Source organism: Perna viridis, chromosome 10, assembly GCF_037379345.1.
Source record: "Perna viridis isolate PV_CMFRI_1.1 ecotype Kerala chromosome 10, ASM3737934v1, whole genome shotgun sequence".
Taxonomy (NCBI): Eukaryota; Metazoa; Mollusca; class Bivalvia; order Mytilida; family Mytilidae; genus Perna; species Perna viridis.
Genome location: NC_142454.1, coordinates 29,529,254 through 29,601,342, shown reverse-complemented (window position 1 = coordinate 29,601,342; position 72,089 = coordinate 29,529,254). Strand labels below are relative to the sequence as shown.

The 72,089-nt window shown below is 33.5% G+C and overlaps 1 protein-coding gene and 1 long non-coding RNA gene across 6 annotated transcripts; one reads left to right on the top strand and one right to left on the bottom strand.

Moving 5' to 3' along the window:
- Window positions 1–15,332: 15,332 nt before the first annotated feature.
- LOC148605290 (uncharacterized) lies at window positions 15,333–65,101 on the top strand. 4 transcript variants are annotated; one of them, XR_015915881.1, is made up of 7 exons: window positions 15,333–15,394; window positions 26,601–26,989; window positions 56,954–57,290; window positions 58,645–58,837; window positions 60,179–60,317; window positions 60,820–61,503; window positions 64,799–65,101. It is a non-coding gene; the product is annotated as an uncharacterized LOC148605290 (long non-coding RNA). The 4 variants fall into 4 exon arrangements; XR_015915882.1 differs by lacking the exons at window positions 15,333–15,394; window positions 26,601–26,989 and adding an exon at window positions 52,852–52,990 and having other exon boundaries at window positions 60,179–60,313; XR_015915880.1 differs by lacking the exons at window positions 15,333–15,394; window positions 26,601–26,989 and adding an exon at window positions 52,852–52,990.
- On the bottom strand, window positions 30,457–50,447 carry LOC148605291 (uncharacterized). Of its 2 annotated transcripts, none has more exons than XM_088548594.1 (8): window positions 50,009–50,447; window positions 46,529–46,599; window positions 45,929–46,114; window positions 44,028–44,143; window positions 37,407–37,599; window positions 36,273–36,410; window positions 35,535–35,630; window positions 30,457–31,223 (listed from the first exon to the last, which is right to left on the bottom strand). In XM_088548594.1, coding segments are annotated over exons 1-8 (831 nt in total). In that variant the 5' UTR covers window positions 50,038–50,447; the 3' UTR covers window positions 30,457–31,221. The 2 variants fall into 2 exon arrangements, with proteins under 2 accessions (XP_088404720.1, XP_088404719.1); XM_088548593.1 differs by having other exon boundaries at window positions 45,818–46,114; window positions 50,009–50,445.
- Window positions 65,102–72,089: the final 6,988 nt, after the last annotated feature.

The window sequence follows — 72,089 nt, the reverse complement described above, 5'->3', positions numbered from 1 at the left end:
GGCCAGGTGATTCATATATGTCCATACATGAATTTTTTTTCTCATGATTTATGATTTTAGACGCTGTTCACCACCAGGGGTTGCGACTTTGCCTTGGTGCCTTCAGAACCTCTCCTATTGAGAGCCTTTATGCCGAGGCAAATGAACCCTCCCTTGGAGACAGACGTTTAAAATTAGGTCTTCAATATGTAAGTAAACTTATGGCCTACCCAGATAGCCCTGCCTACGACTGTGTCATTAATCCTATTTATGTCGACATTTATCGAAAACATGAAAGCAAAACCCCTCCTTTTGGAATTCGAATAAAACCTCATTTGGAAGCAATTCATCTGGAGACCAATGCAGTGACACCTGTTGTTACTTCGAAATGCCCTCCATGGGAGCTTCCACATCCTTCTTTCATTTTTGATCTGCGTGAATATAAAAAGTCCGATACCAATCCTTTATTTTTACAACAAAAATTTTCTGAAATTAAAGCAAATTATCCAGATTTTTTGACGGTGTATACAGATGGCTCAAAAGATGGCGATAGCGTTGCATGTGCTGCTGTCCATGGTGACAGAACTGTAACTGAACGGTTGCCATCAAGCGCTTCCATATTCACAGCTGAAGCTCGAGCCATATTATTAGCACTTAAATTGATTACTCAATCTAATCTGTCACAGTTTATTATTTGTTCTGACTCTTTTAGCTGTCTTTTGGCAATTAAAAATCACAAACTGAAAAACACTCTTATCTTACAAATTTTATATGTTATTCATCGACTTCGGGAATTCGATATAGAGATTGTTTTTCTCTGGGTACCCAGTCATGTTGGTATTCAGGGGAATTCAGTTGTAGACAGGGTTGCCAAGAAGACATTAAATGAAATAATAAAGGACGTTAGTTTGCCATACACCGATTTTAAACCTTTAATAAGGAAATATATTTTAAAGATGTGGCAGGACCGATGGGACGGTCTTGAACACAACAAACTCAATTCCATAAAACCCGATCTAGGCGTTCCTCAATCCGGGTCGGGCAATCGCAAAGAGCAAGTGGTCATGACTAGATGCCGCATTGGACATTCTAGATTCACACATGGCCATTTGCTTGTTGCTGATCCTCCACCTGAGTGTATCCCATGTGATTGCCCTTTCTCTATCAAACATGTTCTTCTAGATTGTGTGGATTTTGCCAACATCAGACAAAATTAGTTTGACTGCGCCAGTATGTTTGATTTGTTCAAGACCGTTTCATCTAAAAACATTATCGATTTCTTGCGGGACATCGTTTTATTTAATAAAATCTAAATTGGATACCTTCCTTGATTTTTCAATATTTTAAATGTTTTATCGAAGTTATGTTTCTATATGTATTTTATGTCTTAGGTTCACCTTTTATGTACTTTTTTATATGTAAATAGCTGTTTGTTTTAATTTCATTATTTTATGAAGATACTTTGATCTTGCTTTTAATGTTTTCCTTGCATTAAATGTTCTTGCCGTGATATGGCCCTGGTCGCCGAAACGGCAATAAACAACAACAATCAATCAATCAATCAATCTCATGATTTATGACAGTTGCTTAACTGGCTTCAGTAAATTAAGCTTTCTTGGACAGGTTCAACCAGGTTCAAGTTGACCAGGCCAGTACAATCAAATCAAAATATGTCATGAGAAAAGCCAGCGAACGTCATTTTCTTTCCTGTCACATGATGGCTACCAAGCAGGATCAAGGTTAACCCTCAAATGCGCCATAATAACTTCATAATTATATGTTGTCTGATTTAATTTTTTTCCATATAATTGAAATTTATGGCGCCTAAACGAAAACGAAACTGTTGTCATGTAACCTGTTAGTTTGTGGGCAACCGAATACAATAGGTAGTCATCATGTTCTTGTTATTAAAAGTTATAATCAATATACCATGTAATTTCTTTAAATTTTTTACTTATTCCCATCATTGGCTTTATGTTATTTGTATTCTGTTCGGTGCATGGCGGACATTTTAGCAAGTATTATCGTGATTTCGTCGTATTTGCTAAAAACTTGATGTGTATCTAGACCTGCAAAAAAACCTATAATGCATGAAAGTTCATTTAGTCAGGAACGTATTAGTGTTTTATAGAAAAAAAAGTCTCATGTATGCATCAAATCCAATGTACATACGAAACAATAACATTAGTAATTTACCAAGACATTGAAGAATTTCAGACATCCCGTGCCCGTACCCGAGTCCTTCGAGCTGACAATTAAAAGAATTTATTTGAAATGAATGTAAGTGCATACATGCATCAACATTGCTATAAAATATTTCAAGACCTCAAGAAACTGTCCATATGTTCAAACATTTATGCAAATCGTTGCAAATCTTGTCATTCTGTCTCAGTACTAAGTACGTGTTAAGGGAGATAATTGTGTGACTATATATTGTTGTAAATACCCAAAATTCAAGAGTTTTTCTCCGATCTATCACATTTTCGTTTTCAAGCGTTCGATTAAGAAATGAATGCTTATGGGAATTTTGTACAGATGCGATGAAAGGTGTCAGACAAGTTATACAATGTGTCCAAATTTCTTAAATGTTAGAGGGAGAAAGAAATCAATGGCTACATATCACAACACAGGATATTGGTCATGATATTGTATTTATAAAAAAAATCATAAATTCCCTTTGACATATGTAGATTAAAGTGTAGATCGTAATTAATTAAATAGCAATATGTACATAGTATATTTTGTTCGCAAATGTTAACCCCTATAACATATTTACTGCAACTAAAATGCCGACTGCTTTTATCTTTAAGTTTCATTTTTCACTCATCATTAAAAATCAGACCAATCTGTAAGTACATATACCAAGTGACGTCACGAGCTAATTGAAAGCTGTCGGTAAAAATCAATAAATCCTGTGTATGATCAACGCTATTGATTTCTTCAGATAGAAGAGTTTTACTAGTTAGCTTTTCACATATATCTAAACAAAATTAGAATTTGACAAAAGCGCAATTTGCATTAAAGGTTATTCATTTTTTTGGTTACATGTGTAGGATTTTTCATAGAGCCTAACTTAATGTAAATGTGGTATTTCCCTTTAAGAACCAAATAAAGTGAAAAAGAAAAAAAAACAACTGGGCAATCAACTGGACGCGTCTTATATACATGTGTTACGCCCTCACGGGTGTGTAGCTATATTTCGGGCGCATGTGTATAGGAAAGTGGTATTTCACTGGCAGCGTGGTCTTTGAAGGTATTTCCATATTCTTGTTCTTAATACACAACTCAACAGAATTTCAACTTATAAATAGCATTTATTAACCTCTCAGGAGTCAATAATTTAATACATGCAATATATAATGTTAATTAAAACCCTAACACTGAACGCTAAAGAATATAAAGTGAGGTCCCCCCCCAAAAAAAAAAATATGATACGGGCTGCTAGGTTCTATAGGTTATGTCAAGGTCAGTTCGTAGTAAAAATATTTACTACTAAAAATACAGGGGCATACCACGGGTGCATGTACTCCTGGCGAGCTGGTGGCTCTCAGTCTTCAAAATCGAGCTGAATAGTACTTACTGCTCTCAGAATAATTCTGCCAGAATTAATTTCAGGACGCCGGCCCACAGCTTATATAACTGCCCCACTTGTTGGAATTTTAGGCCCAATTTCAGGAATGTAGCAGGAATGTAGGGAGTCGGCTAATATCATTGATTTATCCTTGTGGGCCTCCAAACAATATGATTGGTTAACAAATCTCTGCATTCCCACAGACGTCCATATTTTCCTAACCAATTACTTCCGGTCTGCCAAATATAAACATGGTTGACATCGAGGGAAAAATATAATAACGGGATTGAAAAGAAGGAAGACATAACCTACTATAGCTTATAATACGTGGAAAATAAGCCCATAATAATCACATCCCTCAGCAGAATATATGAATATAATGACAGGTGAGAAATATGTATAAATAGACGAAATAAAGCTGGGGACTGGTCGACAGTCTGGGACTGACTGGACACGAGGGATGCAACAATGGGAACGAACTCTGTCTTGACCCTTAGAAAACATTCCCATAATAATCCCGATACAATAATACAAATACAATCACTTAACTATGTTTAAATTGTCCATATCGCGCATGAATTTACTCAGACGGACATGAACAAACAAGAAAAAGGAACCTGAGTGACACTCAAAAATATATCTTCATTATAAACCTACTGACCTAAACCCTATTGTGTAACACCACCGCCCTTCCCGGGAAAAAGAGTTCGTTCTCGAACTAAAAGGTAAAATGAGCCTACCCCTACCTAACCCTTAGTCACGGTATATATATAGTTATTCGGTTGTCGTCCAGATGTCCTTCATTTTTAACACTGTTCCATCTAGTAATATACACTCTTCTTCTTTCACTATGGTTTTCACTCCCAAAGGTATAAGCTTTCTCTGGAGATTTTCCAGATCTTGCGATGTCAATAAGGGAGTTAAATGTTTTGGCAATGAGATGAGTCATGTATTTAGAGGTGGCGCGAGCAAAAAAAAGTCTTGGGTCCAAGCAAAGATGTTCGTACATCCTGTTTCTCTCAACCCCGTCAACCGGAACTGGTGTAATGCAGTGGGATGTTAATGGCTATAATCCTGGGTTGCCTTTCTCTATTCTTTTTGGACAGATATAGGGGCTGGTCTTGAATTTGACTTATGGGTTGTGTTGGGATTTGACTAGGTGGTAAAGAGTTGGTCGGAGGTTTTGCCATCACTGTCAAATCTAATGGTTTGAAACTGGTGGATGTACAAGGTGAGCGAGACGTCTTCACAGTTGGATCAACCGTGCCTCTGGCTTAGGTAGAACTCCTGGAAATAGCGGCAATGGATTGAGCTGGGGATGGCACACTGTCTGGCAACTCAAGTAAGGCCAAGTCTGGCTTTCCAGGTGCAGGCACTGGTTTCAATTAAATCCTTCACGTCGGCATCTAAATTCCAGCTTTGGGTAGGTAGCTTTGTAGGTTTAGGTCTGTGAACCACATTAGATGGTTTGGGTATAATAATCGACTGCACTACATGTTCTGGTCTAGGGGTTTCAGCAGGTCTAAAGTGGGCAGCTTGATGTTGTCTCAGCCGGTAACTATCCTGAGTGGAACAAGACCAGTTGCACCCATTAACTGGACATCTAAGTATTGACCCATGCATTCGACCACAATGCTTGGTAAGTTTTTGTCTAGTAGGGTACCGCTTCCCACAATCTTGGAATTGGAACCACTCAGCTCAATCACTTGGGGTCTCATCAGAATGATCTCTTTTTGTCGTATTACCTCCTTGGTTTTTCATCTACAATAACAATACAATACATCATTTTTATTATGGTTGCCTCAGCATTCACAGGTGTGAATACTCCACTACTGTAATAATTCAGGTCCACATATTAATAACATTGTACACACGTGTATATTATTTAAATACATGTATACATGTATGTATATATAATTCATTTTTTTTATCAATCATTTATACACATTCATGGTAATCGAATGTATGAATTATTTATACTTATTCGTGGTAATGTAATGTGTAAACTATTTATACACATTCGTGGTATTCGAATGTGTGAACTATTTACACACATTCGTGGTAATCGAAGGCGTGAACTATTTAAACACATTCGTGGTATTCGAATGTGTGTATTATTTATACACATTCGTGGTAATGGAATGTGTAAACTATTTGTACACATTCCTGGTAATCGAACGTGTGAATTATTTATACACATTCATGGTAATCGAATGTGTGAATTAAATTCAATAACTTCAAAACTGAAACACAGAAATCATAAAAAAGTCGCTCTGTCAGGGTCAGCTGTTATTTTTGGATCTCCTTTGGGTATTGAAAGCTGGACAATCAGGTGACACATCAGCTGGGTACCACCTTTTTATACTCCCGTGGTACAATTTCAACCTATTTACACGTATAATTTTTTATTTGGATTTTGGACCTAGTTGGATCTGAACTAAAACATCAGAAACAACTTTGGTGACAATGTATGGTCCCTCCCACCTAATATGCAACTTTGGGCACCTCTCTTGGTTCGTTTTGTTTTCTGTAGCATGACCCCATTTCCTTCTTTAAAATGAGGTGGCTTACATGAAACATCATAACGCTGTTTCTGGCGATTAGCGGACTTAACAAGCCTATCACGAATAATTTCATGAACTTTTTTTCAATTCTGGTCATAATCCTTTCAATATATTCAGGGATAGTATCATCTCTTGGACTATTTTAAGGTTTCCCATGTATAAGGTAAATAGGTAATCTTGTCTCCCTTCCTAACATCAACAAATTTGGTGATTTCCCAGTAGTCTCGTGCACTGAGGATCTGTAAGCCATCATTACAAAAGGTACGTATTGTTCCCAATCTTTTTGATCACGGGAGACAAATTTACTTAGCATTTCTTCTATGGTCCGGTTCAGACGTTCTACTGTTCCTGAACTCTGAGGGTGGAAATGACTTGATCGGGTTTTCTCAATTTTTAGTGTCTGGCACATGATTGAGAACACTTCACTAGTGAATTGTGTTCCTTGGTCACTGTGTATAATAGATGGCAATCAGTACCGGCAAATAAACTCTGTTGAAATCTTATCAGATATATTTTTAGCCTCTATACTTGGTACTGGATAGGCCTCTGCAAATCTAATAAAGTAGTCAGTAACTACTAATAGGCATTTGTTACCTTGGTGAGTAACAGGTAAGGGTCCAAGTATATCAAGAGCAATCCGTTTTAAAGGACTGTAGTTTTCCCTTATTGTTTGTTGCTGGTGGTTTTCTTTTCTGACGCTCTTTACATCTATTAACCCATCTTTTTACCTGGTCTGAAAAATGGGCCCAATAAAACCTTGACCGAATCCTAGCTAGAGTTCTTTATGTAACTAAGTGACCTGTTTTTTTTTCCATAGAAGGATATACTAAGATAGGGCTACTGATTAAAGAGGATTTCAAATGTGCAAAGGACTCCTGACATGGCTGAGTCCATTGGAAGGGGCCATTTTTCTCAGTGAGCCGATGAAGAAGTTTTGCAATTTTACTAAAGTCTTTGGTAAACCTTCTGTAGTATGAACATGTTTCCAAAAACGCACGTAATTCCTTCAATTTGGAAGGAATGGGCCAATATCTGACAGACTCAATCTTTGTTGGATCAGATTTTATACCCTCCATATCTACAATGTGGCCTAGGAATTTGACCTCACGACGAAACAAGTGACACATTTTGGGTGCTAGTTTAAGGCTAGCATCTCTTATTCTTGACAAATACCTGTTGCAGTCGTTCCAGATAATGGTCGCAGGTTCTGGAAAAGATAATTATGTCATCTAGGTATATGACACAGGTTTCCCATTGAAGTCCTGCAAGTATACACTCCATCAGTCTTTCAAAAGGTAGTACATGCATTGGATAACCCCATCGGAATTCGGAACTCAAACACCCCCTTTGGTGTTTTAAAGTCTGTTTTAGAGAAAGTGAAGTGTTCATACCAACTTGGTAGTACCCGCTTAATAAATCTACAGTGTTAAACCATGTATTTCCCCTCAAGGCATCAAGAGAATCATCTACTCTCTTGATGCCTTATATATGAATATTTGACAGTAACATCCTTCAAGGCCCTATAACACAAACAGATACGAAGGGTTGAGTTTGGTTTGCGAACAACAACCATGTTGGTTGACCAAGGAGAGCAACTAGGTTGAATAATGTCAGCATCAAGCATTTTCTGGATTTCCTCTTCAACTTCCTTCCTCGGGGTCAAAGGTACCCTTCGAGGTGGTAACTTAAGTGGTTTAGACCCTTGGGTATTTATTGTATGTTGGACCATATTTGTCAAACCCAAGTCAAACTTAGTCATTGAAAATACAGACTGGTTACTTAACATGAGGTTGTATAACTTTTCATTTTGTACAACTGACAACTGGTCCTTACATTGTTCAACTAGAGGTTTAAGGGCTTTAGGTAAGTTCAATCTATCATAAGATGCCGCCCTTGAAATTGATAACACCTGCTTCGGTTCAACAGATTCAGCTATGGCAGCACAATTATCTTGTGTACTTTTTGTGGTTCATTGGTTAAATTTACCACCCGTAATGGTGAGGTTTTACTGCTATTTGAACATAATGACTTCGCTACTAGCAAGCCTCTAGATTGAAGATTCTTTGTAGTTGTATCAACTGCCAACTCCATACTAGGAGGTATTTTATTAGAACCTTGTATGTGAGCTGTTATTATCATTTCACTCCTAGCAGGTATTGTGATCTTTTGACTTACCACAATCTTAAATAGGCTGGGTATTTGACTCTCAAGATGAGAAGGTACATGGACATTGTTAAACTGCAAAGAGCAATTACAGATATCTTTTATGCATTGATTTTGGTTCAAAAAAATCAAATCCAAGGACAGCAGGGATTTCATCTTCTGCAATAAGCATTTGTTGATCAATTACATATTCATCAATTTCATTGGAATGATAACAATGCCTAGAGGTTCAACTCCCCCCCCCCATCTGCCATTCTTAATTTCTGTTTATATGGTTTTAATTTATTTTGAATAGGTTTTGGCAACTGTCTTAATATTTTAGTGTGAAGAACACTCATAGTAGACCCTGTATAAACCAGACAGTGAATAGGAATTTGACATATTTCAACAGTGACAAATAGACCATCATGATCTGAATTCTTAATTTCTAATAAAGTGGCTCCCTTACTAATGTTATCTGTAGCTGAAAATTGACCCACATTTTCAGCCACTAATAGTTTTCCTGATTCTGTGTTGAATTTGTTGCCCGTGTAGTAAAAGAAGGACGGTTAGCTGGTTTATGTAATTTGGTATATTGATTTTACTGCACACTACTTTTAGTCATGATACCATGTAGGTTAACTGTGTTCTTTAGATCTCGTTTTCGAGTATTACAGTCAGGACTATGTGGCCAATCTTTTGACAATAAACACAAACTTGGTCTGTGTATGTATGGTTCATTTGATTTTTCTCAAAATCTTTTCTTTCATTTCCTTGAAATCTCAATGATGGTTTTAATTTACTCTTGTGAAATGCCTCATATAGCAGGGCACGATGTACCGCTTCATCAATGGTCTCCTGATTTCTTTGACATATTGTCCATTCTAGGTTTGTATCATTCAGTGCTTCCCTGAAACTTTTATAGGCCAGCTGGTCTTTCAACTCAATGGGTGCAGTTTGGTAAGAAGTCTGACTAACCTCTTGATATTTTGTGCTAATTCTTGTAGTGATTCCCCACTCTTTCTTATCCTGGCCTGCATTTGACTTCTATATAATTCAGTTTGGTTTGGTGGTTCAAATCTCTGAGTTAACAGGGTAAGTAACTGAAAGCACGATGGGGGACAGTTGGTATTGATATCACCTATTGCAGCGAGTGCATTATCAGTCATGCATGAAATGAGCTTAAGGGCTTTGTCATGTTATCCCAATTATTCAATTTAGCAACAGTTTCAAAATGGACTCTATAGTCTGACCAACTACATTTGCCATCTTAGGTGTTTGGTTTTGTATAGCCAATGTTTACATGGTTCAGTGGATTTTGAACCTGCAAAGGTCTGAATGCAGGGATACTATTGGACTGAGTCTGAATACAATTATAACTAACAGTATTTGGTGTAGTGCTTGGGTTAGGTGTATGGGCTGGTTGGACAACTTGAAAGGTTTCATTTTTACATATGGTAAAACTGTAATGACAGTTTCAAAGTTTCTAAAACAAGACAATAACTTTACCATGTCTTATAGCAGCATGATTTTTATACCTTTACATGTTTGTTCATGATTGTACATACTTTGGAAAGTTTCATTATCATATTCTGTATGATTATAAAGAGTTTCGCTCAAATATGGTACAAGTACATGTAGCTTACACTTAAATTTTAGTGTAGACTTTTATTATTGTATAGGCTATGCAAATTAAGGTGAAGCAGGAACATTTTTGAGCTTAAACTTTGTGAAACTGCTTCATATAAAAATTTCTTTCTCAGTTTTTAGGGTTGTACCAAGTTTTCCGACTTATTATGAATGTGGGGCTGCCTCTGATCACTAACAATGATAAGTTTCTATTTCTATGTACATGTTATTTCCCCATAATACCATGATTACGTTCTTGATTGGGTTTTAATCACTTTCTATTGGTGTTTAAGGATGTTTGAAGAAAAATCGCAATTAGGGTTTTTCCCATTTCAATTGAAAGCAATTACTCCACTCCCCCTTACATCTGGAGCTCTGAACTGTAAATCAAATAAACATATTCCTCACCTGTAAAACTTTGATAGTTGAAATCTTTTCATTGAAGAAGTCATCTTTCTGGAACACTGGTTCAGCCAAACATTAGTAGAGAAGAACTGCCTTCATTAATTACAGACACAAGTATTGCAGTGACCTTACTAGAACGAGATTTTCCATTGATATTACAAGTAAGAAGATAGTGTAAGCATTCATACAGCAAGGACTGTCACATCTAAGGAAAACCGAAACGGTGGTTCCATTTGTGTTTCGAAAGCACCCCAATTCTAATATATCATAAATAAAGAATGTAAACATTATATTTAACAATATAAAGTTAGCGCAAAATAGAACAAAATGTACCCTATTCAGATTTTAATGACTTAGTAGTGGAAAGTAGAGTGATCTGTACATGCCCATTCATATGCATATATTTTGGGATTCATTGTCTACTTAAAATTAACACTAATTTTCAGACATTTGCTTAGGCATTTATTTTATGTCTCAAGGAGGCGACCAAGCAATGTAGTAAACAACCTTTTGAAGGTTATTATTTCTTATGTGGACAAGTTTACCTTCTTATCGAACATGGGGCATTATCTCTTTGGGAAAACGAAAATGTTAATGTAACCTGTTCTGTTTGTCGGCAAGCAACAAACGCATATTAGTCACTATCTTCTTATTATAATTAATCATATAATATACCATTTCATTTTCTCAACATTTTAACTTTCAAGGCGCTTAACAACACAATACCTCTGTGACCCGGAAGCTTAATTGGTATAGAAATCAAAATGCCGGCTCTTAAAAATTCCGCCAAAATATATATATATATATATACTTGATTCAATGCCTAAGAAAAGCAGGTAGAGGGAGTAATCAACAGGTGAATATTTGTCATACTAGTCTTAGGTACTGATAATACATTTCCAAACAAATATTATTTAAGATAAACACTCCATTGATACTGGAAAAGTCTTTATGTTAAACATGGTGTTAATGTTTCATTATTTTAAGGTTCTTTTGAAATACAACAAGTTCAAAAGTATACTTTATTAGAATATGGTACGTGAATGTGTACAATTCATACTATATGCACAAGAGAGGTAGAAATTTGGAGAGCATTAGCTTAGGAGTTTACCGTTAGAATTAAAGAAAGAATAGTTGGTTATACGTATTTTTACTTTAATAAAAATGCGATAAGCGTTTTCGATTGTATCATGATTAAGATACTTGTTAATCGTGATGTTCCAAAGGTTAATTGCGTTATATTGAAAGTAAAGAACAGTAAAAAAGATAATAGAAATTAATCTCACTTGTCTACAATTATTTTAATTAGACCCAACTTAAAAACAAATTCTACAATTCTACCTTATGTACTACTTTTTTATAGAAAAAAAAGTCTCATGTATGCATCAAATCCAATGTACATACGAAACAAATAACATTAGTAATGTATCAAGTCATTGAAGAAGTTCAGACATCCCATGCTCGTACCCGAGTCCTCCGAGCTGAAAATTAAAAGAATTTATTTAATATTTGAAATGAATGTAAGTGCATGCATCAACATTGCTATAAAATATTTCAAGGCCTCCAGAAACTGTCCATATGTTCAAACAGTTATGAAAAACGTTGCCAATCTTGTCATTCCGTCCCAGTACTAAGTATGTGTTAAGGGAGATAACTGTAACTATGTATTGTTATAAATACCCAAAATTCAAGAGTTTTTTTTTTTCGATCTATCACATTATCGGTTTCAAGCGTTCGATTAAGAAATGAAGGCTTATGACAATTTTGTACAGATGCGATTAAAGGTGTCAGACAAGATTATACAATGTCTCCAAATTTCTTAAATATTAGAGAGAAAGAAATCAATGGCTACATATCACAACACAGGAAGTTGGTCATGATATTGTATTGATAAAAAATCAAAAATTCCCTTTGACATATGTAGATTAAAGTGTAGATCGTAATTAATTAAATAGCAATATGTACATGATATATTTTGTTCGTAAATGTTAACCCCTATCACATATATACTGCAACTAAAACGCCTACTGTTTCTATCTTTAAGTTTCATTTTTACTCATCATTAAAAGTCCAATCTGTACCTACATGTACCAAGTGACGTCACGAGCTAATTGAAAGCTATCGGTAAAAATCAATAAAGTCTGTATATGATCAACACTATTGATTCCTTCAGATAGAAGAGTTTTACGAGATAGCTTTTCACATATATCTAAACAAAATTAGAATTTTGCATAGCCATGCATATGCATTTTACAAAAGCGCACTTTGTATTAAAGGTTATTCATTTTTTGGTTACATGTGCAGGAATTTGCATAGAGCATAACTTAATGTAAATGTGGTCTTTCCATTTAAGAACCAAATAAAGTAAAAAATCAACTGGGCAATCAACTGGACGCCTCTTATATACATGTATAACGGACCTACCACTAAAATGGGCATATACATACCCGTCGCATCGGTCATCTTCGGGAAAAGCATGTTTGAAATAAATGAAATTTACTGTAGTGCGATGCGTTGCTCCTTTCCACATATGCAATAAGCTACATGTAGAAAGTAATTTCAAATTCTTAATAATATATATATTTAAACAGCTGTTTTAGTAACAAAATTCTCTCGCTACAGATATGCTACATGTATAACGGATCGATACTAGCTAGTGCGAATAGAAATGGAAATATGCATAATTATGCATATACAAAATGATAGTTACATGTATAGAAGTATATATGACAACTTGAATTGGATCACATACAAGTTGGTTGGAGTACATGTTAAGCTCAATTTGACCAACATTAAAAACACCAGTTCAAAAATGAACGTGTTTTTAAATGAGTGACAATGTAAATGGATGTTTTGGAATTTAGATTTTGAATTAAAGTCTACCAGATACAAGTGAATATACATGTATTGTACCATATGTAATAAACTTTACCTAACTCAAGCGAAAAGAAGGCTCAATAATAAATTTAATCGCTGCCTATAACATAGACAAACAGTCCTTTTAAACCTGTTTTAAATCTTACATATTTGTTTAACCATTTTGTTTGTCATTGACAACAAAGGCATATAGTACTTAGTATATGTAGGTCTGTGTTCTCAATATCATTGATCTTCAATATCACAAATAAAAAATGTCCTCATTTAGTATAAATAATTCATCATGTTACGTCGTGCAATTTGATATAGATACACACATTTCTTTTGTTTTGGCATTTAAAGAAAAGAACGGATCATTCCCTTATAAAAAATCAAATGTAGTAGTAAGTAAGTAATCCTTTTTTACGTTTTTTTAGAAAGACCCGTATTTTCTGTTGATATAACAGAATTAACAATGGTATTATGATACACCAATATCTGGTTTTCTTACATGTTATATATTATCTCAAATGCAAATACATAGCAGCTTTGCTAAGTGCCGCATGATAGAACTGCAACGTGTTGAATTTTGGACAAGTGTGGGCACAAGATTTGTTTTTGACACGCTTTAACATAGGAACTTATTTGAAAAATATTTAGATGATATTTTTGAAGTTTTTTTTAAAAATTGTTCCTAAGGACATGGGAGAGGGCCAGATAGTTTTGGGAGGTTTTTGCCCCACCAGTTTTGGAAATAAGGGGAGAAAAAGGGTCTTATCATTAGAATTGATAGGAACAGTTTATAGTTTATTGATTTTTATGATTCAGATGTCACTCAGGTCCTTTTAAATTCTGTTGAAAAAAATGTTACAGGGTAAAAGTGTTCTGCATGATAAAATCTATCTGTGGTCAAGTTTTGGTTTTAACCTGTTTGGCCATTTTGGAATTATTGCCTTTTTCAACGATTTGTGGCTATGTTTAATGTTATTTCTTTCAAAAATCTTCTCCTCTCCGGCCAAATAAAACCAAACTTGGTATTTAATGTTCCTTGGGGTATCCTGCATAGAACTGATGTGGGGATTTTTGATCTGTCGAAAAACAGATTCTTCAGATATCTCAGGCCATTGTAAGAGTTATAAGGGGTCAAAGGGCCACACCCGAATTATTTTTATTGGATCCCTGATGACAATTGATGTCTGCGCTTTTTGATTTTGGATATCTCTAATAATGTTTATCGAACCATAAGGGCCACCCCACAAAATCAACTTTTTAACTTTTGTTCAGATTTCGAATTTTATTATGGATTCCTCATTATAATCCATGCTTGCATTTTTCAATCAGATTTAAGATATCTGTTACATTGTTCAAATAAGGGCCAAAAATAAATTATTCAAAAAAACATTTGGTCAGATTTTAAACAACATTTAATATTATTTTCCTCTTGAAAATTCAGATATCAGATAACAGGGGGTTAATTTATATTGCAGCAGGGGGGTAATTTATTGCAGGAGGGGTAAAAAAAGTTCAGCAAAAAAACATTTCATTGTCCCAGTACGACTGTAAAATTAAATAAAAGACATATAACTGTGTCCGAAACATAATTTGATAAAATGAACATTCGATAATTATGTATTTTCAATTTTTTAAGAACATGAATAATTCCATCTGAAATTCTACACCTGGGAGGTTTTCCTTGTGGCATTCTTAATATCATAAAAAAAAACCTGGACATATATGTGCACGTTCAAATGTTATACATGTAACTCCTTAAAAATTGACTCGAACAGAGCATAATTGAATTGAAATTGCTGTTTTTCTACACACCTTTGTAGCTACATGATATACACGTATACCAAATATCAAATCTATTGATCGGAATGTTTTCTGAAAAAATCTGACAATGCATTGTGACTTAAAAATGGACAGACAGAATAAAAAATACAACCCCTTTAGTTTTTAAAATGATCACGTAAAGAGGAATAGTAATGTTAAAAATAGATTTTATTCATTTAAATTTCTTATGCCGTAGTTAAGTAATTCAAGTGTAATGCATACAATATTGATTTTTAACATAATGTATTGCGTTATCTATTTTATATGGTATTCAACCTTACCTTATTTGAATTACAAAAGCTTAAATATGTATTTGATAAGTTTAACTTTATATCCTTAACTACGTAAACAAACGTTGGTCTATTTGATAAATAATAGTTTGAAGCAATTCAATCTATGTAATAGAACAAAGAAGGTAAGTTACAGATACGAACAACTTCGTTTTCATTGTCATTCATAATGTCCAACCGTGTCTATTTGATAACTATTTTCAATGCCTCTCACGCTATTTGTGAAATGTAACATCAGAAACAAAAGTTACAAAAATGACTTTATTATAATCGTGTTGACGACGTTATTTTTTTAAATTAAATTGTTTTGCTTTGTGCATATGAAATTTTGCTTTTTTATTTTATTGTATGTGTCTCTCGAATTTCTTTTCTCTGATAACGCTCAGTGTGTGTATGTGGTCATTCTTGGTTTTGCGTTTGATTGTCTTTCATTTCTTCAAGTTTTTGCTTATTCATTGACCAATTTCAAAATTTCTACTTTCATATGCATATAATGAAAACTAGGAATACATTCAAAACAGAGAAAGCAACAGATTAGACAGATGGTTAATTATTTTTTTTAACGAAGAGGGTCTCAGTGTTTTCACAAATTGCCAAAATGTCAATGTTAAACATATGGAAAAAGTACTAGAAAGTTCTTATATCGTTAAATTTGTTTTAAATATATTTTTCGTAACATTCAAAAACGCATATAACAAAATCTGCGATATTAAATATCTCAGCAAACTGATAAAAATACATTCTTTAAAACGTATCGAGATACTGATAAAAATACATTCTTTAAAACGTATCGAGATATGTCTTTTAAAGTAAAATAATCTATGGACATCGAATAATACAAATTGCATAACTTCCATAAAGACTTTTTCATGTGTATATTTAAACTGTAGCAGGAACTGATAGGCAAACGAAATTCGCCCTGAAATGTATAGAATTCTTTTAATTTTCCTTTCCGCCAGTCTATTAAAACATATGTACATATATGTGAAGGCAAACAATGACGTGTTTCAGTTTCTTAATCGGCTGCCAAACAGTTTGAGTTCAAGAATAATCAAGGGAAACAATAGTTTAGCTGAAATGAAAAGAATGTAATTCAGGGAGATAGGATATAAAGGTCAAGCAGACACAATTGAACATATGGTACATGGCATATACCTTAAAAGTTACATTAGTACATTATATCATCCAAAATATATTCATGTTTAACTATGACAAGTGATTTTGTTTGTTTGTTCGTGGGGTTTAACGTCCGAGCAGCAATATTTCAGCTATATTCAGACGATGAATATGAAATTGATGATAAAATGAACATGAAATGATGAAATGAAAAAGGGATGGGACACAAGGACAATCGGGCCGACAAATTTTGATTGCCACTGGAAATAGGGGGAGGTGGGTAGGGTCGGGCCATTTAGCTTCCTCAACAAACTATATAATTCAGCATTGTTAGATCATATACTTTGATGCACGATTTTGACATTCAAAGAAAATTTGTTTCTGTAAAGGTACATTTACATGCTGCATTTAATTTGAATAATTAAATATAGATATAAATTGACTCAACTGGCAGCTAAAGGAATGCAAATACACATGCAAGATATTGTTGACATAATTGTTGTATTGAAATTAACAATCACTGAAATCAGCGATTTAAGTATTGCTGAGATTAAATTGTTGCTTATGTTTACTGTTATGATAACTTTATAACGATTGAGACAAAAGTTGGATATTTTATTAATTAAAGTTATTCACCGTTATATACACGACCAAAGACACCATTGAAAAAAATATTACTGTTTAAATACAAATGATCACATAGACTTGTAATTAAATACAGGTTTATGCTAAATGCTAGACAGTTTGTAAACATCCCTCTGATTTAATGCACATCATATAAATGCTATATAATTCATTAATGTGCAGGTTGAAATGAAGTCTTCACCCACAATTTACTGCTAAGTGCGCATTGTTAAGAGAGATATTCATTGTCATGTATGTACAGAAGATATATTAGTATAGTTGCCATTATTATATTGCAAATTTTAATTGAGACAGCATGATTACATACTGTACGTATAGATACTGAATATCACATCCTGCTGTGTTTCCACGCATCTAAATTCTTACTAGTCAAGTCATCGTCAGCACGATAATTGTTTGCACAAATAAAGTTCCACTGCTGTCCCTGACAGTGCTGCGCGTACTACTTCTGCGTCTTTTACTTCTCAAAACTCTTCTTTATTCCAATTCCTAGCCTCTCCAACGTTTGTAATTTGATTCCCCATGAGGGGACATCCTTTTCTTTAGACTGATCGAAACAATCGTGGTGAACTGTGAGGACCGACTTTTTTAACCTCATACAATTATGGAATCATTCTCTGTACGACTGCCACACGGAAATAGGGGGAGTCATACACTTCCCCTGGATTTTAGCGGTATGAAATTGATAGCATAAATCCCAAGGGTTATATCGGTTGGCTACCACTTTCACGTTGTAGGCTCGCTTTTTCATTATTTGAAATACCATCAACTTTTTTCTTGGAACTTCATGGGCTTTGAACATTGCTGACACTAGCTCCTGGACATATTTCCCAAAATAAATGAGTTCCCCGCCCCCTAGTGGTCTACACATAAACTCTGCATGATAACCAACCTTTGTTCCTAACATCATTTTGTCCGATATAAAATATCGTTGGCTACGATTTACAGAAGCTCTTAATGCTGCAGGAAGCAGTGAGAGATAAATATCCAAGTTTTTTTTATTCCTTCCCACAAAACACCTAGTTTGTTTCTGCTGTGCCTCTCGACCTAACCATTAGGCGTCGATCTGTAGGGAGTGGAGCGTGTTTCATTGATATGCAACAATTCACAGATTAAATATTGGTAAATTGATGTTATCATTAAGATCTTTTCATTGCCACTCTCGTGTCTAGGCAATAGGCCGATAAAGTCTGTAATCTCTCCATGGGTACCACTGAAAGGTGTAGACATGAGGATACAAGGCGTGCCTATTCGCTTTCTTGTTCTGCTTATACTGTGTACTTTCATGTATGAAGTTAATAATGTCATTCTTCAATGCCGATTTCACTTTTTGCAAATACATCATGTTGTTTGCGTATGAGTGCAGATAGCTTAGAGTGTTGTTCTTCTATATCAGTTTCTTTGACTAGCATTGACCTCCTTTGGAGAGACACATACATTGCTGGACCCTGTTCTCACGCCTGTGTTGTAGATAGACAGTATCATCAATTTCAAAACTTTTTTGAAGCAGTTTCTTAATTAGGTGTTTTCTTTCATACATTTACATCGGTCACTAACTCATATAGTACATAGTAAGTTTATTTTGATTTTAAGTTAATAGTAGGATAGCAGGCTATCAATTTGTAAGAATTTAATGCACCGGAATATAATACGGCTAAATTATATATGGATGGAAAGCTTATTTAACCTTGGTTCTGTAGATTACTCATTCAAGGCGTATCGAAATATCGAGGTCATACTCATCGATTGTGGTCACGTCTCTGACAAAATAAGGTCAAATGTTAATCAATATTTGAAGAAAAAAATGTTTTACCATTTTTGTATGACATACTTCCCTTTGCTAGTAAGCTAGTATCTACATATTAAAAAAAGCACATTCTGAAATAATTTTTTATGTCTAACATTGGCAGTAAAATATTGAATTTTCTATTTAAAAAGCAGCTTTGAAAGTTCCTTTTCTCCATTAGTTCAAATACAAGTTCCCTGACGTAGGTCTGAAAATCATTAGTATGGTTTTTGGTCGCTGTGTAAAGCGTTCGTTTGCTGAGGTATATTACGATCGGTTACTGCATGCAGAAGCGGTAGAAAATTTTTTAATTAGTAAGACTCCTTTTGTTGGTTGTTTATAGATTTAATTGCAGTATATGATATGATTTAGCCCTGATTCAATATATATATATATATATATATATATATATATATATATATATATATATATATATATATATATATAAAGAAAAATTTCCATCGATGTTAGAACTGCCAAATTTGCGAAGCAAATTTTTTGTCTTTCCCTCCATGGGACTTGAACTCGTACCGCTGTAACATCTATGGCAACACCGCCTGCACTAAGTCTAGTGCCCTAGACCATTCGGCCAGCTAGGCTATATAAAAATATAGCTTTCACTGGCCGGGTCATTTCTCCTCTTACGATTAATCTAGGGCTGTAACTTAGTACACGATGTATGGTAGTGCGGGATATATCATGTAGGTGTTATTATGTAGGATAGAGGATCAAATTAATGATGCATGTCACAACAAATCAATATTATACAACGTCTCATAATTTGACGACGACTCTATTCGCTACACTGCTCCATGGAGATCAAATTGAAACAGGGAAGATAACGCAAACTTATAAAAGGGTCTGAAAAATTCCCAGCGATGTTAGAACTTTCATATTTCCGAACCAAATTGTATTTACATTCTGCTTTGGTTACAGAATTGACAAGTGTAATCAAATGTCTTACATTTAAAGGACAATTATTGTCTCTTGATTGCGTGATTGTGAAAGGTAAAATGGTACATATCTAGCCACGTCCACACAAAGTGCTTTTGAATGAATAGGTACCGTTTCTCCGGAAAGCAAGCGGCACATTGGAGATGAGGTAATAGTTGCTTGACCAGCAGGCAGAGAACTGAAACATTCCGGATTCCGCTTATAGGGATTTTTGTTTTTCAAAACCAGTTTTACTCATTACTGGATATTTAAATAATATACTATACTTATAACAACCTACATTATTGCAAAAATTATATAAACAAAATAATAACAATAATAACAGGCGCTTTTGATGTGTATAAGATTGATGTTTATTGGATCAACATCATGCATTTAATAATCATGACATATCTCAGTAATTATGCTTTTAGATTTAAATGAATCACCCCCTTCCTAGAGTACCAACACAAATAAAACATATTTAAAAAAATCAGATCATTTACTGTTTTTTTTAATCGTTTTAGTATTGGTTGTAACTGCCTTTTTATTTTTATTTTAGCATAGGTATTTAGATTAAATCATAATCTTCACGAAATTCACTTCACAGATGCTGAGCCTAAAATCAAATAACTCGAAACACTATTAGCCTTTCTGGTCCACTACCTCAAAATGATTATACATAAAAAAATGATTTAAACAAAACATTGTAAAGGTTCAAAAATAGTGTTCTTGCGTTCTTCAGACTTGAATACGTAAGACAAATTCAGATATTTTTATACTTGCATATACCAGATGAAGAGTTCAGTGTAGGCTATACCATGACTGTCTTTATTTGTTACTGGTTGAAACCAATTCAATAAATATTGATTTGTTATAGATAGAATATATGAATTGAGTTACACAACAAGAAGAAAAGTATTATTTTTCATATTTGGTGGGCTGTACAGAAAAGGAAAAATTGAAAAATGGAGCATCAACTTTCCAAAAATCATTTCTCAATATCAAGTATGAGAGATAATATGTTGATCAGTGTCTTTCAAATAATTTGACGAAATTTACCATTCACTGGGATTCCCATGCAAGAATGACATAGGATTAACATTTTCAGTATGGATAGCGATGTAATTGATACAAGAAATGTCAACAACATTTCGATTAAATATTCATTATCGTTACAATTAAAAACAAAACATTTTATTTTTGAACGAAAACTAAATAATTGTGGAAAATAATCTTATATAAGTTGTTCATTTTGTCTGTTGGAATTTAATTCAGTCTGTAAAGATCGCTCAAAACGTGTTATTTTCCGGCATACACTGTGTCTGTGATTTAATGTTTAATTTGGATGAAAAGATTAAAAAAAGGCAAGCATTCAATTTAATAAACAACACAAATTATGAACTTCATGTTTTGTCCGAGGAATAACTAGATTGGTGCAAAACATTGACATGAGATCATTATAACTATTACTGAAGTATACTCATACACTTTAAATAAGCAAAAATAAAGAAAGAACTTTAATAGGACTATTACGACCATTCACTAAGATAAATTAAGAAAGTACTCTGTAAGATATGCATATTACATATAAACAAAAAGAGTTTTCGGACGTGAACAATATCTTTAATTGAAATATTTGAAAATAAACTAAAACAAAATTGAGTTAATATGATATATTTTTTTTCATTCAAATATTTAGATTTTTATATGGATTAACTTATACAATAATAATACAATGGTCGAATCATTAAGTACAAGCCACGTCTACATATCGTAATGGCGGACGTGCCTTCGCTTCAACATTTTAACAAACGGTCGGCATTCCAATGGAAACAAATTGTCCTCCTTTACTTGCTGACCTATATCTTCACTCTTATGAGGCTGACTTTATAGCTGATTTGATCAGAAAGAAGGAATATCGTTTGGCTAGATCCTTCAATCTCAGTTTCCGCTATATAGATGACGTATTATCTTTAAACAATCCTAATTTCGGGGATTTGATACATCGCATCTACCCAAAAGAACTTGAGATAAAGGATACTACAGATACTGTGAAGTAAGCCTCATATCTTGACCTACACATAGAAATCGATGGTAAAGGAAAACTATTGACCAAACTTTACGCCAAACGTAATGACTTTTCATTCAGAATTGTCAACTTTCATTTCATCTGTGGCAACATCCCTTCGGCTCCTGCGTATGGAATGTTCATATCACAACTCATACGTTATGCCAGAACTTGCCGAAACTACGCAAAATTTTTGTACCGCGCTAGAACTCTAACAAATCGGCTTCTGGAACAGGGTTATGTTGCTACAAGATTGAAGTCATCACTACTGAAGTTTTATGGTCATCATCATGACCGCGTGGATCGTTATGATGTATTCATCAGCACTATGAAAAGTGATTTATTCAACGGGTCATAGTTTTCCTTCCCTCGTTTGTCTACCCCGGACTTGACTTTTTACGAGGAACTCGGCGGGTGTTTCTAGAAAAGCAGAGGACGCTTACCCTACCGGTGCACCTGGTCCATGCTCCCAGTTTTTAGTGGAGTCCGATTTGCTCATTTACTTTTGTTACTTTGTATGTATGATTTTAGTTACTTTATGTTCTTTGTTGTGTATGTCAGTTCTCAATGTCTGGTCTTTGTCCTTGGATTACATTCTTTTGATTACCTCTATAACCTTGGTTCCCGTGATTACTCTTTAAGAATGAAAGAAAAGAAAAAGTAATTTCACGAAATATCTTATTGTAAATCGGACGAGTAACATACGAGGTTCCATCGATGTTTTCCGTAGATTGTCCTGTTGCTTGACCAAGCAGTTATTGCGAACAAAACACTGTTGATCTTGATCGTTGTTATTTGTACATTTGTACAACACCTGAAAGTCGCCATCCTCATACATCTCACCATTTGGCATAAGAAGATTTACATATTACTTAACAAAAAATGGTAAAGGCATCATATTTTATTTTTTTACAAAAATACATGACAATGGGCCAGCACCACACCCTACCCCTTTTTACACTTGAAGGAATTTCATAGACCTATGCATAGCTTATTTGTTATGTATTTGAAACACATTTCAGTCTGTTTGCAAAATATAAGTGCAGCGTCGAACATCTCATTGATGTTGAATGACCACCCCCCACCCCCCGCCAAAAAAGAATTAAATAAATAAATACAATAAATAAATCAGGCTGTATGAATGCATCGTCTAATTGACCATTCATTTTTTTCTAAAGCAAAGACTATAAAACTTATTTCAAATGTATCTATGAATGATGATGAAAAAATGGAATTTTCGGATTTGTACTTTTCAGTCTTGTTAAGTTTAGTTATGTTTCTGTTGTACAAGTGAACCAGTCATGACAATTTTCTGCCTAACATACACATGGTGTTTCATGTTATAACAATTAAGGCGTTACAAATTTCCATAAATATATCCTAAGCACAAAATTTGACAATAAGGTTAAACTTGTTTTAATTTCAATTACAAAATGAACTAAAGCTAAATATAACTATTACATTTGAATTGTATGATATTCCAGTAGACATAATTTGGCGAAAGAGTCACTAGAAATGTCATTTGTAAGTGCACTTTAATCTCATCTAATCTCAAGCCTTTGAAACTGAACTAAGAGGAAATAATCATTGCACTTAAAATTAATCTCATATATTGTATGATTGAAGCAACATTTCTTTCTTACATTGTTCTCTTCAATAAATATAGTTGTTCTAATGGATTTCATTATGTTATAGTTAAATACAGTTCAATTCGCCTCGATTATACTGAAATAATGCTGGTAAAAGCTACGTAAAGTGATTACACAAATAATCCTTGCTCAGCCCCGTTTCTTTGCTTGTTTTCCAAACAGTTTATTTATTGATTTTTGTTTTTTGTTTTTTGTTTTTTTGTTTTTTGTTTTTTTGTTTTTTTGTTTTTTGTTTTTTTGTTTTTTGTTCAAATACTTTCAGTTTTGTTACGAATTGCAGGGAAATGTGCTTGACATATATAGTACATTGTTATGTCCATTAGGTCTCACTTTTTTTATCTTCTGAACTCCTATTTGTGATATTATCAATCATAAGTACTTTTAAATCACGATATCCTTATTTCAGCATTTTTGTGGAATTTGCTAGAGAGATAAATTACTTTGCCATTCCCTTTCCTTTTATATGAAACATATTTGAATACTGAAAAAAATAAAGATTTGATATGAATGTTATCATTTTTAGCACTTTGATGTTTTCATATAAAAAGTCAAATTTGACTTTAATGTGACATTGTGAGGTGATACTATTTACATAAATAATAAAGTATATACATGGTTGTCTCTTTGCACAATGTTCATATATTGCATTTTCTGTAAATTCAACCCGAACATGTTTCTATTCATGGTATACACATGTTTGTCACCACATATAGAATCCACCAGGTATATAAATTACCTGAAAAAAATGTTTTTAGAATTAACCAACGTTAGAATGTATCTTCAGAGTCTGGAGAGTCTAGAAATTTGTTTATGTGTTTACCGGTTGATAATCTCTTTTTTTCCCTCTTGCAGTTAATTCGAAAATCACCACTGGATTAAGAAATAATCACACTGAGCTTTTCTTAGTTTGAACGATATTAGTGTTTATTGAGCTTTCGTAAATTTTCTGTTACGGCATCCATTCAATCGATTAGTGTCAAATCAATGAACGATATTAGTGTTTATTGAGCTTTCGTAAATTTTCTGTTACGGCATCTACTCAATCGATTAGTGTCAATGATTCAATAAGCCATTTGTTTGGTTAGGTTTTCAATACTTGTTGCTGACGAATGCAATTTGAATTCAAAATGCAGAAAGTTTGTACAGACCAAACAAAAAAAAGTGTTTGCAACATGTATAAAATTTGAAGTACATAAGGCATGGTAGAACGTAATAAGATGCACAATGAATTGTTTGTATAGGACTGCATTTCTTCCGGTTTAGCGATCTGCACTATTGCAAGCAATCCCTTAAGCACTTATCAGATAAAATGTGTATAGGGTATAAAGATTTTTTTTTACATTGCCCAAGTAATTATATATCATAACCTCTAGAAATAATCATTAAAGTGTTTGTAAAGTCAGTTTATAAGTAAGATTTAGATGATATGAAACTTTAAACGAATGGCGGGAAAATTCCCTTTATAAGCAGTCAAAAAAGTTTCCAAGTAACGGTTGATTCACGATCATTTGAATAGCTTTTGGTAGTTTTAGATGTATTAAATATTTTTGAGGCAAAAAAAAAAAAACAAAATGTTACCCATTGCCTTATTCTAACACAAAATGGTACTTAATTTGTAGTTTTCTATAAAACATTTAAACCGGTCAGGAACCTTAATACCACATAACTATTATATTTCAGTTTGTATGTTTACATTATTGGATGCTTTTATTGTGAACACAAATTGCCACTACTTTAAACATTTTTTACATGAATAAAAAAAAAAAAATAAAAAAAAATAATAATAATAATAATAATAATAAAAAAATAATAAAAAAAAACTGCAAACATTCTGCATTGATAAAAAAAAAACTTCCGTCCGTTGTTATATGTAAAATGTGCCGTTTAATTTGGAAATTCAGGTGTCTGACATTATTGCCTTATGACGAATGTTAGAATGTTTCTGAAGGTACACCAGAAAAAGTACAAATTCAAATCCGTTAACATCTGAACAAAAGCAAAAACGATTTAAAACATATTTCCTAATTCAAATGGCCTTTGATTATTTTGGGGATATGAGATGCTGTAAAACAGTTTACAATTGCATAACAGTTATTCTTTTGAAAACAAGCTGAGGATATATTGGTGTTGTCTTTTGAAAAAAGCTTTTGTCGCTTATTATATTCTAACTAGTTCCCACATTTTGTCATCGTAAAAAGCATTTTTTATCCAATATATTTACATTGTCTGTCTTTGGTGTCAGTCCCTCAATTTTCACTTAATTTCATTGTCTAGCTTGAACATTCAATACAGCAAATATTGTATGTTATCTAACCTTGAAAGATGATTGTAGTTATATTTGCGTACTGTATACCTAACGTTTAGTCATGTTTAATATAGAAAAATAATGAATTATAGACTGAAGTAGTAGTGGAAAAATGAAAAAAAGCTAATTTTTGGTCGTTCCTTCCGCGGGACTCTAACTCGTACCGCTGTGACAAGTTTAAGTAACCACCTTCCACCCTCATAAATTATCCTGATGCCTATGCACGCAGATGTATAGCTTAAAGTCCAAAACTGAAGCTTCTTATGTCAACGACTTTAATGAATCATTTTTTCTATTGGAAATTTGTTTAAAGGGATGCCTGCCATGTCGATCAATATGATAGGAGACATTGTGTATATGCTAATTTACCATATATCTATATGTAATAATAAGATAAATATATTTTTTATTAAAGTGGTTGTACTTACAGTATAACCTCTAGATCTTGACTATAGTCATTTAAGAACTAATATACGATAGTCATTTAAGAACTAGTATACTTTAACAAATCAACTAAATCATGTAATGATCAAAGAGTTACATTTCTTAATTTTAAAGTTTCTTGTTAATTATACGTAATTTCTGTCTTTCTTACCGTTTCGATTATTTACAAACCAACATTCGATTTTAAAGGAGAAAACCCTTCAAGGAATTTTAATGGATAATCTTTTTTTACCCTTAAAACTTGAGGTTGTGATCTGTTATAGATGAAAGTTTATCGGAAACAAAATTGTACATGTGCCAACCACTACCTCTGAAGATAAATAATTATATTTTGTGTACAATAGTAATAATGGAAACTGAAATTATTTTTGTTTAACCATAGAGCGTCTGGAAGTCAACCAGCATACGTAGGCAAACAGAGATTGGGGTATACAACAGTTGTGTCCTATCAGTATCGTTGTAGGGGGCCGAATGTTGACGGATGACCAGGAGAGAGATCAACAAACTATATAGTTTTCTCAACAGATGCCTAAGAAAGATCTTGAAGATATTCTGGACTGTAAAAATAACAAACAAATATTTGAACGTGAACAAACTCCTCGGATATGCGCATCATACTAAAGTAATATGGATGTCGATAGATTGTACATATGCAGAGAAAATCAACAAGCAAAATCACCAGTGTGTGCCTAAGATTGACTCAATAAGATAAACGGAAACAGGGTCGCCAAAAGACCAGCTGGAGGCGAAGTGTTAAGACAGAAATGAAAGGTGGGTAAGAGATGGAAACCATAGCATCGGATATAGAAGAGTGGAAAAGGTTAGTCTTAGCCCGATTTGTCCCTGAATGCACAAATGACTAGGAAAGTAGATAGATAATATCATCAGTACAAGGGTCATAATCTTAGCTTTTATGTACGATTGCATTATATGGAACTTTAATAGCATTATTCAGTTTCTATATAATGTTCACGTACATGTTTTCTCAAAACACTTTTCGGACAAAGTCGTGTTATGTTTATAACCTTCAAGCGTTAATATGAAATTATTGCATCCAAATTCCACAAATTCTTTGAATATTGCACGATCCCATGATAATTTATTCAGATCAATTATGTGGATGCTTATCAAATCCTTATACATATATATTTACGGGACAAACTGATGCCACAAAAAATTCAAGGATTTGAAATGTGCCTTAGATTCTTTCTTAAAAGAGCACAATATATAACAACTACTATCATGGGTGTAATATAGGCTGAGATACTTTCGTTACATCTTATTGCTTTGTAAGATCGTGACTGAGATTAAAATTTAAATACCAGTAGACATATTAAATATCAAAATCAAATAATTAATTTACATTAAAATGACTACTCCTTCAGATATGCTTCAAGTCTTCCGGATAATACAAATAATAAGTAGACACTTGGTATTTTGTTACCTCTATTGAAAAACAAAAACTATATTTAGAATATTGACAATAAAATCAAATTAGTTCAAAATTATGACTGAGATTTGAATTCAAAACATTTGGATATATGACAGAGTCGAAATTTATTCACAATACATTTTTCATAGAAGTGTTTATTTAAGTTTATTTACGAAATAATTCAGAGTCACGCCAATTCCATTTTGTCATCATTTTACCCCCGGCCTGACCATTTATGCCGCATTATTTTCCGTGCTATATTTCGATTCAAATAGGACAATAACGGTATTTTTTTTTACATTTTCGTGACCTATTATAGTAGCCTTAGACCCGCCATATTTGGCTTTGTGAGTTGAAATGGTCGCTAGTGAAACTTTATTTTTTTTATTTTTTATAATGAAGGAATATGCGAATTAAGTAAAACGATGGCAAAAGCTGTTTGCATTATAAGGTCACAGTGTTCACACATGGACAGGTACCATGTTTCATTTATTGACAATTGCTATTGTTTGTTTTCATACATGATGGTGCACGTGTACCGTGTATGTATGTATATTTCGAATATTTGTTACACAAATTTATCACATGGCTTTCTCTGACAGACGTTACTTCCAATAATTATGCATACTATGCCTATATTGTAAATTCGGACGTTTTTTTTTTTGCATTTGTAATTACTGTGGATTACATCTGGTCTGTTCACACATCCTAATTTGGCAAAGAAGATAAATCATAAAACTAAGCTTGTTTTATCATTGAATTTAACGCATTGTATCTTCACTCACTAATTAACAGTTGAAACTTAAAGCAGTTTTAAATGAAATTGCAATCATTCACTTACACCATGGAAGACAGGCCATGTATTTGAATTCACATGTAAAATATAAAGACGTGGGATATCTTTTTATGCATGCATCATTAGACATGAACTTAATATAACAGTAATTTTCCATACGGTAGAATCTGTAGATGATGGATTTGGCTTCCTCTTTCGATAGATTTCGTAATGAGTACTTCTTGTATACAACTAATATTTTGATCATGATCTTCGTACATGTTTGATTTTAATGCTGATGATGAAAGCTTACTCCTTGAAACACGTGTACAGCATATCAGCATATCGAAATTTGCAGTATGAAAAAAAAAACAACTGGTATTTGTTGTATTTTATTAAGGGCACATACTTATAAAAAATACATAAAAGCTACTCAAGGTATGTAATAATGCGATTCAAAAGTTGAAGTGACTTTAAATAGGTTTATTAGCTTGTTGAGTTTCATATCTTAAACCAAAGGGTGGCATTTCCTAATTACTGAAATACAAAATGCAGGAAACAAGATTAAAACTATTATGTATATCATATTTATCCATTGTCCTCATCCTCATCCTGAGTCACACATTAGATTGTGATTGAAGTGAAAAGAAAATGGAAATATCTTTTTTTATAAACATGTAATTTCTTTTGATTCTTTTCCTTGAAAAATAATTATAAAATATACCTATAATATTATCAATTGATTTGCACTAAAAAATGTTATATATAAATTTGATATCTACTCCACATCGCCTAACACTACATATGATACTACATAATAACAAGATCAAGCTTAATACAACGGAAAACGTTCGTTTACCGCTTCCGCCACAGACGAGCATTCCTCAATTCTTGGGACTGAAATCTAACATAATTTAACAATTATAAAACGTTGCCACAATTTTTCACTTTTTTAAGGCATTACTATATTTCTGATATTTCTAACGGTGTCAGTAGCGGCTTGATGAGTTTTAGAACGTACGACAACATTCCGAGCATGCGAGGAGAGGAAAACATAGAATATGTATGATTTTAATTAATAGCATACATGTTCTAAGTGTGATCAATATCTTCCCAGTTTGTAGTGGAGTCTGAGTTGCTCATTTACTTTTGTTGCTTTGTATGTATGATTTTGTTTCATTTGTGTTCTTTGTTGTGTATGTCTGTTTTCCATGTCTGGTCTTTGTCCCTGGATTACATTCTTTTTATTACCGCTATAACCTTGGTTCCCTTGAATACTCCTCCCATTCATACCATATTACTTATCATTTTCCATTGTTCTTGCCCCAACAGAACAACCTCAACATGTCAATTAACAATAAAATCCAGATATATAAGAATAAAATACCACAAATAATTATAATTACTGCAATTGATAAGGTACAAAATGCAATTTTGTTAATGTCATTAGTAGTCTGACAGAAGAAAAAAAATATTATCGAGTAAAATTACTTATCACTCCCACCTTCTGTATACCAGTAAGATCCGAGAATGTGTAACTTGGACTCACACAAATCGAATGAAACTTGACAAGGGTACATATACATGTTGATACATAGGTAAACTTGCATCAGTTATTTATTATTTAACGTTCTTCAGATGTGGGCGTTTTAGATTGTACCAATTATAATGATGACTTAAATAAAGCAGGGCATTAAGGGTCCTGTTTGGCTAAAGATGCAGCTAAAAGTCATCAAACAATGGAAGTGCCAATTGACAATTTCGAAGATGAGAATTCATAATTACTGAAGTAAAACATAAAGATTTCTAAAAGTTGTTGCACTTTAAGGGTTACCGACTGCTTAAAATTAAAACAAATTTAGACATTGCCCCTAATGGGACTAACACCCCACAGCCTGTTGAACCCTTCACATTTGGGGACCAGTGGACACATGACTCATACTGAACACAATTTTATGGGGCATAGACTAAGCACTTTTGACAAACATTTTTGCGGCCCTTTTAAAACACCCAACACAAAACAGAAGTCAGTAAATTTGACATCTTTATAATATGACTGCAACTTATTGTTAACATAAATTCCTGCCAATATGCACACATTTCTATGGTATTCTAACTCCCCATTAAGATTAAATACAATCCTGTATGTCGTTAAGCGCATCAGACCCAGTTTTGCTGAAAATCACCGAAGTCCAACAGCCGTCATTTCTCCAATGTTTGCCAAAATCATTAAGACAAGACAATATGCACATCCCAATATGGTAATTTAACATGCCACCAAGTCTCATAACAGTTATACAAAACATTCTGGAGGATTTGCAGACAACGCATCAGACTAAATATTGCTGAAAAAACGCCTACGTTGCAAGTCCATTAGCCATTATTTCTATAAATTTAGCCCACACTTTAATTCTTGAAAGTATGCACATCTCCGTGTGGTTACATTATATCCCACAAAGTTTCATAACAATACTGCCAGCTGCTTAGAAAATAGTTATGGACAAAAAGACGGACGGACGGTCGGACAGGGTAAATCGTTATTAGAATATTATGTTTATTTAAGGCTTTTTGTCACTTTCATACTTCTGGCAGCATATGATACCATATATCCATTCTTTCATGTTCGCTATACATCACAAAAAAAAAAAAAAAAAAAACAATACAAAACTAACAAAATTTACAAAATTAGTCAAACGTGATGACCAGTTCAGGCAACTTCTATAAAGCATGTAGTGCCCGTCTTGATCAAAATCTTTGATGCTGTTCAGTCGTTCTTATGTATCACTATATTTCCTTTCCTGATGAAAAAGAAAACAAATGTTATTAATTCAAAAAGTCATATGAACCATTTCTTCAAATAATTATCTATACTAAAGTTTACAAGCGATAACTCTTCATTAATGGGTTTAATTTAATTTTAAGCAATCATTTGCATTTATTCATAAATAAATGCTCAAATTTAAAAGTTTCCCCTTCTTAATGTTCTAAAAGTAACTAATTTGTTACATGTGTAGAAAGAGAATCTTCGGACAAAACTGTTTTTTTTTTAATATTCCGACCAATATCCCAATACGAACAAAAGACTAATAAAGTGGAAATTGATAAATTTGAATTTGCGTAAGAAAAGAAATATTGTTTATTATTATTATTGATTATTACAATGGTGGTGTATTTCTATAAACAAACGATGAAAATAATTCTACCATTTTAGTCGTGCCGAATAAAACTAATATAGCATATGAATATAAATGGATAGTGCCCCCTTCATTACATGACAAAACAAATTTAAAAATACACTTTCTCACATAAAATGTTTTTCCTTGACTTATTTTTTTAAAGACATTTTTTAACTTAATTAAAATATGACAATTTTTGGTAGTTGTTAACTATTGCCTGTAAACTTACATTTGTTTAAGGTAAAAATACTATTATGTTACAATTATAAGGAGACCATTTTAAATTAGAAAATTATTATAAATTGGCAACAGAAAAAAGTAATATTCATTCACTCAATTTTCGTAGTATTAAAATCCTCGACATTGCGGTCAGAGAGCACGAAGTGCTGGCTAATAGGGAGAAACTGTATACTTCTAAAGTCGCTCCTGTATTTAGCCGTTTGTTATAGGGTTGTACTGATTCTCCTACATACTGGATACCACAGATTTGACATTCAAATACATGTAGATCTATGACGTTTGTGGTCTTGCAAATACAGCCCGAGAAAATCTTGTTGTTTATCGCCTGTGATTCTACCAGTAATGATGATGAGACCTGTTTGTGGGCACAGCATCTACAACACCTATAAAATCTCAAGCGACATTCTTCCGTCGCTTCTTCGGGTTTCGCCACTTCCGTTCGTACAGGCAAGTTCTTAATTCTGTTATTTTTTTGTAATCAAGAATTGAGGGCTCAGGAAAGATCTTGGGCATTTTCATTTCTTTTGTTTTTTTTGTTTTTTTTGCAATTAATTTCCGATGTGTGCGGATAATGCCAGAGCTGTTCCTTAGTGTAGGGTGATAGCTGAGAACACAAGGAATTCTTTTTTTCTGCTTTGAGGAAAAGACAGCTTTCAGAAAGCCTTTTTTAAGTTTTTGTTTGTACCCCCTTCTATTTAAATGACCTTTCAGGTAAAATAGTTGTTTTTCCATGTCGTCGGTTTTTGAGCAGATTATCTTTATATGAAGATCCAGGCTGTATTGAAAGATTCAGACGCAATCCGACGGGTAGCATCTTAAGGTGGCAGATATTGATGTCCGTGGCAATCGTCCCGTTTTGAAGAGTACTAGTAGTGTAAGGAAAAGTAATATTGGATTTGAAGAGTTCAATTGTGAATTTGATAGGTGGTTGAAAGTTGTTGGAATGAATTAAAAGTTGTCAAGATCTGCGACGCTTATATTTTATTTCAGGTCAACACCATCAATTAAGCAAAACCAAGACATTAGTTTCTTAAGTAAAGACTAAAGAAGTTGTCGCTCAAGTTTGCCTATGAAGATGTTGGCACATATGAACGCTTTTGGTTCCTATTGAAGTCTCATCAATTTGCATAGAATTGTCTCCAATGAACGTAAAATTGTTGTACTTAAGGACGATAGTGAGCATTTTAACTAGGCGTTATGTTGGGAATTATTACTCTGTCACGATTCCAAAGTTCCCTTCAACCTTCTATGTGGTCATTCAAAGAAATGGAGTATAATCAGTGGGAAGATGTTGAAGAGCATCGATTTCCCATAGGTAATCGGCGGAGTCTTTTATCTCAGATAGTAAGGCTTCAACAAAAGGGCGGTGGTGATAAAATACCAATTCTGATATTTTTTAGCGTAGGATGGCAGTTGGCTGAGACTATGGGTCTTTCCGGGTTATTTTTTATGAATCTTAGGTAGGTGTTAACATCTGTATTCCACACAATTTAAACTTTAAGATATATGAGTAGTAGGGTCTGAGTCTAATTTCTAGTAAAACGACTGTCGCTTAGTTGCATTGCATTGAGTTTCTCAATGTAGGCAGTTTTGTTTATATTTGAGGATCAAAGAGCAAGAAGATAAAGAAGAATGAAGATTTAAATGAGAGTGATAAAGAGGATGAAAAGAAATATCGGTTTATAAAGAAAAGTGGGCGGGTCCTTCAAACAGAACAAAACCTTTCCCTTAGAATCATTTATAGATAGAGTCAGACGTAACTTATTAAGGAATTCACACAGTCACGACAACTTGAAAACAGAAGGATGCGCTGCGCTCCAAGATTTGGGAAAAATGACGATATCATTATAAAGCATGTAGACAAAGGCAGCACTGTAAGGATCATGGATAAATCCGCCTAAATTAATGAGGCAGAGTGTCAACTGAAATACGAGTTTTTATTTCAAACTAGTCACAGACCCACTCAATCCTTTGCGAACGAAATAAAACTGAGTTAAACAAAATGTACGAAAACAAACACATTGATATTAGAACTCTTGAATATCTCTGCTAACGGCCATTTGACAGAGAATATTTCGGAATTTGTGGACTTCCATTTACGGTCACATGTCGGAAAACGTACATCATTTATAAATTATAACATTGATTATTTACAGAAGATGCAGGTTCTGAATCATCTTCCACCTTCCTCCACCTTATTCACAATGGACGACATCTCTTTCTATACCAACATTCCTCATTCTGATGGTATCGAGACTTGTAGCTAAGTATGAGATTTGCCTTGGCATTTTGCTCACGACTTATTTAAAAGCGAACAACTTTACCTATAATAGAGACCATTAATAACAAATAAATGGCACAAAATGGGTAACAAAATGGCTGTATCTTAAGATTACATTTTCATGGAATAATGTGAAAGAGAACTACTCAAATCCTCTATAGAAAAATATCTGTCCTCAAATATAGTTTTATTGGTGACGCACAACTAAACTTTATAACACGGGCCAACAATCTACATAATTCAATATGTTTAATTACGAAACGTCTGCTGTTACCATCACAATCCTCGATACTTCTAGCACTTCATCACTTCAGAGAGTGAATCGGGAGCGATTTTGGATAAAGGAGCTCAGTGTCTTACATCCATTCGGAATAGATGAAAACAACATTCAGTTTCTTCTGTTTTGTAAAGTTTCTTTTCACCAGAGTCTGTTACTATTCTGGGTTTTATATTTTTACACAAAGTTCGAGACCAGCTCACAACGCCTGTCTCTATAACGTAATATTCATAATCTGTGTTAATTGTCGATATAACGTTAATGCGTCACAGGTATTCATTTGATTAAGTAGTGAGTTGTGTTTACAAACCAGTTACTCTTTGTTTAAGGCACCGAAGAAAGTCATCCATTGAACAAAAATACTGCTTAATATATAACTTATAACATTCAGAAATTATTTGTCTATTTCCGCATTTAAATTGCATCAGTCCAAAAATATATGGACTAGATGGAATTTATATTGGACCAGTAGTCGTAGATTATTTTTATTGACAGTGTTGTTCCGGATTCGATTCCGTTATTTGATTTTCAATCAAAACAAAATATTCGTCACACGGTACATTTGAGTACCTTAATGAATGAAGCTGGTTAATGGAAAAGTATGATATAGGATATGTCTCGTCACGTGACCCCGTAGTTTCACGAGATTGGGTGTACTATTGATAAGCATAGAGACTTGTCATTCAGAGAGCGTTGAGTTCAGTGTTGGCAAAACATCTTTTCGTGTAAAAATACCGATAAAAAAATAACAAATATCTATTTCTACACGATAAAGGTATTAAGAAAAATCATAAGATAGAAGATTTTGCATTGTTATAAATCGTTTCGAGTACCCGGAAGTAAACAATAAAATGTAGATCGGTCCTCAGTTTTTAATATCTTTTACGTCGTAAACTCCGGTAAAGAAAATGAAGCTAGAACGAGATTTTCATACCCTATAGCAACTAGTTAATTGTACGGAGGCTTAAATGGCATTATATAAACTGGTATGTCGCCGTTAAAAACTATATTGTGCTCAGCTGCGCTTCGGTCTATTTATTTTTTTAGGGACGACATACAAGTCCATATAATGCCATTTGACCCTCCGTAAAATCTGTTCGAATCGAAATTATTTATTTTGTTTTTATATACTCACATATCAATGGGAATTCCACACTTGCACTTCCACTTGCTATATTTTTATTGTTTTCTTTACCTTTTTTGAAATTGACCACATTGGACTCATTTCTTGCTGGTAAAACATAACACATATTTGCATTTCGTTGACAAAATCAAATTGATCGTAAATAATGAAAATAAATTAATTACAATATCAATAGAACTCAATACACGCACAATATTTGTAACGTACATAAAGCATGTATTTGAAAATAAATGTCGAACTTTACCTAAATTTCAATAAAAGTTTGCAGTTAATTGGAAAAAAAGGCTTTCATTGTTTTCCATCAATCAATTTTTTATATATGAAGTTGCACATGTGGTTGTGTTACTTATACCTCAAGTTGAACAGGAAGTAACAACGCATGTCTTACATTTGAAACGTTGTCAAACCACGTACCAAATTTTAAATTTATCCGAGATTATTGTGACGAGAAAACTCGGACAAATGTACAATTATGCACATGATTATTTTATTTTATGAATATACAAACGACGCATTGAATGGGAGTTTAATTGATGGAAGGAATAAAGAAGTTTCGTAATATTTAATTACTAATCATTACCTATTCTGCAATTTCATTTTGATATAATTAATAGTTTTCAACTGCCAATATGGTTTTCCAGACATTTGTGTTCGTGTTAAACTTAATATCGACTGTTAACCCCCCTAAAATGATACTTCAAAAGTATGTTCGGGTGCTGTACTACTAACCATGTAAACATTTGCTTGGTGACCATTTCTTTTTGTACAAGGAAGCTAGAATGCTCGCTCCAAATAATGTGACTATAATAACGACAACTATAATCATGGTAGCATCAGAGGCACCAGAGTTAACTCCATTGTCTGTTCCTGAAAGATAACAGATGACACATGCATAAAAATATGTCGGTATAATTTTTAAAAAAAGACACAGTGTAATTTGTTTAAATTGTAATCAGCAATTTCCAAAATCTTAACAGCAGCACTGTTTTATTTTTGTCAAAACATGGAATGCTTGAATGTGATTGTATTTAAATTATGTGTGAAAGTTCAAAACACAAACTAAAAAAACTGTGAGTAAAGCTTACTGGATGATACCTCATTAACCAGAAAACATGTAGGATACCAAATAATTAATTTAAGCATTCAGAATGGTAAAACAAAATAAATATGCACAATGCTTCATGTAAAACTAAGTAGGAGGTGTACATTTGCATCACATGATAACTAATCTGTGAATGTTTCATCAAATGTCATTCAGCATTGTTCGGTGATTTCGGAGAGTTGTGGAAAAGAAGAGTCAACAATGACACAGTCCATATTTTCCAGTTTTTATTGGAGTCCGATTTGCTCATTTGCTTTTGTTACTTTGAATGCATGATTTTAATTACTTTATGTTCTTTGTTGTTTATGTAATGGTTTCCCTGTCTGATCTTTGTCCCTGGATCACATTTTTCATTACTGCTATAACATTGGCTCCATTGAAAACAGCAACCAATGAAATGCAGTAGCATTAATAACTGCCAACGTTCTGTTACAGTAATCAATACGTAATCTGAATTCCAAATTTTATACGTGAAACATGTGAAATAAAGCAATATGAACCTTGACTCTATGTGTGTACCAAGCAAATGCTTCTAAGATTTCATTGTGCAAAGTGCAAGATATCATTAAGTATATGCTAAGCGGCAAATTGAAGAATGTGCTACGATCATAAAGATTCAGTAACACGCTAAATCAGTTTTGTGCTACGTTTTAATTGGACAAAGAGATAAAGGTCAAGTACATGAGATTCAAATTCGGTCATCACTGGAGAAAAGCTGCACGAAATATACTTTGGAAATAATGGAAACACCGTAAGCTTACCTAAACAACGTCTAGAAATCAAGAAAGTCTCCAACGTTTCAGGCTGTTTTCCAAAGTTACAAATAATCGAAACATTAAATTCTCCACATTCATTCCAGCTGTATTGGTACTCTAATATCATTGTTGAGGTAAGGAAATACTTGTCTACCACACTTGTTGCATTTTTAGATGCAGTTGTGTTTTTCATGTTGTCCTTAAACATAGTTACAGACGTACATACAAGGATAGTATTATAGCCAATGCCTAGAGGGGTTACAAAGTTGCACGCGTTATGGTACTATGTATACCCCACTTGTACAGGAAGGTGGTAGAGAGTTCCCAAAATAATTTAAACCGTATAAAAGTCTGCTTGAGTGTGCATTCCGGCACGGATCACTCTTGAAATAGCAAATGATGGGGTTACTTAGGTAAGCAAAAATTAAAAGAAGTTAATTACTGGGGCGTGGTCCCTATGTAAGACTTATCTTATACATATGTATCTGACTGAAAATTGCAGGCATGAATTTTATTGGGGAACTTAATATATCTTAAAAATCACACTATAAATAAAAAAAAGATGATTTTTTTTGGACGCCCATTATCATTTAAAAAAATGTAAAAGATTCCCAAATGCAGGAAATGACTGTCATGAAGAATATATTTTAAAAAATCAAAATTAGACCAGGAATAAACAAGCTATGGTCAAGGAGTTAAATATATATGTGCTATACATAAATCCTTGCTATAGTCAAGAAACAACAGGATTTGTTTCTGGCCCCTTTGTGGCCCCTTATTCTTACTTGGTCCAAGTAACAACCCCCATAAATCAATTCTAGTCGTCATTTTGTGGAATGTAATTGTAATACAATTTCAAATAGATTCAGTTACTAGTCAAGTTAATGTCCAGACAACGGGACATTTGGCCCCCTTTTTAGCACTTAATTTCTGAAAAGTTCAAGTGTTTACCCCTCAAAAAACAATCCAACTCTGACCATTGCGGTTTAGAACATTGCAGAGCAATACAGACATTTCTATGCTTCAATTGAATTTATATAGTTAAGTTCCATGAAATGCTTGTTGTCTAAGGCCCCTTTTTGGCCCTTTGTTCTGAAACAGTTGGGGCCATAACCCCCAAATTCGATACTAACCTTTCCTGTGTGATTTGGAACCTTGGAACCTAGTTTTTAAAAATTTTATAAAGATTTTATAAATATTCAAGTTATCGCACGAAAACCAAATGTCTACGGCAATAAATTCTACATGAGTGAACATACTTTTACCAAAATTTGACGACACATAGATCTATCCATACTGAACCCTAGTCAGAATTCGGTTAAACTTATCGGTGTTTGGAGATATATACAAAAAAAAAAAAAAAAAAAAAAAAAAAAAAAAAGTGCCTGACAACTATGTTCTATTTTCAGTAAAAGTGGCAATATTTTTCAACGGATCATAAATCAAATCACATAACGGTGTGTAGGATACCCTAGGTAACAAACATGCTCAGTTTCATTCACATTCATTCATTTGTTTCAGAGAAGAAGCTGTTTGAAATTTTTTTTAACGATGACGACACCAAGTGATAGTTATACATGTAGCTCACTTGGACTACGGCCAGGTGACCTAATATATTGTAAAATAAAGCAACAGCTCATCAAATCAACCTATGTCAACATTTTGAAAATAATGCATAAACAGTAGAGAATGTTTGGATGGATTTGTAATCTAAATACAATCTTATAAAGTTTCACATTTACCTATAATATCAAAGTAACAGAAAAAGCATACTTATCGAAATTTACGTGTAATTATCATAGAAAAGACTTCTTTATCATTGTATATCCAAAGTTTGTTTGTCCTTATTGTAAATGTGTGTAATCATGGTAATGAATTACAGAAAAATATGTGTTGAAAAGAATATGGCGTTAAAAAAATATATATAAATGTATAAATAGCATGCATCAACTACATTTTTCAAACACTAGATAAAAAAATAAACTGAAAAAATAAGACATAGAAGAGAAGAGTTTGAGAAAAGGAAAGAGGAGAAAATAAGAGAGTTGAGAGGATTGTGGTGATGGTGAAGAAAACATGGGCATAACACTATTTCATCAAACAACAGAAAATCTTTTATTTTCTTTGATATATCTATGGACATGTTTTATTAAACGAACATTTTGATCATAAGTTAAATTTGGATTTCCATGAGTCAAAAGAGTTACATTCAATGGCAAATCATCGGGCAGCCAACTAATGTTATTCATAAGGATTACTCGAGTGTTTTCGTGTAAGGGACAGTCAAGAAAGAAATGATGAGCATCCTCAACATCTCCGCATCTACATAAAGAATTACTTACGATATTGACTCTACGTAAGTCATGGTTTAAAGAAGAAGCAGAACATCTTAATGGTGTCCAAATAATATTCATTTTTCGTTCACCAATAAAATAATAATTAGGAACTAGTGGTTTGTGTGTATCCTTCTTTAACTCTGTTTTAAATTTGGAAATAGTGTCTAATTGTCGACTGGATACATCATTTATTCTATTCTTTAATAGTAGCTGGGAAAAAAGACTCGCTTGTTACAGATAATCTACAAAATGGCTGTAATATGTCATCTTCGTTTCTAGGGGGGATAATTAGTAAGGGATTGTACTTTAGGTGGTATTATGTCAAGCAAATAAGATGGGGCATTTTTATGTTCAATGTTATAAATCATTTGTAACTTTCTTCTTTTGCGTCTAACATCTAGTGGTTCCCAATTAACTTCTTGATATACTTTTTCTATCTTTGTAAAAATAGGTAAACCCGTAACAATTCTCACTGCTTCTACTTGAAGTCTATCAAATTTGGAGGTATTACATACACCAAAATTATCCCAAACTTCAGGTGCATATTCAAGTAAAGGTCTTATATATATTAAAGTGTTTCTAGTAAATTGATACTTCAACTTCCGAAGAATATTTAGAAGTTTTTTTAACACTAGCTATAATATTTTCTACATGGTCGTTCCACTTGGCATTACTGCTAAATGTTACTCCTAAATGTTTATGTTGGTTTTTGATTGGAATGTCTATTCAATTCAAGGAGAACGTGAAGTTGGGAGTTTCATAATTGGAGAATATCATAATTTCGGTTTTATCTGGATTAAAGGACATCAGCCACTTTTTGGACCATTCGTTCAATTCACTCAGATCGTGACTGATTACAGAGAGGATCTGTTCACTGTCAGAATCTGAGTAATTGAAGGAAGTGTCGTCTGCGAAAAATCTGCACAAGAATGTCAAGTTACCTGCTATATCATTTATGTATACAATAAACGAAAGAGGTCCAAGTACAGATCCCTGTGGAATACCAGCTGAAAGATGGCAATCATCTGAGGATGCTGTATTCAACATTACCTTTTGATGTCTACCATCTAAGTAACTTTTAAACCAACTGAATAAATTTCCTGAAATACCATATGATTTAATCTTTTTTAATAAACCTTTGTGCCAAACTTTATCAAACGCTTTCGAAAAATCACAAAAAACAAAACAGTTCATTTCTTTTTTTCTCAAGAGAATTTAAAATGTTACTGTATATCGTAAGAAGTTGGTGCACGGTAGAGTATTTTGGCAGAAAACCAGATTGTTACTGATAAATAAGCTTATTACTATATAGATGATTATATACATGTTTAAATATAATTCTTTCCATGACTTTGCCAACACAACTTATTAACGATATTGGTCTATAGTTTGAAGGCAAAGAGGGGTCTCCTTTCTTGAATAAAGCAGTAACATTTGCCATCTACCAGCTAGTTGGACATTTGCATTGTTGGATTGATTTCTTTAAGGGGATAGCGACGTTTTCTGGACAAAGCTGGAGCATCCTATGACTAACAATATCTGGTCCCAATGCTTTGTTGTGTTTTAAAATCTTTAATATATCAACAATTTCGTTTTCATCTATTCTAATATTTGAAATACAGCTATTTGTCTTACTTTCGAAATCTGATAACTGATGGTTTTCCTCCTCTAGTTTTGAGATAGAACAAAAATATTTATTCAGTAATGTACATTTTTCATCATCTGTGTATACTATGTCACTTAATACATCATCATTTATTATATTTTGAAGGGGCGGGATAGAATTTGTACCTTTGTTTGATTTTATCAGCATTTTCATAATCTTCCAATACGCTTTAGGACTATTTACATTATCTAAGATATAATTGTCAAGATTACTTTCAAACTTTTCTTTGGCAGCTTTTTTTAAATTATTGACTCTGTTTCTCTGCTTCTTGTACCTCAGAGTATCACTTTCAATTTTTTATTTCAACGCGTTGTTTTCTAAAACGGTCACGCTTTCTAATTTCCTTTCTAAGTTCGTTACTAAACCAACATTTATCATGTTTTCTAATGATAACTTCCTTGGTTGGAATGCACTCCTTCGCGATGGACAGAAATGTTTCCGTAAACATTTCTGTGATTACATCCATATCTGCGCCATCGGGAAGGAGTGTATCCCAATCCAAGGCCTCTAGTTTCTCGGCGAACTTTTGTTTGTCAGTTTGGTCTTACATCCAGACAAGTCTTTTGTTAGAGACAGGATCTTTGTTTGGACATACCAAATATACAATAGATGCGTCGTGGTCACTTACAGATCTGGGAATATCAAAGACATCGGCAATGGTGTACGATACTGTGTCGCTTATAATAATAGGATCTAATAAAGATCTTCGATTATCAGTTGTTCTAGTAGGCTTGTTAATCACATTTGTAAAATTGAACATATTTATTGTGTCAACAAGTCTATTGTTATCAATCATAAATAGATCCCAATTTAAATCACCCGTGACCACAATGTTTTCATTGAACTGGTAGCTCATCCCTATCGCATGATTTAATCGTGTAAAAAGTCAACATCAGTTCCAGGGCCACGATAAATATTATAGAATACAAATCTTTGACCCTTTGCGCTGATCTCAACCCAGAGTGTTTCGTCGATATCATTTTCTAAAATATTCAGTCTTTTGACACGAATATCGTCTTTTGTATATATTAATATACCGCCACCAAAGTTATTACGATCTTTTCTGATGAAGGATTTAGAAAAGGAGTCTAGAAGTATATATTCATCTTTTATATTTGGATCTAAGTATGTTTTCGTTATGGTTATGATATCAAAATCCTCACAGAACAGGTTTAAAAAATCTAGTTTGTTCCGAATACTTCGTATATTAATGTTACATAGTGAAAGGGAGTTGTCGTTACTGGATGAGCTAATAGAAAACTTTGAGGAGTTAATTATAGGACCTGGGTTCATTTCAACATTTCCTGTAATGTGAATGAAGTGTAGTACAAAAAGCAGAAAAAACTATGTCTATTTTGGGGTGTACTGATTGAAGAAATGAAAGGCCGATGACGAAAAATGTACAATTAAAATTAATGAGAAGCAAGGTAGGTTGAATTTCTATAATTTAGGGGTATTGATTTAATCAGTTTTCTGTTGTTAAATAAACCAATGGCTTGCTCTGTTAGTACAACGATCATTACCTGCCAACTATCACAGAGACAGAAGTTGCAGATATGATGATATAACAGCCACTGTCAAAGAGTATTACACATGTCAATTCACCATCACCAACTTTAGAAACATAACATAAAACACATACATTATATACAAAACAAATTACAAAGACTTGAAGAAAATATATATATGACATATACATCATGGAGCCTAATGGGGATTGGGATTTGACAATGTAATATATCTACATATGTATTTAGGGACGTATCATTTTTAGCTGAGAGGCCTAGGGGGTAGTCATTTAGCATTGAGAGTTTAGAAGTTGGAAAAAAAACCCTCGCCTAAATATAGGGATATTTTTAGGTCCCCTCTCTTCAAGCTAGGGAAAATACTTTATCCCCCTTTTTCATTTATAGTTATTGTACATATATGCATGTAAATTGCGGTATAACCAAAGTAAACATTCAGCGTCAATAATATGATGGGTGGACAGATACCGAGTGTGTTCCAATATTGGTAGCCGTGTCATATTTACTGGTAGCTTCATTACAATGAGGACATGCAAATATAAGACTTTTTATATAGTTATACACTGTCATGGGTCTTTTTATATCATTTGCATTTCAGCAATTAGGAAAGTTTTGAGAAATGATCCCCCTCTATAAAGATAGATAAAAACCTGAACTCTCCTTTTCCATCAAAAGAAAACAATGATAGCCCCTACTTTTTGACCAGCCCCTCTCCCAGGCAAAATATGATACGTCCCCTACGATTAATATGTTATATGCTACCAGTCAATTAACTAATAGTAAATACTTATAACATAAATTAATATATTATACTGTTCAACTGTTTGTTGTCATAGATTATTATGGATTACTCCAGTTGCTGTTTACAGGTTGACAATTATTCACTTGGTACTCCATTTTCAGTTATAATTTGTTACATGAGGAAGTACCTGAACAATTATATGAGTAAGCTTTCTCAAATTTTATCCTGCAATTAGCTCGTTATCTACTGACACCATTATACGACCGCAAAATGTTCCTTTACTTAGAACACATGAAAACCAAATCTATGGACAAGTAGAACAGGAACAGCCAAAAGAGAAGCAGTTTTAATACATACCCCAAATAAGATTTCACATTTAGGTACCGGGAATATCTTCTGGAATTTAATGTAAACATCAAGTTGCAGTAAAGAACTGTTAAAGTCGACTTCGTATGTGTCCGGTCCAGGGTTCCCTAAAATAGATTCTGAAGACTTTGAACATTGATATAATTTGGTACTAGGTGTAATATAAACAAAATATCTTATTTATCTCGTTATTTAAAATGTTCAAAGAGAGTGAAACCGACCCCAAATAAACTAATGACCAGTTCAAAGCAGATTTCTTCTTAACTGGTATGAACCGAACACCCTCCTTTACCGGACAATTTCTTCAGTCTCAACGAGTTTGTTTCAGACAGATTCCATTGTAGTTGGTGTAGAGATTCAGTGATAGATCATTTTTTAAATACATTTACCGGACAAACGGTGTATCAAATCAAATTGTACACGTGTAATTATAAAAATTACCTACATGTATACTTTTGTTAGTCAATTATCGCTATATTGATTGTTTGTGTTTGTCTTTCGTTGATACCCTTTTTGTTTACGTATGTTTCTTAGGATGATAAAATATCTAGTATCGTCTTGTAAATCAATGACACTAACCATTTAATCACCAATCTAATTTTTTATCGTTAAGTGATACATGAAAGCTTCAATGAAAGGACATTTAAAAAAATACCAGGGTTAGTTATTAATGTTGATCTTCTTAAAACGAACGTAGAGGTCAAACTGTAAACAGTCAGGTAAAGAATTAACAAATGATTTAAGCTTATTACTAGTCTGAATGTCGTTTGCAATTAGACATTTGACTAAGGATAAGAATTAGAACAGAATTGAAATGCATTCCTTCTGTCCTAATTCCTAAATGATTCCAGTTCAAATGCACCTCCCTACAAAAAATCAAAAGACCTTCTTTCATGGTGCGGTACCTTGTGATAGAATATTCATTGGAAATAAGGTAAGTGATTGCTTATAGTCTATTTTTGGTCTTTCATTTTCATTCCAAATCAATCCAAATAACAAACCCCAGATAAATCCCACCGTGTCATTTGCGGTATATCAACTTGTCGTGCAATATCAAGGAGATCCGTTCATTTACTCAGAAGCTATTGTCTGCATAACAGGAACATGCTTGTACATTTTTGCCTCTAGTTCCTACATAGTTCAAACCACAAATCCAAATAAAAAAGATCAATACAAACCCTTCTTTTGTGGTAAGGAACCTTCTTATATAATTCCATGACAATTTACAGCCTAAAGCTCAAGTTACTTTTACAACAAATGTCTACAGACGTCGATTACGACAACTGGATGATGCAAATATTTCAGCAGTCGTATAAAATAAGTTACAATTCTTCAACGTTAACAATCCCAAGCAAAAGTAACCGATTAATTCAGGCTTCTTTGAGAACTTGTTTTACAAAACGGTGTTAAAACACAATATTATTACAAACAGAAAGCAAGAAAGGCTTGATTCTCTAGCCCACCCCAATTTGATTATAAGCACATATATACCTCTATATTGATATAGATCAAAATGCACAGTAGGAATGTGCAACACAAATTCTGTAAAACTTTCATGTTATTCCGATTTGTGTGGTAGAGGGAGTGACAGCTACGAAATGGGTATCCCTCTGCGTAACGGCAAGAAGGAAGGAAGTACACCCATTTCACTATATACATGTACATTGTACCTCCCTCAAAATGGGGGGGGGGCATAATGAATAATGAACGGGGAAACAGCTAAGTACAAACATACAACCGTTTAAATTTTAAGGTTTCTATATGAATTTAAAAAATCATACATTGGTAATTTGTTGTATTGAGATTCGCTCTATACTGTTCAAAACCATACACACATGTGTAATTTTTCCTGAAATCACTCTCCTGAAAATGTTTGATTATCAGAGTGAAACCTTTCTCCTCCAATTTTCCTCCATATTTGTTTCTGTCTGATGGACCTTCATCAAAGGTCAGTAATTTGCTTCCTAATTTAAATTTTCTTTGTTTCTTCTGTGAAAAGCTTGTACCGGGATCACAATACAGTATGACGTCTTCGCCAAATATTATAGGTTGTGTTCTTAAAGTCCAAGTAATTGTTGCTTAAAAGAGAACCAAATAATAATAATCAGAAACGTTTACATATGTACATGAATGGCGTTGAATTAAACTATCAGTTTTAATACTAAGAATGAGCGGGAATCGTAACAGAAAATTATTGGGGGCACAATGAACCCGAATGTATACATATAGTATTAGTACAATTAGCGTATTTCCAAGAAGAAAATTTTCGATTGAATTGCAACAAGAAAATGCGAGATATTAGCAACCAGTGAACATACAAGCACCTTAACTCTATAAATGCATTTTAACTTCATTTTTTATATTACTTCTATAATATAGCATGCCGGTCTCAGATAAATTGCGATGTAAAATTACACACTAAAAATTTGAAATATATTAATGCTCATATTTGTTTTTATTCCGCACAAGTACAAAGGTATAAATGGACTTACATAATTCTATCTGTGGTGAAAAGCAGGTGTACAATATGAAGAAAAACACATACCATTTGTTTCTACATAAACTGCAATTATATATAAACACTTATCTTAATATTACGAAGAGAAATGAGTCATAGATAAATTACATTATGCATGCACATAAGCATAGTACATGTACCACCTTACTAAAAAACAATTCATTGACTAATAAAATGAAATTAAAAAATAGTTTTTATATGTACGTGTATATCAAATTTTATATCTGCTATACTGTTTCGGATACAGGTACATTTTGTATGCATGTTGTGATAAGAAAACACCGACGACAAAGACAAACTTTGTACATTGTACTATCCGTTGTGGATATGAAGAGATTTAATTATCTTTCATGAGAGAAATTTAGATTAAAGGATTGAAGTGAATCTAGCCGGCAATACCAACCCGCAAGGAAGCAAGCCGTCAAAAATATTCAGCGATGCGCTCAAAATCTGAATTAAGTTGTTTATGTAATATAAAAAGATAAACATGAATTATTAAAAGTACATATTACTTCTGTTTTTGTCCTCAATACTACTTCCGGGGCGGCACCAGGAAAGGGGATCCTGGATGCATGGGTTCTCGAAAAAGGGGTTACAGGCTATTTGCTCATTTTTGAGCAAATTGTGCACGCTATCAACATAATATACCAACAACAAGGGGGTTCCGACCCCGTCCCTTGTATCCATCATTGACAATTAGATCTGATTTCCCGTGTTCTGATAGGTCACCGTAATACAAATTTAATTTATTAACTAAGTTCTGTTTAGAATTAAATATTCAAGTATGCGATCAAAGACCGCTTGTTCAGAGTTATTTTCCTAGTTAGTGCATGCATGCAAATAGTTTGTGCGGATCCTTTTCTAATATATCCTGAACGAAGGGGTTTAATTATGGTAATTCCGAACTTTTTTGGAAATTGATATTTCTTAAACAGGCAAAACAAATACCTAAATTGGTACCAGTCATCGACCTCGAAGTTAGTACATTATTTTTTCGATAAGTTTCACGTTCATTGCAGAAGTGTGGTTAGATCTTTTTTTCCTTTTAGTGAAACGGGACCAAGTAGCATGGAACATTAAGTCAACAGTATTTTGATGACTTAGTCCCGATAGGGACAAAAGGATCAAATCCCCACGAAGTTCTATCTCTGAATAAATCGAACTTAAAGTATAGTACTTGAATGAACCATTTCGTAATTTCTATGTAGTTCGTGGTAGATTCCTCATACTTTGTAGGAAATAATTTCAAATCATCACCCAAATATACGGAAGAAGATGCTTTCAAAATGCTCGATTTTGTATCGACAACATATTTGTCCAGTGTGGTGAAAGCGTTTTTCTACAAACGGATGGGATTCCTATTGGATCAAACTGTGATCCTCTACTTGCTGGCATATTCCGTTGCTCACAAGAGGCTAATCAGATCCGGAAGAAAGTACTTCGTTTACCTAGAGCCTTTAATCTCAGTTTCCGCTATATAAATGACATACATGTATTATCTTTTTCGGGAATTTGATACATCGCATCTACTGCAAAGAACTTGAGTTAAAGTATACGACAGACACTGTGCAGTCATATTTTGACCTACACTTAGAGTTTGATGGTATACAGGAAAACTTTTGACCAAACTATACGACAAACGCGAATTGTCAACTTTCAATTAATCTATGGCAACATCCCTTCAGCACCTGGGTATGGTTTCATATCAAAGCTCATACGTTATGCCAGAGCTTGTCGTAACTACGCAGACTTTTTGTATCGCGCAAGACTTCCTAAAATTAGGCTTTTGGGACAGGGTTGTTTTGCTACAAGAGTAAAACCATCACTACAGAAGTTTTATGTTCTTCATCATCATGAAATCGCGGATCGTTACTGTGTATCCATCTGCACAATGAAAACTGATTTGTTCAACATGTCTTAGTTTTCATTTCCTTTTTCGTCTACACCGGACCTGACTTTTTATGAGCAACTCGGTGGGTGTGTCTTGAAAAGCGGAGGACGCTTACTCTACTAGTGTAACTTGTCCATCCCCCCGTTTTTAGTGGAGTCCGAGTTGCTCGTTTACTTTTGTTACATTGTTTGTATTTTGTTTATTATCTATTCGTTGTTGTGCTTGTCTGTTTTTAAATTTACGTGTCTGGTCTTTGTCTCTGGGTTGCATTCTTTTGATTTCCGCTAGAATCTAGTATATAGGTTTGTTTTAGACATAGGAAATGAAAAATGCTACACATATCGTTTTAATTTGTCATGCAGAAGATGTAAACTGTAGACTTCTGGAGTTATTATTATCATTTTTTTGGTATAGTACCGGTATCTTTGGTCAAAATCTCGTCCACATTATCTATACAACAAAACAGAAAGAAAATTATTGGAAATGCCCTATTTGAAATGTGTTTAGTACCAAATCAATCATCCTTTGCATTTTTTCAGACCTTTCTATGCTTATTTTGATCCATGTAATAGTGTAGCTATTAGAGTCATCACATTTTGAGAGGCTTGTATAATATTGATTTGTTGTGACATGTATAGCTAATTTGATCATCTACCCTACATGAGATGTCACATACTAGTCTATCATACATTGTGTACCAAGTTACAGACTTAGATTAATCCTGTTGACATGAAGTTTTCATCCACAATTTAATTACTGCTCAGTACACATTTTAAGAGGGGTATTCCTTGTAACATTTTACAAGTGAATTGCATGTACAGATCATACACGTACATGTACCCAAGTTAGATCAGTTATGCAATGCATTATTATTATATATATCAGATAATAGTTTTATGAATTTAATCTATGGTAAACATAACTTTATCTTGAAAAAATGTAGTAAATCTCAAATGTTTGTATAACAGATTTTATAAATATTTATGCATGTGAGAGCATGTACTTATACTTAAGGACCTACATTTAAAGGTATTATATATCATCTTATCTGTGTTCACTTGCACTAGACTACCTATGTTAAATGTCTTACAAATTTTATACTTGTAACATTTTTAATGAGAAAAATGAGTTGTGCATGTCTAAACATGTTTATTTTTCAACATAAGTGCCAGTTGCTTAATAGGCTTAAAAATTAAGTTTTCTTTGACTAAGGACAAAGTCAACCAAGACAGGACAATCAAGTCATAATATGTTATGAGAAAACCTTGCGAACTGCACTAGATGATGTTTGTAGAGGCATGTTTTTTTTTTCGTCACATGGAGACTACCAACAAGATGGAGGTTAAGCTTCAAAAGCGCCATTATTATTTTATACGCTGTGTCCGTAATTCAAATCTAAAATGGCTACGCTTCAATGTCTTCACGAAAACGAAGGTATTTTACTGGAACCCGTTTTGTTTGTGGGCAAACACCAAGTAAAGTCATCATATTCTTGTTGTGAAACTTCATACATATACCACTTAATCTATTTAAAGTTGTTACTTATTCCAAAAATTGTATTACTTGCACCCTGTTCGGTAAATGCCGGACATTTTTTTTTGGTTCCTTGTCGTTTCGCCCTTTTCCCCTTCGCACTGGGTTCTTTCGCCCTGAGTTGTTTCGCCATTTATGTGAGTTGTTTCGCCCTTTATGGTGGGTCGTTTCGCCCTTTCCTTATTAATAAGGAATTTCTCCTTATAAATATTATTTACTACTATTTTAGCCTTCGTTCTCGATGTGAGTCGTTTCGCCCTCTCTAATTCGTTTATAATATTCACTCCCTAATACGTTTATGTATCATTACAACAAATAAATAGTTGATGATACATTAAAAAGAGTTCGTTTATGTGATGAGTCATTTTATCCCTCCATTTTTATGTATTTATTTCTTCTGTTAAAAAAGGTCGGAGATTTTCGACCCTAGGCAATTATTGAATTCTCTCGATCCTCCGTAGACATTTATTTATTTATTTATTTATCTATTTATTTAGAGAAAAAAAAAAGATCGAAGATTTTGCCCCTACAAATGTTGAATAGTTTGTATATTTATTTAGATCTCTCTCTCTCTCTCTTTCTCTCTCTCTCTCTCTCTCTCTCTCTCTCTCTAAACGTACATATTCATACGTACAAGTTCACTGTTGCTTCCGATGACCTTGCGAGGGAGACCAATCGCCGCTACAACCGACTGGACCACAAACTCAAGGAACTGTGGACCATGTACCAGGACCCTTCCACTCAGATGACAACAACAACGTTCCTCAAGAAGATTGAACGTGTATACCGATTTTGCGACTGATGATATTGTGATCCAGTGTTTTTGAACGATGTTGTGACTATTATAATTAGTGCTTTTATAATTCCCATGATCATGTTGTATTTTTAACCCTGTCATTTACTATGTGTTATTATATGTAACTTATATAAATAGTGCTTTTATTCTCAATCAAATTTTAATCATGCTTCATTTTCTATGTATTCTTTAAACAGTTTGTTGTAACGATGTGCTAGTAATTGTGCTCTTATACTCATGAATTATTTAAATAAATGTTCAGAACTTATATGAATCTCTTCTGTCATCACCATATATCACATTTATTCTCGAGGCCGAAAAAGATATATAATGACATAATTGGTTATCAATATCTTCCAATTTTCTCATTTCTCAATAAATATCTCTTGTGACATTGCCTCAGAATCAGCAAAACTGATGGGCTTTATTTGAAAGAAAAAGGAATACCAGTACAAGTATCTATCAATTTAACAATTAGATCAACCCCTACTATACAAACATTCGAGTTTTTATTCACAGAATAAACATGTATTCTTACTTGTCACAACACAAGCCAATTAACAGGAAAATAAATCTAAGGAGGGCGAAATGACCCATCAATTACTCGGTATATATAAACACATGCATATCAAATGAGGGCGAAACGACCCTACAATAAGGGCGAAACGACCCTGCAGTAAGGGCGAAACAACCCGGACGAACGGGAAAAAAGGCGAAACAACGAGAGGGCGAATGGGAAAAAGGGCGAAACTACCCGACGCCATTTTTTTTTTTTTTTTTTTTTTGTTGTCGTCGCACTTGCTAAAAATCTTGATGCGTAGAGTAGATACTGTAACTATAATCGATGAATGTCAGGGACTTATTAATGTCGTATATGAAAAAAATTATCATGTAAGTTTCAAAAACATTTGCACATACTATTAAAGAACAGTGTTCATTCACCAAGTCATTGAAGAAGTTTAGACATCCCGTGCCCATACCCGAATCCTCCGAGCTGAAAATAAGAAGAATTTATTTTAAATTAATGTAAGTGAACACATCGAGATTACTATGAAATATTTCCAACAAACTTGAGGAAATTCCCATATTTTCAAACTTGTAAGGAAATCGTTGCCAAAATCCCGGTATGTATCCTGTCTTTCTATTCTGGCATTCCGCCGTGACACCTAAGGGAGGTAACTGTGTTACAACTATTGCTAAATTCTTTTTCCATTCGGTCATCCTGCCCTTTTAAAAGTGGTAAAAATTAAATCCCTCCACATATGAAATGGTAAAATGGGGATCGGAGACCTGTTTTAAGATAGTTTGTATTAAATTTTTACAAGTTTTTTTTGTGTGCTTGTGCATGTCAAGTGTACATTTACTCCCAGTTCTCCATTTCAATAATGGTACCTTAACTGCTATATTGATTAAACGATTGCTTAGATCGGCCCATGACCAGCATCGTGTAAGAGACTTATTTCTGAAGGCATCACTTATTCAAAGTAAATGAAAACCACCATATCTTGCAGACGATAGTTTTATATACGTGTAGTAGATAAATGGAAGGCGAAATAAAAAATGTGTTGCTATAGGAGTATCGAACAAACCAGATTTATTCACATAGATTACAATATAACAAACTACTCAGAGACGGGGGGGGGGGGTCGAAAACGGATTGCCAATACACACATGTACTTCGAGACATTTTTTTAGACTGGTGCACCCCTAGCTGCGCTTAAAACATCATCCAAAAGTGTTATAATTAAAAAAAAATCAATGTCTTTAGTTAAACTTTACTGCTAGGCGAGGACTAGTATTTTAGAAAAGATATTTTTATCTGTTTGCCAACAATTTGACACTTTAGCGAATATGACCACAGGTATGTACGTTTATACGTGAGGACATGGCCCTGTATGGCTTCCCTATAGCCCCTCCCGCCTCATTATCATATCTTATTTATTTATTTATTTTTAACAATTTATCGTTTATTTGCATCATATATATGTACCAATAAATCATAATGTCACCGAATATATGCGGGTTTTCTATCAAAGTCCAGTTCGAATGATAGGAGAGAAATGGCCGAATCGTCTCTGGGTCGAGCTATCTTGTGTGACCAATTAACCTGCCATGTGCATATTGTTCTTACAAAAACATGTTGCTTTGTGCTATGGTAAGAGGACTCGAGCTGACATATATAGAGTGTAAGATCAAAGTACATACAGGAATATTTGGTAATTTTTGTTCATGAGGTCTGAATTTTAAAGTTCTTACATTACAAAACCCCCTCCTAAAAAGAAATAAGATACCAGGTCGTGAACTGTCTGTGTGGGGGAAATACTATCAAACAGGGGTCGACTTGGGCATTGATAGTCGACAGCTGTTTGATAGCATTTCCCCCACATAGACAGAAACAAGCACCTGTGATACCCTTAGTAAACTGTATGGGATATTTTAAAGTTTTAAGAATCTAACTCCTGTACTGTCTGTACTACTGTAGTGTAGGAGTGCAAGATTGGGAAATCTCAGACACCCGAGGGTAAGATTTAATCGTTCTTTAACAAGGTTCCATTGAGTTAAGGAACTATTATGGGGTAGGCATTGCCTAAATTAGCAAGCACTGTGAACTTTACCGTATATGTACTGTCTGAACGAGACTCATAAAAATAAACATCAGGGATTGACACTAACTTTTTTATCTTGGTTGCCACCCGGGCTCCTAAGTTAAAAAATCTAGGAGCCCAGAAAAAAAAGTTAGGCGCCCAGAAAATTTTTCAGAATATTAGTTTAATGTGTAATTGTTTGAAAATACATTTCTTTTCAAGAGATTTTAAAAGTATTATGGAGTAAACTATTTATTTCCCTGTCTTCAGTTTATTACCTAATTGGTTCTCATCTAGTACTGTAGTGAGTACTCACAAATAAACATTTCATGAAATAGTTTTTTTTTATTAATTCTTAAACAATAATGAATTAAAACTCATTAGTGATTGAAACAGTGAAACATCATCAATCTCTTCCAAAGTCAAAAAGTCTTTCAAAAACAAAGTCCTCATCTAAATCAGAATCCAACAATTCATTTCCAGAATCACTTTCTGAGCTGGAATAATATTTATTGTTCACACCAAACATCAGATCATCTTCAGCATCATAATTATTGTCAGAGGTTGGTTCTGCTGCACTAGGACCTAAACTATCAATAGCATGAAAATCACCATTTTACCATGGTCTTTACTAACTGGTATTTATTATTTGTATTTGTACGCAAAATTCAACCAGTTGCGATTCCCGGTATGCCTAAAAACCGGAAAACAAACTTGACCATGTACCAAAATTACGGTCGCCACTCGGACGACAAACAATGGTTATTATCGTCGCCCAGCAAAAATTTAAGTCGCCATGGGCGACTGGGCGACTGTTAGTGTCAATCCCTGAACATAGGACATTACAAGGAGGGGGTCGCATTGAGTGCAATATTTATTTTTATTTATACAGGTATCTTAGCAGCAAACAAAATCAATATTTCTATTTGAAAATCTGCTGGTTAATTATTTTTTGGAGGTTCATATCAATAAATGAATAATATGAATAACTTGAACGATTTGATGTGGGAAAGTTGATTATTATGTGCCCACTTTCCCTTTGGTGAGTAGAAAGCTTGACTTTTTTTAAAGGATTTGTTAAATCTAGAAAGTAGCATTGAAGTGTGTTAACCTTAAATTTAAAAAAATACTAAATCGCTGAGCAACATCCTTTTCAGTTTTGGCCTGTCAAATCAATCTGTACAGATACAGGAAATGTTACAATTCTCCACGGATGGTGGGAATAGTTTACACATATCATGTGACGTAAACAAAATTCAGACGACAGCTTCAAATTCCAAACAAGAAAATGATTGCCTTTCCTATCTTTGAAAAGGCTATGCTTCGATTTTGACAAAGACTCTTTTTTCGTTAGTATATTGGGGAACCTTAAGGGAAATTTAGAAAGAACACATAATAGCCATAGAGCTCACACCTTTTTGCGGCGTTCGCTTTTACAAAAGTACATCTTACTCAAGGATGCCCGAGATTTTCCATTATTACATCAGCGAAGTAGGTGATTTGATCTTTTTTTCATTTCGAGTTAGTTTTCTGATAAAATGTTTGAATTTAAATGACCTGCATTTATCAGGGCTGTTCCAGCAAAACATACATGAGCCAATTATGAAGTGTCACCTTCATTTACCTGTCGTAATTAACCCTCAGGTATACCTCAGGTAATTATTGGTGATCATTCAGCTGATCAGGGTTGTTGGATGATGATCATTTACAAGTAGAAATTGGATCCCGGTTGGATATATCACCATTTCATGGACAGCCAATCATTGGTTAATAATTATTTTTTTTGTACAATTAATTTTAAAAATATTTTCAAGTTGACCATGGGTGTAAACAATTGCATGTTGCATATTTTTTGTTTAGTCAATATGTCAGTTACCTCTGTCAGTTCAATTCTTTTTAAAATATTCTATATTGTCAACAGTACAGGTAATTTTTCAAATGTTATAATTCTATTAGTTAGAGAAAATAATATGATTTTGAAATTGAATTGGAACAATATTGAATATTTGTTACATTTCATGCAACATTGTACCTCATAGTATGTCATAAATGTTAAGAATCACTTGCCCTGAATCTCCTTTGTGGTGTGATAGTATACTGCTTTAAAGTCTACAAAAGTAATATTAATTTTTGTCTACACATCATTCCTGTATTATTTAATAAGAATACATACATACAAGAAAAGCAACAAAAAAATGAATAAACATATTTCTGACTTAATGGAATCATAAATCTTAAGAAAAACTTCAAATACACCAATGTTCCTTTTTGGTTGAAAAAAAACATGGTACATGTTAAAGTGTCCTCTTCCCTGTGCCCCCCTCTATTTAAAAACCATAGCTAGAACACTATGTATAAATGGAATAAAGCATTCATGAAATTATGCAATGTCTTGCTATTATCTGTATGAAATACATGTATGTCAAATGCAGCTGAAATACATGTATATAAAAAATTAAAGAATCACCATGGGAATACTGTTAAAGATTATATATGAATTTTAATATACAGATAAACGAACACAAGCAGTAAAAGCGCTAGTCTATACATAAAGATGTGCAACATGCAAGTGATGGGCAAAACTACAGAAATGAAATGAAGCATTCATGAAATCATGCTATGTCTTGCTATTATCTGTATGAAATGTCTCAAATGCAGCTGAATTATATAAAAAAGTAATGTATCACCATGGGAATACTGTTAAAGAATATATATAAATTTTAATTTGCTTCTGGTGGTGCCTATAAAGCTTGGGTTTTTACCTCTATGGGTGGGTAGGAGTGGAAAAATATCCCTTCTATGGGATGTTACCCCAATTTTCAAGTGCCTTCCCCCCGTCCCATGTATGTTTTACTGGAACAGCCCTCAGCTATTTATAACTGATTAGATAGATTTCTGATTAAATGTTTGAGTTTAAATGACCTGCATTTATCAGCTGTTTGTAACTGATTAGACCAGTGATCTGTCACGACCAAGTGTAAAATATTGGTCGCTTTGGTCGCTTGAAAACAATATAAACAAACTGCAAGAAAATTTTGAAAATCTAGAGTGCAGGAGATGGCATCTGGGCTGTTTTGAGCAGATTTTGTTCACTTATTCCATTTTTTGAGCTCATTTTTACTTAAATTTGAAAATTTATGTGATTTTTTTTATGTGAAGCAAAAGAGTTCGGCCTGATCACACCTAAAAAATAACGTGATGTCATTTAAAGATGTTGACATTTGTCTATACACACCATCTATCGCTTTTTCAGTAAAATAAGGTGACATTTTTCTGTACTTGCACTGTGACATGCTTTGGTCAATGATGACTGCAAATGTTGATTTGATTCTGAAACTTCCAACATATGGAATCTGTGATACAGAATCAGTAATGCGTTTGAATAAAAAACAGATCACGTCCATTACAAAAGCACCAAATTAACCATGATTAAAGTTGGTTTATTCATTCGTACTGCCAATCACGACAAAAAAAAAGTTTATCAAGGAAATAATCTGCATTACTATAAACACCTCGATCAAGGGTTTATGACACATTTTTTTATGTATGAAAAGTAAAATAACCAAACATTTTTCAATTTAATTTTTTTTTTAGCAACAAAATAGCTGGCGCCAATGTCAAAGTAGATGGCGAAATCGCCGGTCACTGGCACTTATTGAGAACCCTGCTAATGCATGTACAGTTGCAATGACTTCTAACCTCTCTAAGGTTCTGCCAGGATCGCTGTCATACAACTCTTCTAAAACTGTCAGGATCTTTCAGGGCTTTGAACAAGCTGTTCATAATCTGTCAGGAACTGTTCTAGGTAGAAGTGTGATGTGGATTAGAAAAGTTCTGACAAACTCCAACAGTCACTAGCTAAAAAATACTGACTGAATTATACATATAGTATGTGATACAAAAAAAAGGTGTAACAAACGAACCCTGAATGGTACGACAGAAAGGAATATTTAAATTTGTTTTATTATAAATGTACTTTTGTAGACTTTTATGTATGGTATGCAGGACTAACAAAACAAATTGCCTGTCGTATCAGGTGCTATGCCCCCGACTCAAGAAATTTATTTGTCACAGTCACTAGTTTGTCACAGTCACTAGTTTGATATAGGGTACCTACATTGACAATTTTGAACAATTTATACAAAAATCTAAGCCTTTTTTGAAATTTTAGTGTTCACACTCATACATTTTGCAAGGAAATGTGATTTTTGAAGAATTTTGGCAGAAAAATTTTAATTGAATTATATGTTTTGCAGCCACCCACATAATAGTTAAATAGAAAAAAAATGCAGTTTAGGCATTAGGTATCAGTATCTGTAAGAATCGGGGAGTGCCAGGGTGAAATATGGTATGGAAATACCCACAGTTTTGATAGTTTAATTTGACTATTTTCACTGTCAGTATCAAAGAAAACATACACAATTTTCCATATCATGATGGTCCATTGAGTTACAGTTTCACTGAAAGTGGACACTTCAAGGGCTGATAACTGTCAAAAATCTCATTTTTGTAACATTCTGTTGAAAAATCTCTGAGCAAAGCCAGTGATGCATTGATAAAATAATGGTCTTTTCAAATAGAGAAGGTATCCTTGAGAGACTTTTTACTGTCCGATCAGTAGGGTTTTGACATGCATGTTTCTGATTTTTCCCATTTTGCCTGATTCTTACAAATATTTACAGTTAATTTTAGGCTTTTTTGGAATTTCAAATTCCTCACTCATACATTTTGCAAGAATATGAAATTTTTAAAGAATTTTGTTTGTGGTTATTTTTTAAACATTGTTATCCAAAAAAATAATTACATACATGTATATATTAACATCTGTACTGATATACCTACATGTATGTTGATCACTTTGATTTTGATTGTTACAATCCCTGAATCATAACGCAAAACCAATCCAATCATAGTTAGGGTTATGTAAAATGACGGAATTTACATCGATTCATGCAATTTTCAGAATTGGAACGAATCAAATTAAGTGTCATGTTAAATGTACTTAGAGCATTAAATGATATATAAGTCATCATTTTATGTTTTTCATTAAATGTAGTAAATTTAAGAGCAAAGTGAATGTATTAAAGTCTGTATATGTATGTTATTTTCTTTGGTATAGTAGTCATAGCCCTTGAGACACAGCTATAGATAATGATTCAGATATTATATTTAAATTTACAGAACATATTATTTTGAAATTTTATACTTTTGTTTAGTCTAGAGTAATACTGAATTTATTTAACTATAGACATATAAACTTATGAAGTTATTATTTTTTTATTTAGATCCAGTATGAGTTGTTTGCATTCCATTTAGAGAAATAAATCATTTGATTAAAATTAGATCGTGCACTTGCTCCTAGCTAATTGATATGTCGCATGTACTCGCGACATTTCCGTTATGAGATCTAATTTTGATTAGATTGGAGAATAAGACGAAGTTAGAGAAGCGAGCAAAGCCCTTGAAATCAGTTAAATGGTAAGCTGTGTTCTAATTGTGTGTTTGTTTACAGTTGTATTATGTTTGTATTGTGTGCGATTTTTGATTATCTTGAGATTTAAATTGAGTGACCTTTGTACTAATAAATGATACGAAATGTTACATAATTTTTGATTTTGCAAATTGAATATTCAAGTACTTCTCCGTCAGGTAAAATGTTTATAAGGTGTGGCACATGAAGAAAAAAAATATACAGAAATTGTATTGCATTATCCAAGTATTTATATCTCATAACCTCAAGAAATTACTTTTGTAAAGTTTGCCTCTTTAAGATAATGATAGTTCAAATATAGTTGAAATGCACTATGGAAAAATAGTGGGAACATTTTTCTGAATCTTTTTCTTATATAATTATATTATATTATATCAAAAAATATCAACGTCACCGAGGCTTTAGGATAAACTCAGATAGCTTCTCAGTTGTTTTCTAGACGTATTTGAATATATTTGAGGCAAAAACGACCAATATGAATTGCATGCTTTGTTTAAAAACTAAAAACACCAAATGTAAAATATTTCGACTGATGATCATTTATCATGTGATGTAGAAACAATAACAAGTTTAACAGATCAATTTTAAAAATTGATGACTGAGCAGAACTTCATCACTGATCAGTGAATGATCCCAATTAAAGTTGCATGGATTGGTTCAGGTCTTTGATATTTGAAAATTTTTACAAGATTTTACATGTACCAAAAGTGTATGAGTTGGATTACAAACTTTTATTTGTATTTAAATAACACTGTGTTAAGAAAGATTTTTGGAGATTTTATTGGTTTATATCCACAAAGACAGTCGAATTATCTTCTAGAAGCAACAATGTTCTAGCTTTGTAATGCACGAAATGAAGGATGTAACGGATGTACAGAAAGTGCTATCATTTTCAACTTTATGGTTATAATGTTATTTAAAAAAAAAAAATACATAAGATCAATTCAGAACATGAAGGAAGCAGAATGTTTGTACAAATGAATGCATACATGTACATGTTAATTTTTGGTACAGATTCCCCCTCATTGGTACTGTCTCATGATGTGAACTGCTTTGGGAAAAGCAAATTTTTGATGTAAAAAAAACAGTTATTTAGTATTTTTCATAACAAATGTGGTCATTTTAACCCAAAACCTCCCACATATCTTATATTTTTTATGTGAGAGTTTTTAATTTTTTATTGTTTTTTTGAAGGGAGTCTCATCCCTTTATTAAAGTGTAGGATTGTGGGTATGTAATTATTATGTCTTCTGTTTACATGTAATAATCATTAAAATAAATCAATATAGCATACTTGTATTTATGGAAGGTCATAACTATGTTTTCAGAAAGGCTGTACAGTATGTCATACACTTACAAAGAACTAAACATAGAGCATTGAGACAGACTTACATTTACTGATACAGAATTATTTGACAGAGTATATTTTTACAACATTAATAAAGGCTCCGAGTTAGAAAAAAGTAGGTAAGATATAGGTTCCAAATATTTTTGTTTTTATAAAAGCTGTAACACCTTAGGCAAAAAAAATATGCATGTTTACTGTCACATGCTGAAAAAAAAGGGTTGGTAGGTCAATTTTAATTTTTTTTTTTTCAATTGTAGTTTCTTGACTAATAAACTACATAGAGAGAAACATTAGACACTGTAATGGTGCACATGCTTGTCTATCAGCTAGTTTTCTTTCTAAATTACTGGCAGTGCTGGCATTGGAGGCTGCCATTGTTGTTTAATATGATAAATACTAAGTACTAGTGACAGAAAAGGCATGAATTTCCGGAATTTCAAAATATTGCCAATAAGACATATTTTCTTTTTTGGCCTTAAAGTCAAGAATTGTTTGGTGATATGAGCTAGCTTTTAATTAAGTTCAGACAAACACATTGATAACTAAATAGGAGATGTAGTATGGTTGCAAAGGAGAAAGTCAATCACCAAATGCCAAGCAATGTATAATTATACTCTACAGGTCACCACAAGCCGTGACAGTCTTAAATGAAGGGCAAAACCGATGTCAAAGCAACCTGTAAAAGATCCCAAATAAATGATGTGAAACTATTTATAAAAGATGGAAATCAACGTTATCTGTATCTATCAACATAAATAAAAACAACAACCACTGGACAACAGGTTCCTTACAGAGAGCTTATGGTTTTTGGGGTTTAAGTCTATACATGTACATTTTGTATCTTTAAGATATCACAAGTATAAAACAAATCTTATTTTAAAAAAATCAAGCATGTTGACAAAACTGACACAGCTGTATAATCTCAGTAGAAGAATGATAGAATTTTATGAACTTAGTGGATTTCAATTTCTTTCTTGTCCTTGTATCCTGTTCTGCTTATACATGTAGTGATGTACAGATATTCAGATGCAATAGAGTTAATTCCCTTGGAACTGATTGTGTTGTTGACAAGTTGAAGCAGTTGAGACAATCAGCATATGGCAACAGTTGGTTTTATGCAAGTACATTTATGGAACCAATAATCTAAACTCCTAGTACATGTACTGTGGTATATACAATGTTGTATAAAACTGGTGGAGTGACAGCTGGGCAGTTAGGAGCAAGTGAAGTGACATAAATTACACAATACTTGAAGGAGCACACAACTCAGAACAATATCAAGCATCACAATGGATGACAATAGAGGTTTGTATGCAACACTTTTATGCCAATTATGATTTAAGTAACACTCCAGATAAGAATAATGCAAAACATAATTCATGGTTGGGAAGCCTACATATTTTTATTTATGACATTTTGTTTGAAATTATATGATAAATTGAAAGCAACATGTAGCTTTTCATATAATCCTTCTACTTAGGAGGTAAACATTATATATGATGTACTGTAAAACTCCAAATTAAGGGATATAACTCTGTAAATGACACTAAAATACAATTAGTATGAATTTTCAATGTGATTTATCTCTTTAAAGCAGGCAGATTGGAATGAATGATTATAGAAAAAAATACAGTTTATCATATAGACCTATAAAGCAAATTATTAATTACAAAAATAAAAATATGTAGCCTTTTAACTTGTAACTTATAGTTGAAGAACAAAAATTGATGAAATAAACTTTAAATTGTGGACCAGTCCACATAAAATTCAGAAAATGTATTTTATTGTCTTCAAATTGCTGTCCAGTGTTGAGACCTTTTATCACAGTAACAGTAAGAAAGCTATGGTGAATGCTAGTGGGAGTTCAGTATTTGCAATCAAAATTGCGAAATGTCAGCACTTGGAGGCTAAAAACCTACCGATCATAGATCTTTGATTAACCTTGATTCACTTATGACTGCTAGGGCTTCTGCGTATTGACGATCTGCACCCCCCTCCCTTCCCCCTAAAAAAAAAAACACCCTACCAACCTTGTATCCCTAATTTTGAAAAGGGTGTTACCTGAAACACATATTTTTTTTTTTTAAGCCTTAACAATAATAATTTCTGCATTCAGATCTTCACTTTTTAATAAAAAAACTAATGTGATCTATAATGGTTTTAGAACAAGAAATAAAACTGGATTTGGTGGGTTTTTGACAATCATGAACTACCTCCTGTCAGCTTTTTATAAAGACTCTACTTCAATGATCTTAATGAAAGAAGTGTGATAGGATACAAGTTTAGTAGCGACTCTTTACTTGAGTTGTTGGCTTCAGAAAGCAAAAAAAACATTATTTTGACCTGGCAAGCAAATCTGGTTCTCTTGTGCATCAAGTTTTTAACCATACCCTCCAGGAGCAAAATTTTGGGATACTGGTATATTGAAGTCACATTATCCATCCTTCTGTTTGTTTAATTGTGCATTTAGACATTATTGCGAGTTATTGAATTACATCGTATTTTACCACTTGCCATATATATTCGCCTGTAATGGGACTAAATTTTTAACTACTGGGAAGATTTCCGACTTATTGACAAGATATAGCTGATGAACTAAAATTTTTGGCTTGAAAATGTCAAAACCTTGATGATTGACATGAGCATGACACCAACATTGAACAGCAATGGTACAATGTTATTATATATGTAAATTGTAAACATCAGTTTTGGAATATTGTCTTCATCTTCTACCTTTTCCAGCTAAAAGATGGTACAGTAAAAGAATATTGTTTTTTAAATATTTTTTTTGGCCACAATACTGACCATTTATGATTTTCTTTGTATTTCCCACTGATCCATTTTGTGTATTGATTTTTACCTGTGTACATTCATATAACCAAAAACCGAAAGGTGTAATAGAAAAATTCCTTCCAAGTCAGGGTTTTGAGTCCACCCTCGCTCCCTCAAACCCCTGACATCACTCATTCATATTTAGCGGGTGTCATCCAGCGCCATCTAGTGAATTCCTTAAATTTAACCCGAATCCAAAATCCAATCAAATCACTCATAATAGAAACTTTTCGATATAACTTACGAAGTGGCTACACATAAAATTTTTTTTTTTTTCAGTAAAGACTCTAAACTCTAAAACTTTTTGCTCTTATTGCATCATTTGTGACATCATACAACTTTCAGTTACTATATTGGATCATCCATTACCTCGTATTATTGTTTACCTTTCCACAGACATTTTATGTTAAATCGATTTTCATTGGTGCTTTTCACCCGGAGAAGCAACCACTCGGAATTGGCTGGACGATAGCAGCTAAATATGAATGAGTGATGTCAGGGGTTTGAGGGAGTGAGGGTGAACTCAAAACCCTGACTTGGAAGGATGAATAGAAACATGACCAATAATGTACCATAATTCGTAACAAAAGTATGCATTTTAATTGGTATTGATATTTTTTTATATTAATATCTTTTTTTCTTACGATAAAACCTCTTAACTAAATGAAATATCTTCAAAAATGATGTGTAAGAATATTTTAAATTTTCTTCTTTATTCTGTGTTTTTACTTATATTTGTGATTTTAATTTGGATAATTGGTTGTAACAAAATTAGAATAAATGAAAAAATGACCGTATTAAAACAATTCACATGGCTTGTCAAGAGTTTGTAATTGTAATTGCTTACTACTATAAAAACAACTCTGGGTTGTACTTAATTACTTTAAAATTGATTTGGACAAACAGATGGACTCATTGTAATTAGTGTAAGCCATGCAGCTGTCAGAAATCAGTCCAACTTGTTAGCTTGTCAAGGATAGGTTCCAAAAATTTTGGACTGAAAAGGGGGTTCCAACTAATAGGGGGATCGACTTATATGTGAGTATATATGGTAGCTAAACTTTAACCATATTCAAAACTCATATATCAGTATATCGGTATCAGTATTAAATATGAATTTGATGTTTATTCACTCTACTGAAATTAATGAAAGCAGCTGATCGGGATGTTACATGTGTTTGTTTAGATGATTAAAATGAACAGTAGTTTACAAACACACAAGCCACGCCCAATGCCACACCCAATAAGTCGCATGCTGCTCATATGGCAATCGAAAATTGATCACAGTTGTGGTCTCAAAGCCTGTTAAGGACGTCATATTAGAATGATATTTAGGCATCACTTGGTCTGCTAATGTACATGTACATAAATGTATGTTGTAAAAGCACATTGATTCCTCCTTAACCAACTATTCAATGACTTCTGATGAAACTTGATAGGAAGTTCATTTATCATATGTAAATTTTATATCATTCTGTGTCAGGAACAGAAAAATGTGCTTTGTTTATCCTAAATCAGAGCTGTATCAAGCTTGAAATACTGTACATGTAATTTAGTTATTCATGATTCTCTTATGTGTTCATATCTAGCTGCACGTTATGGCGTAACAGTAGCAAGTTCTTTAATACATTTTTATTGTGTTATTTTTGAAGTACCTGTCATGTATGTTTATGTACAAATGCACATGTACATTTTATGTATACTAAATTACTGTGAACATTATATACATGTATTGTAGAATGCTGATTTATGTGATGATATATTTCAGATTGCAGTTGTCTTTGCAGTTGTGACCAAGCTTCATTATGCATGTATCAAGTCATTGTGATGGAATGATACACAAAGTTTGTAACTTATGTACACTGACTCTGAAGAATTGTTTCAGAAACTGTTCAAACATGATGTGAATAATCGTAAACATGTATATGAACATTTGAATATAATAAATGCTGTTGGAAAACTATTCACTGTATTTTTTAAGAACAGTGAACATTTTCCAAGTATTGATATCAGATCAGATTTTAGAATGAACTAAATGAGGTCAATATTTAAATTAAAGAGGATACATACATGTATGACTGCACTATGCATATCCTCCCACCAATTTAATCAAAATAGTCAACTTTTGTGGTAAAAGGGAGGTAACCCTAGTGTATTTCATTTACCAGTAACTAACAATCTGTTCATATGTAAATGATCATTCTCTATTGAAAAAATAGTATGCCCTCACTCAAGGAGTGGGTGGTACATGTATATTTGAATAACCTTGTCCATCTGACTCCTAATAGATGGATTTATTTTATTTGGGTTTTTTTGGCTTTATGTAAGTGATTTTGTTGCTCTCAGATACATCAGCTTCCTGTTTCCAATTTTCGTCACAAGCATTTTATACTGGACGGATTTAATTTAATTTGGTGTGTGGCGTTATATACTGTATATGGGCCATTATAGTTTGTTAGTCATTTTGGTTTCTATCCAATATCATCTTCCTGTATGAGAGGGGGTATACACATCACAACCTGTGGAAAGTTTTTTTTTTTTAAAGTAAAGAAGGCAACATGAAAGATTTATGTTGAAGGAAAAGTATTTACATTCTACCTGGCAGAAATTAAATCTGATCTACCCTTTGTTGACTGTCAAATTATGGAGTTAAAATGCAACTGCAATGAGAAAACACAAAACACAGAGAGGGTACTGGCAATTTATCAATTACCAAAGCATCTGAGCTTGCATACCAAAGGAAAAGAAATTTTAAATTGGAGACATATGAATCTATGTGTTAAAAAAAGTTAAATTATGGATAAGGAATGCAGTTACTGTTTGTTTTCATGTTCGAGTTTTCTCCTTGGCTTGTGCTTGTGAATATTCTGATCTCTATTTTATTCATACTTTGCTTGTTTTTACTTTTAATGTAAAAACACCAGAAATTGCACAAATACATACAGAAATTTAATATAATCAGCAATCCCGATTTCACTAAAACAGAGTGTGGTTTAGGCTCTCCAATAGGGTGGTAAGCATTCCTACTTCTTTTTATAAACATTGTGTCAGTTTTAAAATGATGGAAAATTCAGGCGAAAACACAGAATGTCTCATGTCTCATGACAACATTTGAAAAAAAAAGTTTGTTTTAGCGGTAGAGATGGCCTCACCATAAGATGCAGATCATGTTTATACCGAGGGGAAGGGGCCTAGAGTTACTAATAATAAAAATTACAAATTTGAGCAAAACATTTTGTTTTCATTCATCCATGGACAAAAAAAAAGATAGATTTCCCCGCCTCTTAATAATGACAACCGTTGACTGATAGAGCCGATTAGTACAAATTGCATGCCACCGTAAATACAAAAAAAATTGTGTACATGTACGTTTTGCTCCACTCTATTGATTGATACGTGTACATGACTTTGTACATTTGTATATCATGTATGTAGTAGTGTGTTACATGTATATTCAAAGTTCAGTCACAAGATTGGGGAAGAAGCATCATGCAACTAACTATTGTTTGCATTTAGAAAGGACAAAAAGAACTGTTTATGATTAAATTACCGTTGTAACTTTATCCTGTCATTTACCACCATACAATCCGCAATCTCATGAACATTTACAGTTACCCCACCCATTAGACAAGCTAGTAGATGGTACCCCAATTGTATGATGTCAGAATTGGCAAAAAAAAACCTACATGTTTCCCAATAATTCACACCATGCAAAGTCCACAGTTACGTCCCTACCCTAACCAAGCCTTACGGTGTTTTATGCCAAAACATTACATGTCAGATAACTGCCTCAAAATTCGAAGTAGTTTGGACATATCATCGAATTGAAATACTTCCTTGTTTGCATACGTCTTTCTCATGCATCGCGTGAGCAGTTTTTTTTCTTAAGAATGAATAATATATTAATTTCTGATAAAAACGTCGACGTCAACCACCATTACTTCCAAAAACAAAGAAAGCTATATTCGAGAGTGCTATATGTACATGTACATATTTTGTCCTATTCTTTATTTCGGGAAGTTGTATTTACTTTTGGGTTAACATAAATATTCCTTATATTTTATGCAAATTGAAAATATATGCTGTTGAAAATGGCATTCAGAATTCAGCAAGAAAATTTACCACATAATTTAACTTTAGATTTTAGGCCACCTTAACTTGGCTTATTTGTTAGATGCTTGTATTGTGCAAAATCTGTCTAGCCTCGGTATGTTCCATCAAAACGTATGACACATGCAAAATATTTCGACAGACATACGAAGAGTTGGGCAAGGGTGCACTTCATCCCCGCACCCCTCATCCTAGACAACCGCCTCCCACCATCCTGACCACCGCTTCCCAATCTCTTTTATTTTACCCCCAGTTATTGTCTCCAACCGTAATCCCCGTTCCCCGTATTTTTCACTCCCCGCCCCCGTCCTTTCAACAACAGTTCTCCGTCCCTTCCACCACCGTTCCCGACCCTTCAACAACCGATTCCCGTTCCCTTAACCCCTGTTTCTCCATCCCCTGCTTACCCACCCACATGTGATAAATAGATAATTTTTAATCATATACCAGAATATGTACTGTTTATTGATCCGACATCTCCATAGGGTTTGTCTCGTCGTATGACTTAGTGGCTTCACGATAATGGGTCATATTCTACCATTCAAATGCATATAGAGATTTGTTATTTTCAGAGCATTGTTGGTGAATCTAAACAGCTTTTTCACAAACGCTTGAACGGACACAGGAGCGACCTAACAAAAAAGCCTTTACTCCCAGTGAGTCAACACTTCAGATTACCTAACCACTGCTTCGATGATTTCAACAAAATGAAAATCTTTATCGTGGAACAAAACACGATCTGGAGCGATCTACAGAGCGTGAAGCGGGAGGGAATTCGGATAAAAGAACTCCGTGTTTTACACCCACACGGAATTAACAAAAAACATGAAATTCTTCCTATTTTGTATAGTTTCTTATAACAGTGTTTGTAAATATTTTAGTTTATAGTTCAAGAATTCAAGATCAACACACAACATGTGTCTATAGCACAATGTTCAAGATCTTTGTTACTGTCAGTAAAATTTTATACGTCACTGGTATTCACCTGATTAGGTAGTGAGTTGTGTTCACAGACCATTTACTTTCATACACACTCAGTTTATTTAAGGCACTGAAGAAGGTCATTTGTTGACTGAAAATTTTGCCCATTATATATTTTATTATAGTGTGTTAACATCTTTATCGGTATCGTTGTACAATCCTTTAGACTTATATAATTATTTTTGTTTGTGCTGCATCGTCATGATAGGACGATCCGATACCCATTAAGTTTGCTGGTTGGCAGATTCCTTTAGACTCATATATTTATGAAAAATTTGTCAAATTTGCGAAGTTCTAACATCCTTGGGAATTTTTCAGACCTTTCTATACGTTTATACATCTTTCCTGTATCAATTTGATCCGATGGAGCAGTGTAGCGAATAGAGTCGTCACATTCTGAGACGTTTGTATAATATTGATTTGTTGTGACATGCATCATTAATTTGATCCTCTATCCTACATAATAACATCTAAAATGAACTGTCCCGTACTACCATACATCGTGTAATAAGTTACAGCCCTAGATTAATCCTACGAGGAGGAATGACCCGGCCAGCCAAAGCCATATTTTTATATAGCCTAGCTGGTCGAGTGGTCTAGGGCGCTGGACTTGGTGCAGGCGGTGTTGCCATAGATGTCACAGCGGTACGAGTTCGAGTCTTTGAAATAAAATTCAGGGTTAGCTCCTTGAAAACTTGGTAACCATTTGCAGTAATACTAATCATAATGCCAATTTTGGCAAGAAAAACTGTCTTTGAAAACAAGGCTGTACCACAGTCTAAGAAATTTTGTATGTTTGACGCTTTCTCTTGGCCATAATTAACTCTACCGAGGGCTTTTTAATTAAAATAACCCAACGGCAAAGAAAGGACAATACACAGAGAGTCTCTATTTTATTTGCACCCTCCTACACAAGTCCTAAAAAGTGTGCAAACTAGTTGTGTTTTTGCCACGCGGGGATGTACATGTTGTATGCCTAACGTATATGAAAAGTTGACAGAAAACGAGCAGAACTTTAGTCTTCTTACTTTCTAAACACGATTATCGGACGCATACACAGATCACTGGACCACTCTGCATTATATAAACAAGCTATTATTGAAGATTTATTATTTTTTCGGGCACGTGTATACATTTTCAATGCACTTCAATGGATATTGAGAACCAATGACGTAGCACTTCCATATATGGAAAGCGGGTGTTACTTCCGGTTTTAATGTAGGCATATCAATTAGGTCGTTGCGATAACACAAATAATCATTCTAACTTTATTTAGCGATAATCTGATGAGAAAACGTTTATTATACTCGTATCTAAACATACTCTAGTATTTATAAATATAAATGTTTAAACAAATTATTTTTTGTGTCATGTTTCCTTTAAACGCACGATAGAAGCGTTCGTTTATCGTGCGTTTGGGGAGCGTTTAGTATGCGTTAAGGTATCGTGCGTGTGGGAAACCTAAAGTCTCAAGGAGTGTAATACACACGTAACAATGGAATGTGATATTAAAGGAAAGTATTTATATTGATATATTTGTATTCCATTTTACGTTTAATGGGCGATTTTATTATATCAAACCATAAATCTCAGCCATTCACCAATGACGCACTGTAAACATTACATGCACAAATGTAAGATACCGTTGTATATTGCAACATATATGGATAAGGATTAAAAAAGATATGTTGATAGATGAACTTAAAAAAAGGGGGAAGGTCAGAAAATCATGCATGTATGAGAACAATCTTTTACCGGCAATTTAGACTGCAGATGCTGTCGGTGCTACATGTACAGGCGTTATCTACAGTCAACCTTGAACCTTTTTTGATGGTCTCATGTATTCATTACTAGGCAGTATGTCTGGCGATGGTCAAGGAAAAATTTCAACTTATAACAAAACCGGGAAGATATAAAGGTGTACTTTCGACGTTGGACATGTCAATATTGGCTTTTTTTAAGTGCCTAATTCCTCTATATTGTTTTTTTTTTTTAAATAAATTAGGACGTTTTCTACCATATCATCATGCATTGGGTTTATTTAGTTTGATTTTATTATTGACAATTTCTTTTGGGTTGTCAACAAATGTGTGCTATCATCTTCAGTAGATGATGCTACATGTAACAATGACAGGCTATTTTACATGTATCAGGTATCCGTCAATCGGTATCAGGAAAAGTTTAGAGGAATTTCATGGAATAAAGGTTCATTTTCGTTTTTATTTTCAAAATCGCTATGCATAACAGTTGAATAAGCTGGAAACAGGAAAAGTTAAAATATAAACGTTAGTAAAAGGAGCATAAAGATTATTCCCCGCCCGTCTGTCCGTACCGAAATTGGCAAGAGCAATTGTCCTCAAAACACCTAAATTAAAGACCATTCGTTTATATTTTAAACCCCTTATTTTAAAACATTTCTGTACTAAGTCAACTATTTTATAGTCATCTATATACATTACTTTGTTTTCATTCTTGATTTTGCAACATTATATTGTTTGTTAGAAGTATTCATTTCTCAATTTTTTTACCAAAACTAAAGTTGCGGCCGACGTTTATGCTTTGTAAGAGGACTTGTGCTTTTTTAAACATAACACGCTCCGGGAAATGATCATCTGGGTCAGACACTTGACGGATTTAGTTGTATTAAGAATGCTTTTATGTTATTAATGTAACACGTTCGGCTAGTTGTTCCATGGCCAGGCGAGTTGGACCGGGTACGAACGTGCCTTAAAAACAGATTTCTGGTACATGTACCCGTTTTACTTTGAAAATGTATGAAAATCAATTCAAATGACGATGTCATTGTCGTTTTAGCCTCTGTTGTCTTATCATTTTGTATATTTTACCTATAAACATCAATACCTGTACGAGTTTATGAAATTATATATATATATATATATATATATATATATATATATATATACATGCAAAAGATTTTGTTGTTGAAACGGTCGGGGGTTAAGATAGCGACTGCGGGGGGGGGGGGGGATGGGGGTAAGGAGCGATCCTCCCTGACTGGACGGGCGCCGGTATTTTCATGTCATCTTCCGCGTAGCGACGGGAAACAAAAATTATAGAAACAACAGAGGAGAAATGACTGCGTTTCAATATTCATTTTGGTTTTTTTTTTTTATAAACGAGGGATTATACTTTCTTTGAACTGGTTGTTACATGTACATTGTATACCATTATTCCAATTTCTAAAAGAGAACGTTTGGGCAATATTATGTCTTGTTTACTTCAATAAATCATGACACACACATAGAACTTTTTTATGTTGATAAATGATTAGGTCTACATCAGTGTTTCGTAGATGTATTTTTGTTCACAATAGGGTACTTATAAACTATTAATGCCTGTTTGCCATGTAACTTGCTACATGTACGTTTAATTTTGTTAGTGCACTTCACAAAGTGAATAAATCTACAAGTACTATCAGAAAGTAAACCAGAGTCTAATTCATTCGAATCATTAAAACAATTATGCATAATTATAATAAAATGAACATCGTTCTTTCCAAATATTTAAAATGTTGAATTCCTTTTCACCATTTGTATACACTGATGTGTTTTTATCACAAAAGGGTACTTAAACTAGTTAATGTTTGTGTGCCATGCCCGGTAACAGCAAACCATTACAATCTTTATACTGTTTGAGCTTGTTGCAAATGTACACGCGTCAACAAAAATCGCAAGTATAGATCGACCGGCAGATTAGCCAAGCTCAATAAAACACTTTGTTTATAATCACAGGAACACATAGAAAATGATAGCAGTAATAAGACCAATACTGTTTCTACACTTTCCTAAAAACCATAAATCTGTACAATCCTCTTTCAGTCTCCCTACCACATGATGATATTCAGTCATGCCACGACACGTGTTACTGCCATCGTGGTATGAAATGTGGATCATTACAATTCGAAAAATATACTGGAAACCTTCAGTTCAAGAATATTATCAGAATTG

What these genes read in the sequence shown, in the direction of transcription:
- LOC148605291 (XM_088548593.1), bottom strand. Translation starts at nt 50,037, where the DNA reads ATGTCCGGCATTTACCGAACAGGGTGCAA. An exon ending in CAATACAACAAATTACCAAT is followed by an intron (nt 44,144 to 45,817) that starts GTATGATTTTTT and finishes AATCTATTTTAG; the next exon opens with GGAACCCTGGACCGGACACA. An exon ending in ACCAAGCAAATGTTTACATG is followed by an intron (nt 35,631 to 36,272) that starts GTTAGTAGTACA and finishes ATGTTTTACCAG; the next exon opens with CAAGAAATGAGTCCAATGTG.